General features: G+C 36.8%; 2 protein-coding genes across 2 annotated transcripts; one reads left to right on the forward strand and one right to left on the reverse strand.

Moving 5' to 3' along the window:
* Nucleotides 1–437: 437 nt before the first annotated feature.
* Nucleotides 438–22,700, reverse strand: LOC574576 (protein phosphatase 1 regulatory subunit 37). The gene is made up of 13 exons (XM_774892.5): nt 22,395–22,700; nt 13,294–13,391; nt 12,279–12,324; nt 9,686–9,786; nt 8,570–8,689; nt 6,843–6,993; nt 6,334–6,479; nt 5,531–5,653; nt 4,803–4,944; nt 3,903–4,069; nt 2,489–3,452; nt 1,994–2,068; nt 438–1,414 (listed from the first exon to the last, which is right to left on the reverse strand). Exons 1-12 carry the CDS (start codon nt 22,612–22,614, stop codon nt 1,998–2,000), a joined length of 2,349 nt encoding a protein of 782 aa, XP_779985.5. The 5' UTR covers nt 22,615–22,700; the 3' UTR covers nt 438–1,414; nt 1,994–1,997.
* Nucleotides 22,701–23,344: 644 nt separating this feature from the next.
* LOC577885 (serine/threonine-protein kinase VRK1) lies at nt 23,345–39,094 on the forward strand. The gene is made up of 13 exons (XM_011669271.2): nt 23,345–23,629; nt 25,813–25,905; nt 26,329–26,454; nt 27,158–27,213; nt 27,769–27,838; nt 28,287–28,483; nt 29,126–29,224; nt 29,782–29,914; nt 30,785–30,905; nt 32,095–32,150; nt 32,959–33,285; nt 36,727–36,828; nt 37,233–39,094. Exons 2-13 carry the CDS (start codon nt 25,893–25,895, stop codon nt 37,364–37,366), a joined length of 1,434 nt encoding a protein of 477 aa, XP_011667573.2. The 5' UTR covers nt 23,345–23,629; nt 25,813–25,892; the 3' UTR covers nt 37,367–39,094.
* The last annotated feature ends 18,669 nt before the right edge of the window (nt 39,095–57,763 follow it).

A 57,763-nucleotide genomic window follows, 5' to 3' on the forward strand; every position in this document is an offset into this window, starting at 1 on the left:
TGAGAAATTAGTTTTCTTTTGAAATAGATCAACTTTAGAACAGAAGATAATGAAGCTGTAACACAATATAACGTAGAAATTCATGCCTGGGCAATATGAAAATATTTCACCTTCTATTTTCAACAGATACTTATGTGAACGCACCAATGAATGGTGTTTATTCTATAAAACATCAATTGTTGCGACAATGAGAAAAGAACAATAAAATGAGAGATTAAATAGTTTATTTTTTAATATACCAAACCTATTCAGTTTCAAAGTGGTCTTACTACACATATAAAGTTAATGTGGTATCACTATTTGATAGTAAACATGCTTTTAACCAATACAGTAAGACTGGAATCTTATGTCTCTAGATAAGGTTATTTGTAGTTGTCCCTCTAGGCCCTAATGTAGTCAATGCTAGTTGGTACCTGGTATTCTTTGTAATGTACTGTATGCTTATAATGGATGCCTGAAGCCAGGATATGAATCTTCGATGCAAAGGAATAGATTTCTTTTAAATATTTAATTGTGCTACATAAGAAGGAATATTATTATGATTATCATATTGCAACATCAAATCCTTTCAAAACCCATAGCATTACAAAGAGCTTGGAGCCCTTGCCTATCCCTGCACTATTCTTGAAAACTTTGGTGATTTGCAGTTAGTACTGAAAACATATAGAGCAAAAAAAGAGCAAAGTTGTCTTCAAATATTTTGTTAAAACAATAAGTTAAATATGATCTGCATGTTCTAGAACTGTTTGGATTTAATGATGGCAGTGTAAGAAGGTGGTGACTAATAATGCCAGTTGACTAATTAAAATCACTTTCTACAGGCATACGGAAAGAACACCACTGGAATACTCGGGGATGCACACTAGTGAATAATCTAACAAGTCTCAAATACAACAGCCCTATAAAACTCTACCATATTATTCATGCTTGGAGATGGGTGCGTTGGAAGCAGAGGAAATAGTCCTCGTGCAAGCGAGTTTGACTGATAACCAATGTTATAGCAATTATTTCCAATATTTCTTCCTATTATTTCTTTTTATTCCCAGAATTTCAATTCATTCGTACAAAACTTTTATTTATCTATCAGAGGATCTTCTCCCTCAAAAGTGACCATTTGTGATATCTTTATATTAAATAGATTAGATACATTAGATATACATACATGTACCTTCTTTCTCAGTCATGTACATTCTTTATCAGTCACGACACAGCTGGTTACTGTTGAAAAGGTTTACACTTCTATAAAGCGTATGTCATATTACATAAAGCAAAACAGCTGGCAATGTATTTTTCTCCATAGCATCTATATATAAGACTGGCTGGGTGAACACAAGGCTTGTATCAAGGCAATGAATAAGCAATGAGCAATTATGAAGTAACTTGTCCTGTTATCAAATACGGCTGCTGTCAGCACCTAAATAAGATAAAACCAAACAGAAAATACTTACATGGTTGAATATATAATATAAAATTACAATTAGCTCTAAAATATTACATTAAAACAAATCTGTTCTTAATAAGGACTATAATTGCTGCTAATGTACTATCAACCTAACAGCATTGAAACAAAGTATAGAAATGATGAATACTTCATTTGTTCATCCCCCTTTAAAAGTGCAGATATTTCAGGGTGCATTTCAGGACCTATCCATCCTACATAGCCTCCCCCTCCCCCCCCCCCCAACAAAAAATAAAAAATAAAATAAAATAAGATAAATAATAATAATAACATAAAAAAATACAGAACACCACTTTGTCTACAGCGGATAATTGTTGAGGGATAGTTGTCAAGTACTTGCAGATTCCTACAAGGGAGGGTGAACTCCACAGGGTAGTTGTATGGTAAATACTGATTCTACATGGATGACAGTCAAGTGAAATACAAGACTAGGAGATAAATGTCCTGGATAAATCAGGTAGCCTTCAGAAAAAAGTACATGTAGAACAGTCCATTTAAAAAGCCTAATCCTGCAACATTCATGTAATACATTACCTTTCTACAAACCATGAGCAGCAGCAAGCATATGATCTAAGTCCTTTTCTAAGACTGGTGAAGGTTCTGGGTCAACTGGACAAAACAATAATGAAGCAAAATTGTAATACCAGTATGATTTACAACCCAAAACTGAATCCAACTGAATACATGCATGCCAATAGGATGAAATCCAAGAAATAAACAGACAGCTTACACCAATTTTTTTTCTTTTCCATCGTATATGTGGAATTCAAATATCTTTCATACATATAGAGGATTTAGCATATTTGTAATAAACCTGCCCAATCACTGGCATGCTATTGGCTTAAAGAAAAGTACTTAAGAGTGGCACCTCATATTACTTCTTACAACTTTGTCTTAGAAGATTTAAACAATTAAAAAAGAGAATCATATTCTATCTCGTGCTTAAGAGCAATTTGGTATATATGATCTTGAAATTGCAAGTTTGCTTTTTAATAACAGCCTTCCAAGATTGCAAGTTTTGATACTAACCATTAAGCTTTTCAGCCTGAGCTGGTACAAATTGATTCTCAGTCATCCCAGCCATGAGACGATTCCCGATCTTTCCATCTATATTCAACGGTACTCCTCTCCCGAATGGTTCTGTGTCAGGACTAGGTACCTCTCCTACCTCTCCTGCTTCTCCAATCGCCCTCCCAACCACCGTCTTGATCCCTGGTGATTGTCCACCTTGTTCTTCATTGACATCCTGGATTACACTTGGAATGTCCAGGGGTTTGAAGCTTGTTGGTGACGTCGGAGACTCCACGTCGATGCTGTCGCTGTGAAGAAGTTTAGATTCATCCTTGGGGATTTCGATTTTTGTAATGCTTGCGCGGTGAGAGCCATGATGACCTAGGAACGGTATGGCTGATGTGGACTGGGCGTTGTTGAATAGGTCCTGTCCTTCAGATGCTGTTTGGTGTTGACTTGGCAGTACACTGGAAGCAGAGGCTGAAGATGATGCTGAAGATGATGATGATGATGATGGTGGTACTTCTTGAGTTGGTATTGATTCTCCTCCTGAATAAGTTTGAACTGGTATTGCTGATATTTGCTCTTCCTCTCCCCCATTTTGTTCTATACCACTCACATTGTCTCCTCCTTCTTGTGGTTTTCCGTCTTTACTGGCATTCTGGGGCTTTTGTCCACTTTTAGGTCTGCTTCCTAAGACCACGAGTGCCTCCTGAGCACTCTCAATGCCCATCAAAGGGTCCCTAGTGTCCCTCACCGCTTCCTTCCCGCTCACTTCATTCAATGTGGGATCCGACTGCCCTTCTGATGCATGATCATTTTCATTGTCTGTCTTTTCTGATTGTGCCGTTTGATTTGCATAAGCATTCTTCGCCCGTTCCTCCTCTTCTTTTTGTCGTTGTTCGAGGATTTTTCGATTCCGTGAAAGGTGGCTGCACATTTCAGAGAGTAAAGACTGTTGGAGTTCCTCATAGCCTTTGAGCTGCAATGAAAACAAAATGAAATTTAATACAAACTGCTGAAGATCCATGAGAAACATTATTGACAGACTTGTATGGTTGCAAGTATGAAATAAGAATCACTCCTGGGTAGGTATACATGTAGATACAAAATGTAAATCTTATTCCTACTAAATGTGGAATATGACACAAGGTACCAGGGGGTACCATATAATTAAGTGTTAAACAACTATTTTAGATCACATTAATCATGCCAAATTATGTGTAGTTTATGTAACATGTTAAATAGTACTACTAACATGCACACATAACAGCATAAATCTGAAGAAAATTAGCATGCCATTATACATTGGTTTGAGCTGTTTAAAAAGGCATAATAAATATACAAATTATTATATCCTTTTAGCACGACCCATATATACGTTTATGAAACTCCAGCCAGAATGAAACAAGAAAAGACAGGGGAAACTCACTGATTCTTTCTTGACATCTTTATCCAGGTCTAGTCTGAGAAGGATAGTGTTGACGTTTAACGAGAGTGATAGCGCCATCATGCCTCCAGTCCGTATATCATTCTCTCGTAGATCTAGTCTCATCAGATAACAGTTATCTGCTAGGTATTCAGCCAGGGCTACCGCACCTGTGAGAGGAATAAATCAACCAACCATCATTTACAGCTGTTCATTAAAGGTGAGATTGCTCATAATATAATGCATAAATCACCACCTTTGCAACAGAATGAGGAAGATTTTATATGACAGGAAAAGCTGGCATAGTAATGCTAAGAGAGGTAGATTGTAGGGCAATGTTATGTACACATACTCACGGGAATTATGTAGGTGATATATACAATAAATACCAAAACAAATGTACAATGTTAACACATGAAGAAATTAAAAATGTATATTGAAATAATTGCAATCTGTAGAGATAGGGCTGCATCTGGTTATCACATTCACAAGAGCCTGAAAGTTGTTCTGGGGGATGAACAAATATTTAAAGACTGTTTTATAATGGACCGCACAATAATATGAGCCTATAAAACATCATCAAACTGTATCTAATTCCAATTTTTGAGGGGGAACTTAAGCAGTCGGCTTCTACGACAGGATACTTTTATTTATTTCTGATATTTATACAGGGTAGCACATATCACCAATTTGGTGGTCTTCCATGAGGCCCTGTTTGGTAAGAATAAAACAAGTAACAGCATCAAAAACAAAATAGATAAATACACAAGCATATGCATTAGTATCCGCATGAAATAACTGAGAATCATCCTTGATCATTTACCAGAAATAGGTACAAGACTTTGATCATTACCAGTACACATTTGCGACAATAAAACTTGTGTGCCCTCATAGAATGTTTACCTTCATCTGATATCTTGCATGCATAAAGCCCAAGCCTCATCAGGGCTTTGTTCTTCATTAGACCATCCTTCAAGAAGTGGATTCCATCAGTTCCAAGGTTGTTCTGACCCAGATTCAGGGTTTCTAGATTGGTAGACTTTATCTGTTATGGAGAAAAGATGAAATTCACAGTAAATGTACATGTGCTCCAACATCTGCTCTGAAAACTTAATCATAATACTCTCATCCAATGTAGTTCTTTATTGTATTCATAATTGAATGCTCTTTCAATGGCATGTCAACGTACATGTATTACATTCATGAAATTTATGCCTTGTTTAATGAATGGCTTTTCCTAACAGGACTTTACAATCATACTCTAAGCAATTGCGTCACATACAAGCAGCAGCAACATCCATTATGCAAGAGAGTGTAGTGAAAAGCCTTTTGATGAAAATATGCATAGACTGGTTTGTATCCATGGAAACAAAACAATCAATATTTAATCATCACAATTTAATCAATTTTTTTCATCATGGTTGGCTACATTGTTGATCCTGCCTTCCTCTAATATTATACTCTTTCTTAATAATGCATTTCTTTTCTTTAATAATAATGTATTATTCTGTATATATTATTATCAAACCTCCCGGTTACAAGACCACTGCTCTACCACTGAGTCATCGTGCCTCCCTGAAATGAAATATTCACATCATACTTGAATGTGGTTTGAACAAGGGTATTCTTACCAGTGCTTTACCGAGGTGAGCTACACCATTATGAGTGATGTGGTTATTCCAGAGTACAAGAGTTGAGAGACCTCCCTTAGACTGGGCTGATAGACCATTGCTGATGTGAGAGAGACCTGCATCCTGTGTGATTAGAATATGGGAAAACAAATTATTCCTCTCAGTAATCTGATTGAAGAAAAGAAGGATTTATACTTTGTTGGAAGTCTAACAGTTGATACACATCTGTAATAATATCTCTATTGATCTGATTAGTCAGCTTTATGAGCCATCAAAATGCTAATCATGAGAGCTATGTTCTGATATCATTGACATATATAAAGACATGGAATGATTAAACAGAATGGAACAAGTTTCTATTCACATGATATGATTACAATGTTACGTGAAAAGTTGCATATGTGAGTAAAGCCATACAAAAGAAACCACAATAAGCAGTCTATTACTACACTAGTGAAAGTGAAAGTGATACAGGATACTATTTCACAGAAATGCAGCCAGCTTTTCAAGTTTTCAATCATGATTCATGACACAATGGAATATGTCAAAGAGAGAGAGAGAGAGAGAGAGAGGGGGGAGGGGGAGGGGGAGGAGGGGGAGATAAAGAGAGAGACACAGACAGATAGACAGACATAGAAAGATATAGAGAAAGAGAGACAGAGACGGACAGACAGAGACAGAAACGGACAGACAGAGACAGAGACGGACAGACAGACAGAGAGGGAGATAGAGACAGACAGAAAAAGAAAAGAGAAAGGGGGGGGGGGGGTAAGAAATTTTGAATACGGATTCACAACCCTCACCTGTATATTATTATTTCTAAGGTCCAAGAGTTTAAGACCAGAGTTGTGTCGTAACATTCCACCAATGTGGATTGCATCAGAGGGCATCAAACGATTGTCTGCCAGGAAAATCTCCCTCAAAGTTGAGTTTGTACGAAGAGCTGACACTGTTTACAAAAAGAATAAAAACAAACAAGTGGTTAATTTTAACCTGTTGAGAAAATGACATATCACTGAAGGTATTTATTGGAATATCTCATCAAGGGCTATCAAGGAAAGCCTTTTGATAACATCATGACCATTAAACTATTTTCAAGTCACAAGTATCTGCAAGTAAAATCAATGACTCTAAAGTCTTCAATCAACGTGTGAGTGTTAATAAAAAAGGATGCAAAAAAAGTTTGTGAATAAACGATATTTTGCAAGACGCTGAAACTGAATATAAACATACTACAACACTTCGACTCTTACATAGATGAATAAAAACATATCAGGGACTTTTTTAATGTGAAATAAGTGAAGATGTTTACTGAGTAGAAAGTGTGGTCTCCCAGAAAGGTTACAGGCTTCTAGGTGCAGTGCTGTGATAGAAGAATCTACTCGCATAGCCCTCGACATGGCTGGCATACTGTGCTCTGTCCAACAGGTGTTTCTTGCATCAAAAGTGTGCAGGCAGGGTGTCTAGATGGAAACAAGAAAATGATAAGGACAATCAACAGGAAAGAACATGCAGGGGTGAGGTATGAGGGTGTCAACTTTCTCATCTTAATTCTTGAAATGGTGTAGAGTGATGAAAACAGTACATATGCAATGTACACATTCACAATTTGATAACAAATTGTGGCTGGCAGGTTAACTTAAGCTAATACTCAAATATACATGTAAATATTTGATTTGTTTGTTGATGTTTATACTTTGACCTTGCACTATAATCACTGAATGCGGTCTACGGTATTAACCAGAGCATATGGTACATGTACAGGAAATATCATTGTGTGACACTACCCTACATAATAAGTGAGGGTAAAGGGCTTAATAATAAATTTGTGTTACGTCTCCATAGCATTTCCTATGGTTACGTTTAGTCTCAAGTTTTTTTTTCCAGGTATACATGTACAGTAGCTCTAAGCAGCCACTGGATAGATTGAAAGAAAGCTACTGCAATTTCATTCACATCACATAAACAAAAAGATGAGGATGCTGCACTAAGTGCACCTCTGAGACATTCATCATTCCAAATGAAAAACAAAAAATAATCCATGTCTTTCCTCAAGTGAAGGTGGAATTGAAAATTTAGGCTTGATTACAGGTAAGAGCTAGAAGTAGGTCCCCCCCCCCCCCTAATACTCAACTACATGTATAAGACGCACTCTTAGAGGCATCAAATTGATCACATCATCAAAAAGTGCAGAGAATTTATTATTATGCGCTATATAAAAATTACTTTATTATTATTATTATATCATAATATCATATTTGTTAATGTCATCTTTTCATACATATGTACCTCTACCAATAGCCTATGATAAAATCATGCTTTTTAGTGTTCAATTGAGTATTGACGTTTGTAGCCTTCTGGCATCTCATTCCAATTGTATACACTTTCATCCTCCTTTCCCCTAACCTCGATATCATTAAAGGTAGAATTGTCATTTTCGAAGGGACAATTCAAAGTTAGATATTAACATGGATCTTCTTTTATCATAGAGACTTTATGAAGAGAAATTCAGTATTTGAGATAATTCTAACAAATTTATGCTCTTAATGAACTTTGCAAATCCATGTCAAATCTTAAACAGGCTTGTCAATAAAAAAAATCTGCCATTTCTATGTTCCCTAATCGATTTGAAAATGTAAAAGTTCCAGTTTTAGATTCATTATTTAAATATATAAAGACAGGTTGGAAACAGGAGCAAAATTCATCATGGTACATGGACTGAGGGGGAATACTGTACTATCATTTAGGATGAAACATATCATTAATTATTCTCAGAACTCTCTCATATCATTTCAATTACAACTAGAAATGTCATATGATTGTTGAGATATTTATACTGCAGCCCAAATATTTGATTCATAATGAAAAAGAACATGAATAAGATTATTTTCCTTAAAACTGTCAAAGAACAGCAAACTTTTTCTTACATCTAAAGCAAAATTGACGAACCATTCTACTACTTCCACAACCACATGAAAACATGAAATAATAACAATATCACCTTTAAATAATATTGAATATCGTAATGGACTGACTTACCCGTCTGAGAAGCCTTGAGGCTGCCTGCCACCCTCTGAACCCGATGGATCTGTTGCTTGCGTAGATGAGCTTACAGGTAGACTGATAAAACTCGACCATTTCACACATTGCCATGGTAGCCTTTATGGTATTGAATAAGGGAGAGATGATGTGGGAACAAGTTAAAGATAGGTAGGAAGTCAAAGGGATATCTAATGATACTTGTCTGTATACCAAACCTTTCTCTTTAATTATATATTTTTTATTATTAAAGTAGAAAAACATCCCTTTCTCATAAGCAATTGCAACAAGTGCAAAATAAAAGTACTTTATAATCTTACACCTTTCATTTATATAGAAATGTGTCAAAAACAAAACTGCTGGAAATATCAAACAAATGTGATCAAAAGAAATGTAAAATAGTTCTTTTTAAACTTCTAATTCAATTCTAAAACAGATTATGGAATTCCATTCATTTCAAAACATGAAAATGATAAATTAGAATTGCACAGCCTGGAATTTGGATGCATAATCTATGACTGTTATCTTTGATAAAATTTACTTACATGTATACAATATCAAAATCTACAATAAAATAAACACTATAATGTGCATACCATATCTTTATCAAAGTCCAAATGACTCATTGAAACAATACCTTTAAAGCCATTTCATACCTACAGTACATGTAGATGTTTGCAAGATAAGACAAAACAAAAGTGAAAATGACCAAATATTAACCACTAAACATAATTATAAAAAAGGGGGAAAAAGGTAGTTCCTTTAGGCATAGACCGATGAACATGATTTGCCGCTGTAAACGAATATATAAAATCAAATTCAATTAAAAACCGTGTTAGTTTCTCATTTGGAAAGGATAACAGGCTCCCTACAGGGATGACATCCAAGCTCATATCCTGAAGGGCTGGGAAAGGGAAAACCCCGTTTCAATCCCCAGGTACAGCGGCTACGGCCAATGATTATCAGTTTCTTCCTCAGCTCATACCCTGGAGAACTCATCACCATACTCACCATTCCATAAGATCTTTAGATAAGTTTAATAAGTAATTTGTCACATCAAAATGTGTGTTTTTAACATCATATGAGATACATCGGATATCAATAATATAATTGTACCTCATCGTCCATTGATGTGCCTTCGACATCTATTGTGTTGAACTGAACCCTCTTGAATACCTCCTCTAAAGTCTCAACTACTTTCAGTTCCAGTTTCTCACCTGGGAAATCAATCACAAATTGTACAATTAAGGGTTGGATATCATCATTTTGTTATGAATTAAATGAATATCATAGCTGAAAGCACGTGTAATATAAGAACATTAATGAAAATTAGTCCAGTATTTAAGATAGAGATGGAGATATCTGACTGCACTGTGTCAGGTATATTAGTTTAGTTATGAATTTAATGGATATCATAGCTGAAATGGCATGTAACATAAGAACATTAATGAAATCTAGTTCAGTATTAAATAAAAACAAGAAAGAGATGGATATATCAGGCTGCACTGTGTCAGGTATATTAGTTTAGTTATGAATTTAATGGATAGCTGAAATGGCATGTAATATAAGAACATTAATGAAAATTAGTCCAGTATTAAATCAAAACAAGATAGAGATGGAGATATCAGGCTGCACTGTCAGGTATATTAGTTTAGTTATGAATTTAATGGATAGCTGAAATGGCATGTAATATAAGAACATTAATGAAAATTAGTCCAGTATTAAATCAAAACAAGATAGAGATGGAGATATCAGGCTGCACTGTCAGGTATACTAGTGAACTAAACAAGTCAAAAATTGAAAAGATAGTTAAAATCAAGTAGTGTCAAAAGTATGAATCAAATGTACAATACAATGTATTTTGACTTTGCTTTTACCAGCATTAAGCAGAGGTGGGGGGGGGGGGGGGGGGGTTGTATTAAACATTGTAGCCGTGCATATACACCAAATGGCCCGAAAAGAAGAGTAGTATTTCTGACAGAACCCAGATCGAGTTTAGGGGTCTGTTCTAGATAGAAATCACTGAAATTCAAGAAGGGCATTCATCATGATAAGATTTATTAGTGCTCACTTTACATGATTGGCTTATCAAAACATGAACTCGAGCCCCTGATTAATTTGAGAGAACCTGTTCTTTCAATGATAAATTCCGACATCTTCAACCATCTTGCCCTTTCGATGAGACTTTGCCCCACTCCTAAATGGGTGCATTTTAAGCCCATTCCTGAAAAGACTTGAGACGGGTTACTGTATATACATAGAGCTCTCTAGACAAATCAGTAACAAGTATTGGCAAGCATACATGTATATGCACAAACAGAAAATACCCTGGTAAAGGGTATATACTGACAGACAAAATCCAAGTTAAAGGAAGCTATTTTCAGCACTTGAGTCATATTCAAGCAGAAGAGTACTTTTTGATAGGGCTAGTACAAATACAAATATGATTACCTGGTACAATGTTGCACAATAAATGGTCTACTAGGGTGATGATTCATGCACTGCACACCTACATTTAGGTGACTTCAGATCTATAAAAATATCCAATACCTCTATCAAATTTGAAAACTCTCTCTCTTGAATTGTCTGAATGCATAATGTGGAAAATAACTACTGTAGAATACATTCAAGAAGGATAAGGATGTTTGCATGAAGGAGCAATGCTATTAAAGATCGAAAGCTTTTTATAAAACTGCATCCAAAATGCATAAGATAAGACATAAATGTTTAACTACTTCACTCTTTTTTAACATTGTAACTGCAGTTCCCATTCATCACTCATGTAGTAGGCCTAAACATGTATGACCAGGCTTCCTTTTTGAATTTTATTTTTTGAATTTTTTAAAAATATACTAAAATGTTATTTAAAGCAATTTCATTGCATGAATTGATTAAACCAGCTTCTTTACAAAAAACATTCATGATTAAAATGTTTAAATCACCATTCATATTGTACTTTTTGCAAACATTGTAACCCTGTATAAAAACCTATGTAATTTAATGTAAACAAGCTACATCCTAAATTACTTCTACCAATAAACATAGAATGGATTTTTAATGTTGGTTCTGGAGCTGTGTAATCTAATCATAAAATTGGATTCATGCAGGTGTATACAATTTGTGTCTGAGTGCTGAACTATTGATTGAAGAAAAGGAAGGCCAAAAATCTACTTGGTGAGCTTTAAAATCTCATACACGCGATCTTCACTGGCAAACTACAAAAGCATAGATTAATTGGGCCTGTGTCAGTCACATGTCATACAAGTAAATGGTACTTCAGCTCTTCTGATAGATGAATAAAATCTAATAGAAACATACATGCAATTATTTTTAAAATGTTTTCTTTTCCATTCCAGAAGATTAGTTTTTTCATCATGATTTTCGAATTTCTTGATGCTAAAAATATTATGATGAATTTAATTAACCTAATGATTAAAAAAAATTCAGGCATTTTCTCTTTAAATGCAATTTTACAGTGAGCAACAATAATACTTAAGGTACTGAAAATTATCATTCCGCTATTCAAGCAAATGTGGCCAAGAGAAAAATTACAGTTGGCTTGAAATGCTTGCCTGAAATATTGCCCTAAGGTAGCGAGCGAGTATTAATGCACCATCATGCATGCCCCTAACCTAGTGTCTGATCCCAACAGCATGGCATCATATGAGCAATCAATATTATATATATATATTGAATGGAAGAAAATTACCTTGAAGATTGAGACTCTCTGCTCGGACTGTGAAATCCTTCACCATCTTCAAGAAGAGAAGAGAAGAGAAGAGAATAGCATATGATTAAAGATCGTATCATACCAATTGATGTGTATTGGGTTAGTGTATCATGTAGCATTCCCAGATCACTGTTGTGCACTCTGATACATGTATGTACATGTTCGTTTACAAAAACAATCTAACTTCATGTATAAATTCTGTACATGAAGCTCTATCTTCGATGCTGCTAAAATACATATATATATGCAGATGTGCCAGTATACCTTTTCAATGTTTAAACAAAATCTTAAACAGGTGTAATATGGTTTTTATAATTACTCAGCTACAACAATCTACCTATCAGAAATTGAATTAGAATAAAGCTACATGTACATGTATCTTATACCTTATGAAAACATGACTAAAAGGGCATATTTTTCTCTCCAGCCAATGTTTTCAATGCAAAACCTGGTGTGCCTATTATTGAATCAATTTAATACCAACGGCACCACAGCTGCTTTAATCCTACATTCCTACATAATGCATGGTAAATATTGGCAGAATATTATTAATAAAGACCTGCCGAGCCATGGGATGACAGACTGTATCGTAAGGCAATAATGAAGGGCAGATCAGAATGTAGCATACAGTATGTGCCTCATTGGAATGTACTTTGTGATGTATAATACAACAGACAATGGATCTACTTTTCATGTAAAGCAAATAATTTGCATTTATGATACTTGAACATTAATAACCCTTCAAGCTTAGAGCCATTTTGCACTCTGAATATTTCCTGTTCATATAAAGGTATGTAGTGGTAAATATCTATCACTCTCAACAACTTCCCTTTTACACAAGTAGATGTTTGGGTCCATGAAAAATTTGACAATGCCTGTGCAACAACAAAAAGCCTGTACGTGCATGCACCTGGCAATAGGTGGTTCCCTATGGATAATCCCCATTACGTGACTATGACAAAACAAGGGGAAGTATTGAAGCAGCATGATTTACCTGGAGTTGACGAATGATACTTGGACTTGGTTTGACTTTCATCTGAGCACACCCAGCTTGATATGCAGCACAAAGCTCATCAGTGCAGGTTTCCTTTGCTATATATGGAGTTGTTAAAGAATATGATAGAAAGAGAGGGAAATTGAGGATTAGGGGCCGTAGGGGGAGGGAGAAAAGTGAAAAGAAGGGAGAAAAAGAGTGACAGAATAGCAAAATTAATAACAAAAGAGAATATTAAAAACAAGAGGTAAAATTTTGATAAATCATATCTAGGCTGAGGAAAGATGGTATCAAAAAAAAGTATACATATACAGAATATTCTGCATTATAAAAAGGCTGTGTGCAGATCCTAATCAAGACATTTGCTAATAGGTACTCATGTGTTATGACCTATAATGTATAAGAGCAATATCAAGTGTAATCATAATAATACTATTACTGGCATAGACTGTGGTTCCCATAAGTTAATTTGACAGTGAGCTACATATACATGTAGCACAAAACATGCAATCAGGCAATGGTACTACTAGTATCCCATTAAATTTTACCAGATGCAGAGACCAACAATGCTGGATATATAATGTACAGTACACATTCACGGTGTACAATGTGCATGAAATTTTTGCTTTTGCAGCATACATGTACAGGTGTACATGTCATCTGTTAGGAGCCAAAAGGGCTTAGTTTAAGTCATATACTTTAACACAAAGCTAACGCCTCTTTGGCTTCAAACAGAAGGATGTACATCTACTTGTACATGTATAGTACATTGTACATGTTCATCCAAGGGTGAAGACAGATATGTTTGCCTTTAGATGTATGAGCAGAATTTTAAAAAAGAACATAGGGTTATGGCCGGCAGGCAGAAAAGTACCCATAGAATTCCATCACATATCATGTACAAAATGTTTATCTACTACCCCTACATCATGTAGGCTACAAACATGTAGGTAGAGTGTACGGTACAGAATTATAATTATCTTTCTTCAATTACATTCATCTCATTAATAAGTCCTGCTTTATCATGAATTTAATTCAACTTATGAACAACATTTCAATAGCAATGAAACACCAGCTGTTTTTAATTATGATAAACAAAGCCAAGAATTGACATACATGTATCCTTGAATTTGGGGCTATAAATTGTACATTGTACTAATCATACTCAATTATTATGAAGGCCAAGTTTACCCCATAGTTAATTATATGCTCACTAAAAATGATACTTGAGGGAACAAGTCATCATTATATTTAATATTTAACTTATTTATGCACAACTACATGTATATCCCATGGCATCGATAAGCACAGATCTTGATAAAAAATTAATATCCACAAATAATGTCAAGTGGAAAGGCTAGAGTCAAACTAGATAGACCATAGCTTCACAGATGATAGGTTTCATGACAAGAGAGTTCCATCATTCCTCAATTACAGGTGAAGCTATATAGCTTTACCAGGCAAGGCACCGAGGTACATGTATGCACAAGACCCACAGTATGTCAAACCATTAATTCTCTCAGGAGTCACGGATGCAGAGAGCAGCTGACTCGGCTCACTGGCTGGCTGGCTGGCTGGCTGGCTATATGTTTATTACACAGCCTGTATGTGATCAGGTGATTGCCTGTATGTATCTGGGCAAGGGATGGTTTTTAGCCTTCATGTGATAAAGAGTAGCTTGATTGGAGTACATCTTTATTGACCTGCAGCCACATTCTACCTGGGGAAATCTTCTACATCAACATACAATACACCAAATCACAGCTCTCGATCTCTAGCCCAGGTCAATGAGGGGAAAAAGGCAGCTTGGGGCAGGATTATATGTGCAGTTTAACCTCTGCAAGACTCATCTACCATGTAGATACATGACGTGGTGAACAACCTAGAAAAATACAGTGGCAGAATAAGATGATAGCTAGTGCACCTCACATTTCTGCATCTTTCAATGCCACATACATTACATGCATCACAGTTTTATTTTGCCATGGAATTTTCTAAGATGGTTTACTGCATGAGGGAATGACGAATGAGGCTTCAGAAGCCCTTGTATTTTTAAAATTTAACAGATTAGTAAGAACCCCCCCCCCCCCCAAAAAAAAAAAAAATGTTATAAATGGTTGCTCCAAACAGTATACTGGTAAAATTTAACAGATTAGTAAGAACCCCCCCCCCCCCCCCAAAAAAAAAAAAAAAAAAAAATTATTAATGGTTGCTCCAAACAGTATACTGGTGTATCGCTTAGTATCAGTAATCCCAAATAACTCTTACACATTTATAAGAAGTAAAAAGTAGATAAATCTTAGTAGCTGGCATTATCGTAAACTTCCTACAACTACAAGACTTTAGTGCTCGCGACAGATGATCTCTGAAATTAGACGTTAACAGTAGGGGCACCGCCTGAGAGCGGCATGAGGGGCGTCACAACGCCAATTCAACATTTTTTTTGTCAGGCAAGTTTTTCATTTTTTATAGGTAATCACAAAGACAGCAAATCTTAAAAACTGATGAGTTTTAGTAGAAGAAAAAAAAGAAGAAAAAGTGGACAATTAACCCTGTAAACGATCATCGGATCGGACGCCGATACCGATCCGATCAGGGGTGATCGGATAATAATTTCCGATCGCCGATCAATTAAAATGATCGGAAAAAAAATCAATAGATTTTTTTTTTCTGATCCGATACCGATCAAAGGTGCGAGGGTGTCGCTCCGATCTTCCGATCCGATCAGAGCCCCAACTTACAGGGTTATGGACAATTCAACAATTTGTGGACCTTTTTTTCTTTTTAATTGTTTGAAATTTAGTTAGCTAGATGTACTTTGTCTGCAAAAGTGCAAATTGGGTCTGATTAAGTCAAAATGGTCTAGCAACGCCCCTGATTAAGAGAAACTGTATGTACTGAAGACAGTGCGGCTTATTCAAAGGTACCGGTACGTATCTCTATGGGCTAATCAGGCATCTTGAATACCTAATCAGAACATGGTCACTGACATGAGATTTCCCTACACTCACACACAAAAAAAAGAAAAAAAGAAGAGAGGAAATAGAGAATACATTCCAGCTCTGGGATGATCACTCCTGATGATGATTCCTACATCACAATACCCAAGGGAAATATGTGTCTGTATCTAAATCTTTTCGAAATTAGTTCTTCGGAATATATATGGCTCCTCCGTAAAATGTGTAATACAAGTTATATTTTGCTCCAACATACATACTGTACAGACCTCTCCCTAAAATTTGTCTAGATTCAGTAGGTGGTGAGTCATGGTGTTAAGCAAGATATAACTAATGGTACAATCGCTTTCTCAGATATTCAGACTACATGTATATTGTACCTGCTGCCTTCCATGTACATTTTATGCAAAGCCATTTACCTGGTAGTCATAGACTGTGTTGTTGTTTCAAGGATTTTAATTTTGTCTAAAATTTTCAGGGTGAGACGAATCAGACAATATTTTATTATTTTACCATTTCTAGTCCCATACATGCAAATTCGTGCTGGTTTTGACTTTCGTTTTTTTTAGTTTTTTTTTTACTCTTTCGTCGTAAAGGCCGCACCCCGACTTTTTGATATTTTCTCTTAAAAAAATACTGCGGCCTTTACGCCGGCAAATACGGTATACTGTATGCACATCAATGTACAACATGTACATGTACACATACATGTATATCTACATTGTAGCAAGAAATTCAAACATGTAGGCCTTCAATGTATATTGTACATGTAGCCCTGTACATAAAGATGCATGTCCAGTATATGAGCACATACAATACCGGTATATATTATATATGTAGCAAAATTGCATGAACTGCAATGTTTTCATTAGTTTTCACAGCTGAAATCTTGTTTGCATCCGAAATACTAAACTGTGTACTTTAGACTGACCAACTGAAGTTATGAAGTATTTCCCACCAATTTTATATATTTTGGACGGATTGCACTCTTTTTGTGATCCCATGTGGTTTCCTTACAGTATGCGCCCGTGAGGATTCTTTGGGTGATGTACATGCATACGTATAAGCATATTGCTGTTACAGACTTACAGTGTTAAAACTATAAGGCCTAGCCTTCACAAATTGGTATTGCAAAAGGTGAAAGCTTCAGTTTCGGATTCACATGTATATTGTAATCTGACTTCTGGTAATTGAAATATCCAAAATGCAAATTGACGAATTGAAATGCAAAAGGTGAAAGCTTCAGTTTCGGATTTACATATATTGTAATCTGACTTCTGGTAATTGAAATATCCAAGTTTACACAAATTGCTCCAGTCTACAGTAATATGTAAATGATCTGCCCAAAACCTGATTTTACAGAATATGAGATCAATAGAAGCAATTAGCAAAATGAAATCAGGGGTACTCTTTACCATCATTTAAGTGCCTTCTGTGCATAACGTAGGCATCATGTACTGTACATGCATATTGCCACTTGCATTTTCATATTTTATTGGTCCAAAAACAAATATTTATTTTGAATGTGCACTTACTACAAATGTACACGAGCTCAATTCCCTCTGTTTCCAGAACTCAAGTTTTGTTATTCTCATCTTTAAAAAATGGTGTGTATTACACTTTAAAAATAGAAAATTTCATTCTTAGATTAATATAATGAGACGACAAAGAAGATTTGAAAGGAGTTTACGATGAGGTATACAAATGATGACATTACTCGGTTTACTGACAGCTTAGTATACAGGGACTGATATATGATCCACTCAGTCAAACCCATTAGGTTAAGGTGGTTACATCACTTGATCTGTCACATCGTATCAGGTAACTGCTTGTGTATGTAAATTCAGTTACTTTAAACCATGTTTCTGGCTCTCTCTCTCTCGCTCACCATTTCCAGGCTGCAGCATTTTGAGGTCATCACAACGAATTCGGTATTGCATTAATAGTGTATGGCTAAAAAGTTGTGTCACATATTTTATCACAATACATCTTGCATTTTTTAGGATGTACACTGTAGGTGAATAAAGACCAAGAAAGACGCTCTCACTGCTCTTCATGGTTCCTTGGTCAGGAGTCCTAAGTTTCATGTTGTATTACATGTGTAAAAGATTTATCAGCAATACATGCAGATTTATCAAGCACCTACAGTGTACATGACATGTATTCCACCAATCAAACAGGCTCAACTAAAGAGTATGCCTACTTATTTTCATCATCATTGTACTTTTTTTTTAAATCCCATCTTCACCTCTGAAAAGTGAAATCCAATTTCACTTTTAAATACTCATTTTATCACTGAATTGACAATGTTGAATAATCAAATCTAAGGAGAGAAAATAATTTTAGCAATTAGTCATCTTATACCTTTTTTGTTTTATTTTCACTTTTTTCAATCATACATTCATCCAAATATAATCATTGCAAATATCTTACAACCCATGTACACTGTACATGTATTGAAACAAATCTATTCCATTATGAATTAAGAAAATGAGACTTTTAATGGAATTTTGTGTACAGAGCAAATTAGAGAGGAGTTCCTATATTTAATTGGATACCACTAATGGAAATAGGAACCCAAAATTACCTAGAGATGAGATTTTCTATGGAATCAAGTGGGAAAATATTGACAAAAGATCAGCAAATTTTGCATCCGTTCTGAAAAAATATGAACTTACCGGCAAGGGTCTGGAAATCTTTATTTTGAGAGCAGATGTAATCAAAATTTTAAGAAAAAGTAGTATCAACTGATTGTATATTTTGCAATTATCTAATATTCAATTGATCACGTTTTGTGATAAATAAGCTGTAAACTCCAGTGCGCAGATTAAGGTCTCATTGAGTTGCAGGGCATTTCGATCTGACATCGAATTTTGAGATCGCGATATCTCTCTAATTGTTTGACAATAAATTTTACAATTTGTAATTTTGTAGTCAAACTTCGCAGTACATTTGATTTGGTAATAATTGAACTAAATAAATTTGTGAAGAATATGAGAAATCATAGATTGAATATCACAATTCCATATACTTATGTTAAAGATGAAGTTGAGTTCTGGTCATGCGATTGCATTGTGAAAGAAATGGTGTGGAATCGACCAGAAAAGGTTGATCATCTAGCATACAAGAATTTGTGTGTATTGCAAACGTGAATGTATTCCTGTTGTATTCAAAGACATGTATCTGAATACAACCAACCACTTATTCTGTATGAAAATTAGTGGTTTGAATACACATGATTGTATTCAAACCACTTGTAATAGTATTCCTTTGTATTCCTATAAGCCGAAATATGTAAATGAGGAATACAAACAAGTATTCAAACCGCTAGTATGCAAATTAAAAGACGAATACTAGCTACAAATTAGTATTCGAACCACATATTTAGTATTCCTGTCGGCTCAAATTATTCGAACCACTTTGTTAGTATTCCTTTGTATTCCTATAGGCCGAAATATTTAAATGAGGAATACAAACAAGTATTCGTACTACTAGTATGCAAATTAGAAGATGAATACTAGCTACAAATTAGTATTCTGACCACTTGTCATCTGAAATATGCAATGCTGGAATTAGTATTCCGACCAACACCAAAATCCCACAATGCAGCAGAATTATACCCCAATAATAATCACCTCATACAACATACAAATTGCAGTGTAGACCCTACATAACATACCAAATAACAGTCATCAACTACAGTACGTGTATATTTCTGCTGTATTTTTAAATTGACATACAGGCCTACACTGTTTCACCCGAAGTACTAGGATGTTCATGCTAGATATTAACTCTTATTTCAGTGCGTGCTGTTTAGCAGTTTTAATAGTGCTTTCTGAAAACAAACTGGGGTCAAAATCTGCGATATTACTTGATATTAATTAGCCCATGTTCATACTACAAATGTATATTGTATCATGACTTATATAGCACACTTTATACAACTTCACAATGTAGGTACAAATGCATAAAAATACATCAAGTCTATAGACAATTATACCCCCTTGTGTAATATTGGTCCTATACATGTTGACAACTGGTCCTGGACCAGCTTTGAGGGAATAGACCTTCGATCCTGTACGTGACTCAACCAAAAGGAATGAAGTTACCACGGACCACTGTTTCAGTATTTGGTCTACCAGTATCATCATGCACATACTCAAAAGTTAGACATTTCTAGACTTAGATCCAGGGTCCACATGTAGAAATTGGACTTAGGCCTATAGATCTATTATCTAGATCTACTTAGGCTACTTGTATAATTATGTTAAACACATCCTAACTGAGTCCAATTCGAAACATTATAGGCTAGACTAGATCTATGTCTTAGGTAATTAACCTGTTAGGTCTAGAGTCTAGACCTAGTCCTTTTAGACTAGGACATAGAGTCTAATCTAGTTTTCACTCCACAATCAGATCAATCAAGTCCAGCAATTAGTCCTGGATCTACTTGCATGGTCCACTCATTTCTAATCACAACGTGACGCGCTCTGAGCGGCTCAGTTCCAAAACCAAAACCAAACTGCAGTGCTATACTGTTCTGGTCCTGGTCAAGCCTCTAGGCTCTCGTCCTGGTGATCTAGGCTCTGGTCATGGCGAGCCTCTAGGCTCTGCATGGTTCTGCCTCGATCTGCATCAGTTCTGGTCCTGAATGTAACTGTAGGGCTCGATCTGACAGTCAATACATTGTGTGCCCGTCGGTCATACTCCTAATGCCCCACATAATACAGTCCACAGGTGACACATGCAGATTTACTCAACTGGCTGTGATTGTCAGCAGTTCAAAAACGTTGCTTGAATCCAAGGTATGCAAGATTTTTGCTGGCTCAATGTAATTTGCAGTTTAATAGTAATAAATATGGCAATCCTTTTGACCGCTGCCACCATGTTAAATGATCAGATCTACAGATCAATAAGATCATTGCTGGAGACACTGTTCATGTATAAGTGGCCATCTTGGAAGTGCTTTATTCTGGTATTCCTCCGCCAATCACAGCCTCATTACGCACATCAATGAACTATTGGTGTTGTTAATATAGTACCACAACAAACATCAGATTTTTAGTATTCAAATTGGAGGAATACTAATAATCAAAGACTCAATTCTACTAGTATTCAAACCAACTGCAGGTTTTGAATATTAGTATTTTCATGGAAAATGTTTGTATATTCAGAATACTAATGATCGAAGACTAAAATTCCTTTGTATGGATTTTAGTATTCGAACCACAACAATTTGAATACTTAAATTGATTTTAGTGGTTGTGACAATCAGATTTTTAGTATTCAATTTGGAGGAATACTTATAATCAAAGACTCAATTCTACTAGTATTCAAACCAACCAGTTTTGAATACTAGTACATTCAGAATACTAATAATCGAAGACTAACATTCCTTATAATGGATTTTAGTATTCAAAGCACAACAATTGGAATACTTAAATTGATTTTAGTGGTTCTGACAATGAGATTTTTAGTATTCAAATTGGAGGAATACATGCAACCACTAAAATACCACTTATTTTGTATTCTGAATATTAAGCGAATATATTCAGAAGACTTATTTTGTATTCCTGTTTGGTAAGGGAGGTTCTGGAATCATCAAAATGATAAGAAATTTGGCCAAGTCTTGGTAAAGTTACAAAAACTGGACACAGAAAGATGTATATGGGACTACATGAACACGTGGCATAAAAATCCTACCCCCCCCCCCCCAAGTTTTACGATGTTACATGACATATTTAGAATATGAAGGCATTTGAAGGACCCTGCCTTTCAGGGAACATGTCTTATCTGATGTTCTTCCACACTTGCATAATAAGAATGATTATGCTCACAAATTATTTTTCACCTCTTCCCAGAACTCAACCTTCTCTTTAATCTCCGCGAACTTTGATCACCCCATCATACAAAAGATAGTCAGTAGTTTGATGATAACAAATTCCTACTTGAATATATATAAATAAACTGACAAAACTGTAGAAAATATAGATTTAAATAAGATGTAGACAAGCTCAATGATCAATCTATTAAATGTTCTGTCATAACAAAAATAAATTAAAGTTGTTTAGTTAGTAGAACATCATGCACTCTTGTGACATGACTAACATTTATACATGACTCATGAACCTATCTCATTCTCACCATTAATCCACGGATTGGGTGGCTCATACTCGCTCATAACGAGACTCCCTTCAGGAAATCGGACCCTCCTTCCTGAGCCTTTTTTCCCCGCCTTCGGACTCGCAGTCGTTCCATCTGGCTCCGTTCCTGAACCTTGTCTACTATCTGACTGACTTGCGTCTTCCCCGACAGTCTTCTCGCAGGAGCTGCTCCCAGCTAGATCCACCCTTGCCGGAGGCATTTCTGTTTCAGACTCTGATAAAGGGTGTTCACCAGTGTGTCTTGGCGAAACACTACTGCTCTCTTCTTGGATTACTTCGATGGGGAGTGGTACTGGTATCCCTGTCTGTGTGTCACAACCCCCTGCTAATTCCTCAGAAGACACAGTATTGTCCATTTTATAATAAGATTGAGTCTAATTTTACTGGGCAACTGGCCACTGTCCAGAGCAGACTCAATAGTTATTATTTTTCCTCCAGTCCAAACATCCAACCTTTATTTGGAATGTTGGCTATTGCTCTGCTCCGCAATTCTTTACCAGGCTTAGCTTGCCCGACTGAACAACCACGGCCACGAAAGACAAAGTCAATTCTCAACTCATACTCATACTCAGTCATCGATTAGAAACAGCTGTAGATCTAGTGTAGGCGACTAACGGCATAATTGCGATTATGCAATGTCCAATTTAGAACAAACTGTTAACAGTTAAGTTGATCGTAATCATCTACTCTTCTTCAGTTTACTTCTCCACCGTGAATCTTCGTCCCGCGATCTTCAGTCCGACGTGATCTTCCAAATCTTGTGATGAAAATGATAATATAATGAAAGGGTTTTCCCGCATTTGTCTTTAACCTAGCTTTTTTCATCCTTCCAAATTTTCTTCTAGGGGAATAACATTGGAATCTGTATTGTAACGACTGCAAAAGTTTTCAAGACTAGGCAATATTTCGCTGGGCTGGAGATTGTACGAAGACGCTATCTAAAGTTGTTCTCGATTCGGAGCCAGTAAATAGTGTCGACCATCTAAAACGTGTGGCGCGATTTGAGGAAGGGATTTTTAGATTTATCAGGATCCGTAGTTATTGTAGCGGACGTGGTGACCGCTGTACCCCGAAACTCTGGTGCTGCTAGCTCAGATCATACGCGTACTTATTGCAGGTGAACTGCTGACGAGCAACCAGTGTCCAGTTATTATCCGAGTGAAAGTGAAGCCAGGTCAAGAATATTAAAATCAAGACAAGATCAAGGAAGTCGTGGTAAAGTGACGTAATTAATGAGTCCTTAGTTTTAGCTTTAAATTTTTATGATAGGGTCTAATTGGGATGAAAATTTAGTCATTTGTAATTTATTGCAGTAGACCCTAGGCCTAGATCTAGATCTAGATCTAGGGTCTAACGTTAGACTCTAGAAATCAACTCCAAAAAATAGGCTAGCTAGATCAGTTTATTAGAAGTTAAACTAGAAGAACTTAGATTTAGAAGCAGAAAAATCAGACAAACCAATCAAAAAAGGTTTGAGCAAAATCGGATATTTATTAAGAAAGATGTGAATTTTTGAAAAAGTAGAATAGATCTAGATCTAGTCTAGACCTAACAAGTTAGATCTAGATCTTCTTCTTCTTCTTCTTCTTCCAGTATAGTACAGTCCGCCGTTGGCGTATTATCGTACCTTGTGTTTGTCAAGTGCCGAGTGTACAGTGCAAGTAAAAAGGTTCTACAACAGTACAAGTACAAGAATTCTATGTGCAGCTAAAAACAGTCTGAAGCTCAACGGAGCTTGATGTGTTGCATCTTCTGCTTGAAAAGTTCCAAAGAGGTGCAATCGACGACAGCAGATGGTAAGGAGTTCCACAGTCGGATAGTATCTGGGTAGAATGTGGTTTGGAATAGCAGAGTTTGGGCAAAGGGGACATGGAATTTCTGTGGATTTCCACGGGTGCTGGGACCAACAACGGGTATGAAGTAGGTGACTGGAAGATCAACCAGGCCATGGAGTATGCTGTAAACCATGCCTACTTTCTGCTGAGCCCTTCTTTCCTGCAGACTTACCCATTTAAGTTGTAGATCTAGAGTAGGCGACTAACGGCATAATTGCGATTATGCAATGTCCAATTTAGAACAAACTGTTAACAGTTAAGTTTGGATCTATACTAGAAATGAAGTAAATATTCATCAAATGTCCAAGTAAAGGTCTTGATTTAAATTAAAAGTCATTAGACTATGTGTGTTAGGCCATGTAAAATTGATTACATGTTGATCGTCCGGATTTTTTGAAAAAGAGGAGGGTGTACCATGTTATTTGATATTTGATATTTCAAAATGGCCGCTCAAAATGGCCGCTCGGTACATTTTCCCTGACAGTCGAGCCTATTTTTTGTCAAGATGGCCGCCGACAATTTTTTTTTTTTTTAATCAGAAATAGAGCCATTTTAGCAGTGTTTTTCATGTTTTTTTTCTTTCAAAAAAAAAAAAAAATCAAAAAAAAATTCAAAAAAAAATTTCAAAAAAAATAAAAATAACAAATAACAAATAACAAAAAATAGGAGGCGGCCCCCAAAAAGGAAGCGGGCGGGGACGATCAACATGAAATCAATTTTACATGGCCTTACCTGTTTCGTGTCAATTTTCTTATCTTTTTCAGAGTATATTTCCTGAAAAAAAACGAAGACTTAGTCTATATAATATGCACTTTATCACAGGATTCATGACAAACTGCAGCACAATACAATGAGCCAGTTCACGGTTGCAGTCTGAGCATGAGCAGATAAATATTGCAGAACAAATTATGAAATACGTGGAGACGAAATACTGGATATGTGCTCATGAAAGTTATGAAGATCTAATCATTATTCATTCATGCACAAACAATGCACTCCATGATACACAGGTGGAAGTATTCTTTAATTATTTCAAAATGTACAAAGTGGGTCTGTGGATATTCGGGGTTTTAGCAGTAATGTGCTATCCGTCTACCGTCTACATGTCCGTCTATGCTGGTACTCGTCAAAAGCCTTTTCAGCAACTAAACGATGTGGTATGGTGTCTCTCATAGTGATGATTGATTAGTGCATAGACCGTGAACTGGTCTATTGCGTACCGTACCGACAGTGGGGTGTGGGCGCGCGTGTGTTCAGTTAACGACCGTAAACTAAGATTACAGTCACTAACTTAACACATGCGCGCGCCCGCACCCGACCGACGGTACGGTATGTAATTATATTGTGCTAACACTGTAGTAGTAGTAGTAGTAGTATTTCTAATTTAAAGAGACTAGGTTATGATGGAGGCTTCAGAGGGTAAAAAGGGAAATATTAGAATCATGTGACTGTACTTTTCCCTTGCTTTTTTAATATATTTTTCACAGAAGTGAGATAGTCTACTGTGATATTCAATGTTGCCTTTAATCTTACCATCTCACTGTAATTATTTCATCTAAACAGAGTCAACATACACAACTTTGATGAAATAGTTTCAACTTCTTTGTGGATAGATTCATCTTCTTGTAAACTGCTCCAGAAATATGCCTCCCAAAGGTAATTTTCTATGAACTAATTCTTTAAATATGGGAGGAGCCTTTAAGACTCACCCACATTTGTATGATTGTATCTGTTTTTTAGTCATTCAGTTTCATAGCATTTCAAATTTTTTTAAAATAGTGATTTATTATTTTGATGCATATATCTTTATAAATATGGTATTCATTTGTAACGTTAAACTCATAGCTTCTTTGTAGTACATACATGTACTTTCAAACAATCATTAACCCCTAAAACCAACCTTTCATTTCATATTGAGGTTACCTTTACCAGGAATTACACATATGTTTTTACATGATGGAATCCTGAAAGCTTTACCTACGATTCAGTATCCCTTAATATGAAAAGTATTACTGTAACTTCAGTCAAAAAAGCTTAGGATTTAATCAAACGATGTTTCATTATAATTTCTGTGTAAAGGCCGTAAGAAAGCGTACAAGCTACCCGATCCTCTCCCAGAGGGCGATGTCTTGCAAGATGTCCGTAAAAAGGAATGGAGGCTCGGGAAACCCATCGGACAAGGAGGTTTTGGGATGATTTACAAAGGTAAGCTCAGTTGAAAGGGGACCTGTTAACAAAAAAAACCAATGACAGGTTTTTTTGAAGGATAATGGTTTCTCTCATGCCATTATTATATAAAATATTGGCTTCAAATATTACTTCTGTAAAGAGCCATTGCAAGCTTAAATAAACTAAATGAAGATAAAAGCTACAATTGAGTAGAGTAGTTGTTGCACCCAAAATTATTGTTTGAGATATCCAAATTTATGCCCAAATTTATGCTCAATGATCAATCGAACTTAATTTTAAGAAAGTTTCCAGTTACAAATTTCCAGTTGCAGATTATTGATTGATTAATCACTTACCGGTATTAAAGTACTTTTCCTTTAAGGTAGTATATTTGTGCATTGCAAAGTAACACAGGCTTTTTGCACTCTTTTGAAAGATGAATCTAAGTCTACATTTAACCAACATAGAATTGTTAAACATTTCCTACAATGTCAATATCCTAACATCTATGTTTGAATGAATTTAGGATCTTCTTCAGGAAAAAAAAGATTAACATGTTCAGTAAATGATAATTTTATATGAGTATGAAGTATATTATTTATCTCCCATTAGTCCTATGGTTGTTTCATTATTCCTTCTTCATTTGTCTATTTTTTCGTCAACCACCACAAGACTATTTTATTCTTATGTGGGTGTAATGTGATATCTGTAATATCGTGTTATTTTGTTGTCCTGGCAGCTTCTGAAAATACTTCTGGCAAGACCAAGAGTGATGGAACTTATGTGATTAAAATTGTAAGTAAATGGTTTTATACATATATATATATTAATATTTAAAACTGTTTTGTTATTATGTACAAAGTAGGTTAACACAAAATTGAGTTGATGAAATTCAGCTGTGTGCTTAAAAATGAAAAGAGGCTTATCAAACTGAATATACCAGTATATTTTTATTTCAATGCATTGAAGCTGTACATTAAATTTAAAGTTTAAAGCCTAATTTATATTTGTTAGATGAATTAGTAACTGAAATATAATCAAAGTCAATGGGGCATTAGGTAAAATGAAATGAAATTTATGTGGTGAAGAAAACAAGAGCTTTTTTTTTTTCTTCAGAGAAATCATGATGTTGCCAGATTTAATTTGATTGATCACATATCTAAATTCATTGACATTTTTAAAATCAGATTTCCCTCAAAAAACATACTCCAATCACGTCCTGTCTTTTCTCTTTTCATTAAAGGTTCACCTGTGAAAAGGGAACTGTCAAGTCACGTACTGCTTACAGTTTTGATTTGTATTTACCTGTAGTACTAGTAATGAATGTCTTGTCATTTATATTACATGCAGGAGCCACATGAAAATGGACCTCTGTATACAGAACTACATTTCTATCAGCGAGCTGCCCAAGTAGACCAAGGTAGTCACCCTGCTATGTCAGGCAAATCCTGATTTGATAAAGTGTATAGGGCTATGCAAGATACTTTCTGGCAGACCCCCTTTTTGGGTGGTGTGTGCATGAGCGTACTTCATATAAAACAAACATTGGTTTTTATATTCCTAAAAGATTTGTGGATTTCAGTCATTGATTGCTATTGATGAAAGATTAAAGAAGTTGCTTTTCTCAAACTTCATTTTATATATGAAATCATAAATTCGATTTGTAAACAGGTCTATCTAAAAGAATTCAGGGTAAAATCTCACTAGATTATCACATAGATTATCTTGGATATAATTTCTTTACAAACAGTTTTTGTCAGCATCATATTCTGAATTTTTTTTTTGTAATCAAGTAAGAAAAGAATTGATAACAAAACTATTCCTTGTACTCAATTTTGCTACATATGCACCCTCATTTCTCCAAACAGTCGCAAAGTGGCAGAAAGAACACAAACTATCCCACCTGGGTGTGCCTAAGCTGTTTGGGTTTGGCAGTCATGATAGTGATGGAACCAAGTACAGGTTCCTGGTTATGCCTCTGTTTGGTGAAGACATCTGGAAGAAGTATCTGGCATGCAACAAGAAATTCACCCCAGGGCTGGTCTTTGCCCTGGCAATTCAAATTGTAAGTCATATTTGAAGCACCTTTATTTTATTTTATTGTTTTATTTGTTATTATTGTTCCTGCTGTGTTTTGTTATGGTTAAGTTTGCTACAGTGATTTGCTTTGTATAGATAAACAGAAGGAGGCAGGATGGTTCATTGGTAGAGTAGTGGTCTCGTAGACAGGAGAACCTGGGTTCGAAACCAAGTCGATGCACTAGTGCCCTTTGGTAAGTCATTAATCCTAATTACCAAGTCCCCTGGAGAGGACTTGAAGCCATCACCTGCAAAACAACCATACAACAAACATACAACAACAAAAAATCTATCAATGTTATTTATTAGGTATTTGGACTTCTCGTATTTGATAAAGAAAGACATTAGACATACTTACTGTGGAGTCAATATAGTTGGACAGTTGAAGGAGCAATTGATGAATTTTAATGTAAGATCAAGGAGAGCATTTAATATAAACTCTTCAGCTTGATGGGAGCTTTCCAATTTCCAGCATTCAATTTCTCTAGACTCTTGTACAAGTTTTTTTGCTAGTAAATAAATCGAAACAATCTTATTCTGATGAGTTTTTTTGTGTGTGTCTACATGTATGTTAGTGTAAATTCATTTTGGATATTTTTATATCATTTCCTGTTTTCACAACTTGTAGCTGGATTCCTTGGAGTACCTCCATGAAATGAATTATGTTCATGCCGACATCAAGAGTGCCAATCTGCTGCTTGGTTTCTCACCCAAAGATAAGAATAAGGTAAAAATGTCTGAAGAAAAGAATGAATACTGTGTAAATTAATATCAATGAAGTCCATATTCTTTATGTGCATGACAGGGATTGTATTTATTAGTATCTTTTTTGTGTGTGTTATTATGCAGTATTAGAAAAGTAAATTGATCAGATAAATTGGATTGTTGAGTTGCCAAACATATTACTGGATGATGTGTAAGTGCTTGCAAGAGCCTTAACAAAAGTCCTATGACTTTTAAGTACTCATTGATAGTGAGGTGATAAACCTAGCCCAAAACCTGACCTAAAATCCAATTACAACCCCATCTCCATATCTTTGATGAAATCATGATCCATGGACTAAATTTCCAATTTGAATTTGCACAGATGTAGTGTGTTTTTTTTCATATTTCAAAAATTCATTACTTTGTTACCATTGAACCGATTTTATTTAAGACTTTCGCTATTCTATCTCTTATATTTTTCTGCTTTTCATACAAATAAACTTATTACAAAGGTGGGGTTGCCCTTTAACTCTTTTACAATGGCATTCTATCCCTAATTTATTACTGTGTTTTCTCTAGGTGTTCTTAGCAGACTATGGCTTAGTGAATAGATATAAACCTGATGATAAACATAGGAAATACGAGGAGTTCCCAAAGAAGGGACACAATGGCACTCCAGAATTCACAAGTATTGATGCTCACCTAGGAGTCTGTGAGTTCAACTACTCATCATTTATGAAAAGCCCCTGTATAGTGTTGGGAGCCCCAATTTCGCCAACAATAAAAATTTCACTTAAATTGTATCGTAATGTGAAAGAGGATGTCATTTAAGACACACTCCTGTAGATGTGTTTGAAGACTAATATTGATAAAATAATACAAAATTTTGATTTTCTGTTGTACTCAGAAACCTATATTTTTTATTCTTTCATCAATATTCGACCTCATACACATTTGTTTTTAAAATCCTGGGAGAAATGTGTCTTAAATGACATACCCTTTCACATTATGTTACAAATTAAGTGAAATTTTACCATCAAATTTTTTGGGCTCCCTACACTTAAGAGGGGCTTTAAGTAGTCTAGATAAATAATGCTTCAATTTGCCCTTTGAAAAAATAACAATTGAAAGGTGTACAACTTTATTGCTTGTTTGTTTCAACTTGTACTTACATGAATATCTAGTGGATATGAGTAGGTTATCTCATATATGAAGGAAACAAATTTACTTGTAGAGATACAGTCTGCAGATCCTCTACAATTATATCTCTATGTCTGCCTCTTACAATTAATTCCTACAATTTTTTTTTTTTAAACCTTCATTGCTTTGTTTTAGATTTGATACGTGTTGGAAGTACAAGCTAGCGACATAGAACCTGTGTTCGTAGCATTAGGAATAGAATTCCTCTTTTTGTTTTTCAAATTACAGTCAAGATTTTTGTTGATGAGTATGATTTGCATGAAGGAAATAAGAGAAGAATTCAGACACTGATGCTGGACTCAGTCTTTTCTATGATTTGATTCTTGTTCTTGTATGTCATTTTGTAATTTGTTGATTGTTTTTAAATCCATACAACTACCAGCTCCATCTCGTCGAGGTGACATACAGATCTTGGGCTATGTGATGCTGCAGTGGCTCTGCACAACATTACCATGGGAAGACAAGCTCACAGATTTAAACTATGTCATGAATCAAAAGATCAAGTAAGAGAAACTTTATCCTTGTGTAGACCCAGATATCAAGATCAAGTCACTGTATAAATAATAAAGTATAAGGCTTATATCTATGATATCTAAATATATGTCTTAGATCGAAGTATAATTAGTTTATTATTTGTTCTTTTATCAGTCTGGAGGGAGTGTTGATAGGCAGTACATGTGATGTTCGGACTAGTTCACAAATCCATAACATATATTATTTTGATGACACCTAATCTTGTCATAGATCTTGCCCAACATAGCACTTGGGAATGTGTGCATGTAACCGCTGTATTCTGACTATTGAAATCTGATAACTCATGAATAGAATAGTCTGGTTATAGGATATAGGTGTCTATTTATTAATACACTTTTTTTGGTGAGATAATGAAAAAATGAGTGTCAAATTTGAAAGAACATACAATTTAAATGACAAAATCATCTTTATTTGATCTAAAAACGGCTCAGAGATGGCTGAAATATCCATAAATATAACTATTTCTAGTAATAATTTTGAACCACCTGTTCAAAAAACGGGATAGCGCCTTACATGTTCTATTCCTGTTATAATATGCCCTTGTATTGTTCTTATTAATTAATTTTAATTAAAGATAAACTTGAGTACTGGTAATGCGATTGCATTGTGAAAAAAAAGGTGTGGAATGGATCAGAAAAGTTGATCATATAGCATGTAAGTAATGGTGTGTAATGCAAGGTTCTAGAGTCATCAAAATCATCATAAATTTAGCAGAGTCTTGGTAAAGTAACAATCACTTACACAGATAGATGTATATGGGACAACACACATGATGTCGGGGCTAGTACTACCCTGATTTCCTTATCTTTCTATGCTCATTACTCAGCCAGTATACATTTTCTTCCAAAATTGTTTGGCACATGACATTTATTTGTAATCTTGAACATTCAGTGTAAGTTTCGTTAGATTCTGTGAGAATTCATTTTCTTTTTTTTACCAAAACTCAAGTTTATCTTTAAGTAAGGGTCAATGTATTGTTTTGAAAGTGGAGCTGAATTGGTATGATCTAATCTAAATTTCGCACATTTGGGGTCTAAAATTACCTCCATAACAGTTTTAGGTCCTAAAATGGCACTAGAAATGTTATAAATAAGAATAAGAGCAGTAATAAAGGTTTTAATTGCCCATTATTCTCTCAATATATGATTGTTTTTACAGATATTCCAAAGATATTTCTGGACTACTCAAGACTTGTTTCAGTTCTTCCTATCCCAGTATGTATTACTAAGAGATATGTGCCTATAATACATCCTCTTCCTTTTCTATCTCTTGAGGGCAAGTCCAATCCAAAATAACTTACTTTAAATAAAAGCAGAAAAAAAAGACAAACAATTCAAAATAAGTTTGAGCAAAATCGGATAACTAATAAGAAAGTTATGAATTTTTAATGACATGAAAAACTTTGAAAATCACAAGACAAATTTGCAGCTCACTCATGTGTCTGTGACGTCATTGCCTCACTACCCAATATTATTGTTTTCTTTGTATTGATAATATAAATGTCCAATTTTCCCCCTAAAAATCCTATTTCCACACACCAGCATCCAAGTTATATAGATTGTAATATGTTTTTGTGTGGATGCACTAATAAAGAGAATTTTTTTTGTTGGTTAAATCATAAACAATTTGAATTTTGATAAGCTGTTTATATAGTATCAATTGTTCAAAGGTCATGGAAGATTTTGTGAAATGTCATGCACGCAATATGATACAAATCATATAACCTGGGCAAATTATTTTGGGAATGGACTTGGCCTTTAATAGAAAAGCTCACCCAAGAAATAACGAAGATCCATCTAGTTCTTTTTTCTTTCTTGAAACTGTAGAAATGTTCAACATATCAATGTATAAATGAATACTGTCAACTGTTTAGTTTGTAAACTGTATATTTTGCATTATGACTGTAATAAGAGAATGGCTCGTAACAAAATATCAGCATTTGTCAAAAGAAATTGTAAAATTTTACTTTAATAGAATTACACAATGACCTGATACTGATTCCTATTGTTATTGCTCTTTTAGATGAACTCAAGACCTTCCTGGACCATGCTTTTAAGCTGAAATATGATGAGGAACCTGATTACAATAAACTACGAGCACTCTGCAGGACTGTCCTCAAGCGTGAAGGAATCAAGGAAGGATCTGTCTTTGACTTTGGATCTCAGTCACCCACTGACGCTGTTCCCAATGGTTCACCTGTCCAATCCAAGAAGAGGAAAGCGACTTCCAAAGAGAGAGAACCTGCTCCTAAAGGCAAGATGGCGAAGGCTGATAAACCAGGTCCATCAGGAGCTGCATCCCCCAGAGCTGCTCCTCCTAAGAAAAGAACGGCATCAGCAAAAGAACCGGGTAAGACAGCAGAATATTATGAACTGAAGCAAGTAAAGTTTGATACCAGGTTTTCAATTAAAAACGACCCTATCATTGATTGAAATGATAATGATACTGAGCATTTCTTCATTACTTTTTGTCAGAGGAAATCATGGACCCGACATTTGGAATAATTTACCCCAATACATAAAACAATGCACATCCCTTATTCTTTTAAAGCCCATGTGAAAAGAAATCTTATTTTGGAATATTCTCCTTAGACTTTATCAAAGCCTGATCATTTTATTGATGTAATTGTTTGAACTGTTTGAACTTTCTTCCATATTTGCCTATTAGTTGTCATTGGTACATTATTACTATTATCCATTTTTATGGCACGCAACTGTACAGAAGTCAAATACGTGTGTTTTGCACCGGCGCGTACAAACCTGCTATAGTGCACTTTTTGACCATATACATTCTGAAACTTGCACTGTTGACCCACACAACACGCTTTCCATTTTTTATGTTCTGGGGCTTTTTTTACAATTAAAATTGGGTGACGATCTGAATACATTATTTGTAACATAAAACCTTTTTGGCACCGTGTAGCTTCCCCTTCCTCCTCCCAGGCTACCATCCACTCAAGCTCCCTGCCTAATATGATGGTTGGTCTACTGCATTTATTTTGTTGTTATAATAATATGGTTAAATTATTGCCACATTTATGTATTATGATTGTATAACTGTTCTAATTTCATTGATTTCTTATTTTAATTTTATTCAAAAAAAAATTCTTAGTATATTTCAGTTGATTTTGTTAATAAATGCAGAAAAAATCTGCCTTGAAAAAAAAGAAGAGGGGCCAAAACTCAAAAATATTCTGCGAGACTTTTAATCATAAATGACCCTCTCATTGATTGAAATAATAATGATATCGGACATTTTTTCATTACTTTATCTCAGAGGGAACCAAAAATCAAAATATTTTACTCTTGATATTTGATGTTCTAAGTAGGTAAACTATATTTTGGAGAAAAAAAATCAGTTTGATATATAACTTCTATGAAGGGATATTGCAAATTTACATCCTAAAATTACACTCTAAATGAAGAAATATCTTTTCTCCCTACTGGTATGTTCCAGAATCATTTACCATTTTATCATCTTTATGTGTATTTATGTATTCTAATTTTCTGGAATTTAGTGCCCATGTTTCATCTAATAAAACAGACCGAGGCCATAGATCTCAACCCAAGGTCTGTAAGACAGGAATTTTTGCTCATTGGAAACTATAGACAGTAAAGGCTCATTATAGGAATGCATGCATAACCTGCGGCCCTGCTCTTTCTTTGTATGCAATTTTCAGGAATTTAAGCTTTTCCTGGAGTCTGGAGGCTTCATTTCACCAGGGGGGCGTTTCACAAAACTTGTCATCAGTGACGAATTACAGTTTTTGTTATAAGCTACTGAAATCCTTCCTTCTGATTGGGTATCAGCAGATTTGTCACTGATTTTTGTCATTTGTCATTGAAAAAATGCTTTGTGAAACGCCCTCCAGATGGTGACACAAATAGTCGCTTTTCTCCATTAGATAGTTCCACATGCCTGTGGAGGGGAGAAAGAAAGAGTAGATGTTGAAAACATTTTTGCTGCTTAAAAGCTGGAATTAACCCCAATATTCATCGAGAGTAACATATTATTCCAGTCCTATCATGTACATGATGTACCTTTACTCCCTATAATACATCAGTTACAGGGACAAAACTTCCATATCTCCTGCACCATAACAAATATATTCAACTAATCAATTTATTTCATCCAAAAATGAAAATATCTTTGATATGACCATGTCAACATTTACTAATGGATCTTTCTGATATCACTTACATTATGAAATAATCATTTCTTAAATGGGGGGGGGGGGGTGTAAGTAATTTGTCAATAATGTCGTGCAAGACACATCCAGAATGACTCTCATACATGTATATGGCTTGAAAGCTTTTTTAACATGTTTAACCTAGCATAGTACAATCATTGCACAATTTAATCCACATCAGAAAATTAACTATCTTAGAAAAGTACCTTAATCCTTTAATCAGCTGCAGTTATTAAAGAATTTTGTAAATTTCTCTACTGGTAAGACATAATACAGCACAATGTTTTTCCATTTCCCCTTTGACATGTAGGGTGTATATTGAGTGTCAAGACTACATGTCTAATGAGTCTCTTCCCATGCATCTGATAATTTCTTTATATCCAAGAGCATTCTCAATGACAAAATATGAATCAAAATGGTTATTTGAAATTTTAAAAGTTTATGAGAATATTTATGCATCAAGTATGTCATACAGGTAAGTATCAATTATGTCATACAGGTAAGTATTAGTTTTGGAACCATTGCTTAACCGCTCTGTGATAAGATTTTTTTTTTTAAAGTAAGGATGGTATTGCTTGGTAATGCAATGAAATTGACACAAATTACCATGAAATTGTTCTTTATATACTTTCTCACTATGGTATCAGAGGGAAGGCCCTTGAGTGGTGTAGAAGCTACCTTTCAGAAAGAACACAATAAAACTCCGTAAATATCTTCCATTCATCAGTTAAAATATTACCTGTGGGGTGCCTCAAGGCTCTCTTCTATTGTAAAACAGCCTCTGAGGAACAATACTTCAACAAGCTCTGCTTCTATTTAGTTCCTCTTTTCTTGTGCCATTACTATAATTTTTGTCATTGTATTTTTTTTTTGGAATTGCAAATAACATTGAAATTTCATTGTATTATGTTTTGCATGAGAAATAGAATTTTTTTTAATCCCTCCCCCCCCCCCCCCCCATAAAAAAATAAAAAAATCAACATTTGACTTGCGCTTTTTGGTTATACCATAGGCTTGCATATGGACACATTATAATAGTTAAATAGACAAAAAAGTTGCATTTGCTTACTGTAAAGAGTGACTGAGTGGTGCTGAGTTGTCTGTATGTGATTAAAATTGATGTTGTGATGTCTTATGAATTGGTTGCCTAAGTGTGATTATAAAGTAATGAGCTTGTTTTGATGTTGTTGACATATACAAATAATTTGATGCATTGGCATTCTAGTTGGAGAAAAAAATAAAATTAGTCTCAGTTGCTACTCTGTATTTCTTATTAATGTAGTGACATGATTCATTATTTCTCACATACATATATATATACTGTTTAAAAAATGTATAAAAACCTTTAACAAAAATTGTGACATAAAATTTCTAATAATTGTTGATGATGGCTATTCTAGCTGCTGGAACTTCATGAAGTGCAAAAGTTCATTGTTATGAACCATTTCTTTTGCTACAGGTAAATTGAATTCAATCACTTTTGAAATTTGCAAGAGTTTAATTCACACTATTAGTTTTCTGGTTTTACAGTTTGCAAGTTCTTGTAATGGGATGGGAGTATACTGTAGTAAACCTATGGTATGTTTTCTGTTGTCTTTCAGTAAAGTCACCAGTCCGGTCTCCACTCCAAATAAAACACATCGTTACAACACCAGGAGCACTACAAAAAAAAGCATCAAGAGCTAAGAAAGCAGCCAAAACTAGTAAGTATTGAGAAAGCAGAAATTTTTAGAAAATCACTTGTCCAGATTTATGAAATTTTCATTCCAAAAAAATGATTTAATGTAACTCACTGGTTCCACTTTAGGGGACGGCTCATGCTAGGTGGGACCGGGGAGGGGCGGGGCGGAATAGTTTGCTACTACTACTACTGTATGTGACTCGGAATACCTGTCACTTGTAGCTCGTGCAACTTATTTTACTTCTATTACTACTACCACAACTACTACTACTACTACAACTACTACTACTACCACAACTACTACTACCTCTTCTACTATAAATGACTCGGAGTAGTTGTCACTTGGGGATATGTTGTCTAGCGATTGTGTGCATTAAACTGCTCTCAGTCATAGCCAGACCTTTCAATGATATCTCTTTATACTAGATGGAGTATCTACACCTAGCAGGAGAATCAGGAAGATAAAGACCAAACCAAGTCGGATGGTAGCCTCAAGTACACAAACAACACCGGGACTGGAGAGGAGAGCAAGCAAAAGATTAAAATTAACTCTTATGTAGACTTGAAATACTACATCCACATGTTTATAATGTAGCTCAGCGAACGTAGTTGCATGGAAAGATACGTCCGGAATGTGGACGGCGAAATAGTTTAGTGGTGTTGGTGAATAAACAGTCCTCATTTGACATATTTGAATGAAGTTTGAGGTAATATTGAACCTTATCAAAGTAAATGCATGTATTTGCGAGATCCATATCTTAAAACTGAGGAGGGTCTACCTTTGTGTGATAAAATAATGACATTAAACGATGATTCATTTTTGCGTTCAGGAAGTGTCTTTTTGTGCCATGGCATTCCACTGATCTCCCTACAAGAACAAAGTAGCCCATTCAGGTATGAAATTGTGAGTGTTAAGCTGTCTTGTGGCTCTTCTGCAGCCACTTCGCGACTACCTTTTGTTTACAGCTCTGAAATTTTAATTTTGTTTTAAATTGGCCCAAGCCAGGCCCTTATGGCTTGGCTTATGTGATAGTCTGACAGCAGAATCAGACATGCTGCAATTAGATTTAAATTCAGATATCATATTGTTTTTTAAGTATTTTTTTATCAACGTGCCCTGCATAGACTGTATGTAAAATATTGATGAGAGTTAGCAGAGCAACATGTAATGATATGAGACTGGAAATATGTTGAAATAATTTGTATCGTTTGTTGAATATAAATGATGTAAGCAGATGTATATCTCATAAAATCTCTCAGTCAAATATGATGACCAACTATCCTGAATGTTTGTGAAGTTAAAACAAACACAAAATAGAAACTCTTTGTTTCATTATTTTAGTCAATATATTCACTTTGGTGTAAACATAGCCAGTCATTAGAAACTCAAATGTGTAGGTTACCTATACATAGTAATTTAACATTTTCTAATGTTGTAGTGTGTAAGCAAGCATATGATGTCAGAAAAAAAAGTTATTTATGTAGTGTTAAATCACAATAAGTGCCATGCTGTATAAGCTGTTATTTTCACATACAAATATATTTTTGTGAATTTGTTGTGCAATGGCACAGGATACTAACGTTACATGTTCACACAAGCATTGCCTGGCAAGCTTATTTTTGCTTCCTGTTCAATTTGCAACTCTACATCAATTGGCAAAATGTACAAGAATAAAACACTCATAGATTTTGCAACAGTATTTTGGTCAACTCCCTGAGCATGCATATTACACATTCTGTTTACATTTTGGTATGTGCCCTCCACTTTTTAACCACCCCCCCCCCCCCATAAGCATGCTTTTGTCTAAGTTGATGCACCAGATGAGAGGCACCTCCGTTCCTTCAAAACCGTAAATCTTGGATTTACTGTTGACAGTGTGGTTGCGATTATGCCCAAAGTAGGGAAATTTAAGGAGGTCAGAATGAATGAAGTGCCCAATCCAGTTCCAGATCAAAGCCAATTTAGAATACTCAAAATGAAGAAACCCTTTCAAGAAAATGTATGTGAAAAGCAGGCTGAATCATTGTTATGTTATAATTGTTCAATTTATGCTGTTGTAAAGTTTAGGCCTGCCAATGTACCTTATAAGGTGAAAACTAACTTGGGGACACTTTACATGGCCGGGACATGGAACCTTTAATGGACTTCCTTGTTTCTTTTACTTATCTTTTAGTACTCCGCAATTACACATTTTCTTTCAGAACTATTTAGCAGATCAGTTTATAGACAATAATATGTGGTGATAACTTGTTGGACTGTATTAGGATTTTATCTGTACCAGAACTCATACTGTAAAAAAAGGTTAGAAATTCAATTTTAGATGTTATAATGCGAATCTCTCTCTCTCTCTCTCTCTCTTTCTCTCTTTCTCTCTTTTTCTCTCTTTTTCAGCATTCCATTTTTATTGTAATGTTTCTGCAAAATGTTAGAATGTTGGATTATAATCAAAAGTTCAAACTAGAGACGTAGTATACTTGTCATAATTTCCCAGATTTGCACTTGCCAAAACTTCAAATCAAATTTAAATGCATGTATAATAGGGGAATAACTCTAGAGTGCCAAAATGATGTCAAAGTAGTTTCGTTTCATTCATTTAAAAAGTGTACCAATCATCGGGGAGGGGGGGGGGGGGGGTTGTACAACTAAAATGTATAAAATCAACCTCAAAAATTTAATTAGCATTCTTTGGGCTAACGGATAAGTAGTGTGTAGAAAGCAAAGAATAACATTTAAAAGAAAACAATGTACAGGATCGAAGTCAAACTTTGGATTTCTCACGGGCCCTGTTTTATGTAATAGCATATGGGTGTCTCCCCGCAAGTCACTCCCAATTTCATGGACAATGTAATTAAACTTGCAATATCCAATATTTGAAGCACATATTTTGCATAGAGTAAAGTGAACATGGAAAACAAAGTAGTTTGGGGTGATTAGTACACTTTAATTCTTATGTAAAACAAGAAGATGTATTTCTAGAATATATAACTGCTAAAGATGAAAAATTGTAATATGCTGACTAATAAATGAAATATACTTTTATATTTGTATTGGAGTTAAACAGTTCAGACAACATATCATACACATCATTTTGTTTCAAAGTTTAAAATGTACTCTTTTAATTGCATTACTCAAGAAAAAGAGACTGTGGTATCTTTAAGCACTTTTTTATTGTGAATAAAGTATGGAATAAAAACACTAGTAGCTTGACGGGTCTTTTGTGATGTAAAATTTGTAAATGATTATGTATATTAAATGTATCACTTAGCTTTACAAATAAGCAACACGAGAAGACAGAAATGAAATACACCTGTTGAGAGTTGGACAGTGTTGCACATCGTGACCCCCTAAACACTACAACTTTAGAATGAATTATCATTTCTTCTTTTTCTTTTCCTTCTTCTTCTTCTTCTACCAGTAGTTCCAATGTGTTCATTACGTACTTGATTCTTCTTCTTCTTCTTCTTCTTCTTCTTCTTCTTCTTCTTCTTCTTCTTCTTCTTCTTCTTCTTCTTCTTCTTCTTCTTCTTCTTCTTCTTCTTCTTCTCTCCTCCTCCTCCTCCTCCTCCTCCTCCTCCTCCTCCTCCTCCTCCTCCTCCTCCTCCTCCTCCTCCTCCTCCTCCTCCTCCTCCTCCTCCTCCTCCTCCTCCTCCTCCTCCTCCTCCTCCTCCTCCTCCTCCTCCTCCTCCTCCTCCTCCTCCTCCTCCTCCTCCTCCTCCTCCTCCTCCTCCTCCTCCTCCTCCTCCTCCTCCTCCTCCTCCTCCTCCTCCTCCTCCTCCTCCTCCTCCTCCTCCTCCTCCTCCTCCTCCTCCTCCTCCTCCTCCTCCTCCTCCTCCTCCTCCTCCTCCTCCTCCTCCTCCTCCTCCTCCTCCTCCTCCTCCTCCTCCTCCCGGTAGTTCCAATGTTCATTACGTACTTGATTCAGTTATACTTGGAAACGTATAAGACACAGAAAGACCGACATTAGACTTGTCCGTTTCATAACTCAGAATGTTGAAACAATGTTATCCAACATGTAACAATCGTCTTTTTATGCCAATTGTAATGGAAGGGGCAAACAAAAACGCAAGCCCATGAATAGCACATAAATCTTTTATGAATCTTTCTTTTTGGATCGTGGATACAAAACTAAGGTCATAGGTGGAAAGCTTTGGGAAAACTATTTTCGGTATCACTGTATGTAGTACAAATTGTATGTTCACATTGAAATAATGTGAGACTCGATAAATTGAAGCTCATCATAAATTGATGCACATCATTTTCAGTCCATTGCTGAAAAGGAATATATTGTAACTTTTATCTCATAAGAAAGCCGATATAATTAAATGCTTAATCTAAAAAATCAGTTTGGACACGGTTTATTTTACTCGGGTGGGGTGGCTGGCTATCATGGAACATTTAGCAAACGACCAATTACATAAAAAAAAAATAATGAGAGAAGAGAGCGATAAAGATAAAGGGAAGAGAGAAAAATATAAAAGGAGAGAGAGGTAGACTGGATCCGCATGACTGACAAACTGATAATGTTTAACTTTATAGTTCACGCATGTGCATGCACTGTAAATAGAAACTGCCCCTTTTGCCAATTTGCTCAAGGCACTGACGTCATGCGTGTGCCATTCTTATATCAAATATCATGACCTGTATCACGAAATGAAGAAAGCAACATTTCTACACGTATTCACCCATGTCATTTGGTTCCACTGCGTTTGCCTGCCTCCTTTCAAAGAAATCGAGCATTATGGCATAGGCTTTATTGACTATTTTTTTCTCAGAAATAAAAGTTGTGTCTTGACTCAAACTGTTAGTCGTCAACATAAGTATAGAAGGAAGTAATTTTAGAAATATGTGGAGGCTGTTTTGTATCGGATTTAAATAGAACGAATCAGAAAGGCACATGGTATAAAACCTATTTGGAAGTACCTAAACACAGGAAAAAGCATAACATGTTGGCAATAGACAGAAGCCTATACTTACAGATAGATTGGTCTGTCCCGATTTTCATGTAAGTATACTAATTTTGGCAAAATGCGATTTGACATGACTTTTGCAAAGCATTTAAGAAGAGTACCGGGAAGCAAATTTTCCCTAGGGCTAAATAACCTTTTTATTCTTAGCCTCGGAAGTTTTCTATCACTGAGCTTCCTCAAATCCAACCAATTTCTTTTTTCACCTTCACTGTTATGTTAACGTTTATAAAAACGGTTGACTCGTATCAAAAGACCAGTATAATTTTGAATAAACCAACATTTTTACGAAAAGGAAATTCGCGATTGAAATCCCGTAGAGCTAGACAAATTTTCTTTGCCTCAAAACAATGTATTTTTTCCACTTCTAATTTAATCTAATTTACTTACGATTAAAAAATACTGGTTAATTAACATCGGAAAGGGTTTACAAAAAAAGATTGATGATATAAGTTTTAAGAATTAAAAAAATAAAATGCTGCAACGACTAAATTTCATTTTTCATCGTGCGTCATATCTTTTCAGTTTTTATACAAATAAGTGTTTTTTTAAAGGGAACATTTTCTGAACTCTGATCAGTTCAAACGTGTCCTCTAAACGTGCGTTACTCGACAATCGAGCAATGTAACGTCAAATATGGAAAGAAAACTAGCAGCATCAAAACAAAACATGAAAGAAGTATCCTAAACATCTCATAAAAAAAGACAGAAAAACAAACAAATGGACCAGGAGCAGAAAAGAGTCCCGGACATCCTTGAAACAGCACCAAAAAAAAAATTAAAAAATGGAATTTGGCAAGTCACATCAGCCGCAGAAATGATAATCGCTGGAGTGCAGTAATCACTCACTGGACACCATATGAGGGGAAACGTAACAGGTGACGCCAAAGATGATGGAGAGATGAGCTGCAACAGCACTGGGGAAAGGTTAATTGGTACCAACAAGCACTAAACAGAGACATTTGGAGACATCATGCAGAGGCCTGCACCCTGCAGTTGATCGACATTGGCTGAAAAAGTAAGAAGAAGAAAGAAAGAAATGGCATGCAAGTTCCTGGCCTACAACATTAACCTCATTTTAAAATAAATAATCGATGTTCAATTTATGTCGTGATGTTGTAATTTATATTGCATAATGGTAATAGGTGTTTTTTATCCCCATTTTGAATATGCTTTTTGGGGACCTTTAAAATCAGTACCACTCCCCCCCCCCCCACCCCCTCCAATCCCAAAGGGGGACGGAGATGGGGATAGCTTGACAATACTAAAACGAAACGTCCCTTTCGAAATGGGACGTAGGTATAATCATTGGCGGGGGGGGGGGGTCGAGATACTTTGAAGGGGAAAAAAATAACATTGGAATGGTAGAGCTGGAAACTGGCTATAACGAGGAAAAGTGGGCTTGAGGATCCTCTGAAATGGCGGCACAGGTCGTAGTGTTGACCAGCAAACAATCAAACAAAATACTAATAAATACAAAATATAAAAAGGACGCATTCAATGGACGTAGGCCTACATTGTTAATCAAGTGCAACAATAAATTGTTTTATCTTTCTTCACTCTCGATTAGCGGTGTACGCGATAGCGCCCCTACAAGATCAAGATTCAAGATCTTCATTTTATTGTCCCCGTTTATTTCATAATAAAAAAGAAATTTGGCCGTATAGCCCCCCCCCCCCTCTCTCTCTCTCTCTCTCCCTCTCTCTCCCCTCTCTCTCTGGCATGGAATATGCATGCAATTTCAATACGATGAACTTCCCACGACAACCTCTTTACTCTCCCTACCCCTCTTCCAACACCATCACCATTAGAACCATCATCATCAACAATTCCACCACCAACACCACCATCATAATTACTACTACCACCACCAGCCAACGACTCTCTATACCCATCAACACCACCGCCGTCGACCACCACCACCACCACCACCACTCCAACCACTCTTGAAGTTCAAGTTTTATTGTTCCACATTTTACAAAAAATATAGACATATTATACAATACAAGTATAAATGAGCACGTCTCAATGATTCTCAATTCATATAATAGATTAAGTAGAATGTGAGGAACCTATTAAAAATCAGTGCTTGTATGTTCCTTGAAAAATAAGTATTGTCGATCACTCATCCCCATTATGACTACCATGTAACATCACGCCCACGACCACCACCGGCCACCATCGGCCCCAAACCAATATTACCCCACTCCCACCCCATCACCAACACTATACCACCACCACCACCACCACCACCACCACCACCACCACCACCACCACCACCACAACCAACTCCAATATCATCACCCACCATCTCTCCCATAACCCCATCACCATCACCACCAATACACCACATCACAATCACAATCACAATCTCCACCACCATTACGCATCACCATCACTCATCATAACCACTGGCGTACTGAAGAGGGGGCTTATGAGGGGATGCCCCCCGCCCCCCCCCCCCCAAAAAAAAATAAATAAATCACACTTGGTTTATTTCGAATTCGATACCATTGATTTACAAATGTTGCTGAAATTACATGATATTCCCTTTTTTCTTTCTGTCCCCCCCCCCCCCCCCCCCGTTACTCATTATGCATCACGACTCCCATCCGCACCGCTGCAGATCACCCACCAGGGTGAAGCTTTTCTTCACACACCTAATCGGAGATGAAGGTAGCCCATCCAATGTGTAAAAAATGCCAATTTGATAAGTGTAAGGATCGCATTTTACACGTACAACCGCTATACTACACACACGCAATATATTCTTTGTGTATTGTATCCATCAGGCATGATCAGTGCAACGATGGCTGGCTACCAATTAAAAAGGCATGGTGATCGGATATAATGAGAGTAGATGATGGAGGGGGGGGGGGGGTAAAGCGCAGTACTTAGGGGCAAATCAAAGAATTATACTAAGACCTCACCTCATTTATGTTAGAAATTAAAACGTTATTATCTTCTTTCGAATTGCAATATATCCCCGCACCATAATTATAAGCATGTCATGCATATATATGCCTTTTCTCTGGGAAAGGGGGCATTGACTCTTTAAATACCAAATCACATAAACTATTCACCATTATGTCACCGTCATGTACATATTTTCTATGGATATAATTTTTCACGATCTCAACTTTTCACCACCCTAGCATCATGTAAATTGTCAATTATGGATAAAGTGGAATATTAACTCTTCACCACCCTATACGCTAACTTTTCACCACCCTTTCGTCATGTACATTATCTATGGATAAGCTGGAATATTAACTCTTCACCACCCTACGCTAACTTTTCACCACCCTAGCGCCATGTACATTGTCTATGGATAAGCTGGAATATTAACTCTTCACTACCCTACGCTAACTTTTCACCACCCTACCGTCATGTGCATTGTCTATGGATAAGCTGGAATATTAACTCTTCACCACCCTACGCTAACTTTTCACCACCTTAGCGCCATGTACATTGTCTATGGATAGGCTGGAATATTAACTCTTCACCACCCTACGCTAACTTTTCACCACCCTGCCGTCATGTACATTGTGGATTATTAACTCTTCACCACCCTACGCTAACTTTTCACCACCCTTCCGTGATGTACATTGTCTATGGATAAGCTGGCATATTAACTCTTCACCGACCGGCTACGCTAACTTTTCACCACCCTAGCGTCATGTACATTGTCTATGGACAAATGGTAATATTAACTCTTCACCACCCTACGCTAACTTTTCACCACCCTAGCGTCATGTACATTGTCTATGGATAAAGTGGAATAATAACTCTTCACCACCCTACGCTAACTTTTCACCACCCAAGCGTCATGTACATTGTCTATGGATAAAGTGGAATATTAACTCTTCACCACCCTACGCTAACTTTTCACCACCCTAGCGCCATGTACAGTGTCTATGGATTATTAACTCTTCACCACCCTACGCTAACTTTTCACCACCCTTCCGTTATGTACATTGTCTATGGATAAACTGGCATATTAACTCTTCACCACCCTACGCTAACTTTTCACCACCCTAGCGTCATGTACATTGTCTATGGACAAATGGTAATATTAACTCTTCACCACCCTACGCTAACTTTTCACCACCCTACCGTCATGTGCATTGTCTATGGATAAGCTGGAATATTAACTCTTCACCACCTTACGCTAACTTTTCACCACCCTAGCGTCATGTACATTGTCTATGGATAAAGTGGAATATTAACTCTTCACCACCCTACGCTAACTTTTCACCACCCTATAGCTCCATGTACAGTGTCTATGGATTATTAACTCTTCACCACCCTACGCTAACGTTTCACCACCCTACCTACATTGTCTATGGATTATTAACTCTTCACCACCCTACGCTAACTTTTCACCACCCTTCCGTTATGTACATTGTCTATGGATAAGCTGGCATATTAACTCTTCACCACCCTACGCTAACTTTTCACCACCCTTGCGCCATGTACAGTGTCTATGGATAAACTGGAATATTAATTTTTCACCACCCTACACAAACTTTTCACCACCCTAGCGCCATGTGCATTGTCTATGGATACACTAGAATATTAACTTTTCACCACCCTACGCTAACTTTTCACCACCCTAGCGCCATGTACAGTGTCTATGGATAAACTGGAATAGTTAATTTTAGATTTAAATTTAGTACATGTAGAGAGGCGCGGATCCAGGGGGGGGGGGCGAGCGGGCCTTGCCCCCCCCCCCCCCCCCCGAAAAAAAAAAAGGAGAGAAAGAAAAGGAAAAGAAGGGAAGGGAAAGAGGAGAAAAAGAAAAAAAAAGAGGGAAGAAGGAGATCGGGGGGGGGGGCAAAATGAATTGCCTCCCAGGCTGCTGCCCCCTCCCCCAATCAAAAAATAAAAGAGAAGGAAGGAAAGGGAAAGAAAAAAGGAAAAGATGAGATAAAGGGAAGGAAAAAAGAGGAAGAAGAAAAGAAAAGAAGGGGATATCAGTTGCAATTTTCCCGATCGGGGGGGGGGGGGCAAAAGGCCCTTGCCTCCCCCCCCCCCCCCCCCGTCCCCGCGTTAAAAAAAAAGAGAAGGAAGGAAAAGGAAAAGAGGAGAGCTAAAAGGGAACAAAAAGAGGAAGAAGAAAAGAAAAGGGAGAAAAGAAGGAGAGATCAGTCGACAATGTGTGGAGCGGAGTGGGGGCCAAAATGACCTTGCCCCGCCCCCCCCCCCCCCCAGGCAAACTTAAAAGAGAGAGAAGGGAAGGGAAAGGGAAAGAGGAGAGAAAGGGAAAGAGCAAATAGAGAATGAAGAAAGGTAAGGGATATCAGTTGTAATTTTCTCGTCAACAAGGTGTAAATCGGGGGGGGGGGGGAGAGAACTGGCGTACTGATAGGGGGGGGGGGGCTTTGGGGAAATAAAATTCAAACGTGGTTTATTTCTAATTCCATAACGGTGGTTTACAAATAATGCTGAAATGACATAATTTTCCGAGATTTTTCATCACTTTTAAGTAAATTGTACTTTTGTATGCGTTTGTTGGAAAATGACAAATTCCTAAATTTACAGCCAGGCAAGAAAATGCTTCTTGAGATGCCTACATGTCAGGGCCCGCGGAACGGCGGGATCCTCGAGCCCCCCCCCCCCCCCACTTTTTTTGAAAAGTATATTAAAGAGAAATAGAAAGAAAGAGAGCAAGAAAGAAAAAATAGTTAACTGCCAGTGTCACATTATAATGATGTATCAAAATATGCTCATCTGACCATGATTAAATTAAAGGCCTGAAACCACGAGGGCTCAGCCCCCCGGATTCCACCTGGGGCCCTAAGGCGGGCCCCTTGATACTCATCTGACCATAATTGAGTGCCTAAAACCCTTGAGTTTCCGGAGGCTCCGCCCCCTGAACCCCACGCCAATTAGTGACCTGCAAATGTCACAATTAGGTATCAAAATAATGCTCATCTGACCGTAATTAAATGCCTAAAACCCCTGAACTTCCGGGGGAAGACAAGGTATCAACATAAGTTCATCTGACTGCAGGCGCGTAGCCAGGGCGGGGGGGGGGCGGTGGGGTGGTCCCCCAAAAAACGCGTAGCGAGGGAGCGCGGGAGGGGGAAACTGAAATCAGACGAAGAATATTTTCGAGAGCGGTACAACGAATCGTCTTCTTTCTCTAAAAATTAAATGAAAGGTCGAAACTTCCGCGCTTCGCACTGGAGGGGGAACTGAATTTAGACAAGGATTAAGAGTCGACAACGGTACAACGAATCGTCTTCTTTCTCTAATGATTTAATGAAACGTAAAAGCTTCCGCGCTTCGCGCAGGAGGAAGAAAATAAATTCAGACGAGGATTATCTTCGAGAGCGGTACAACGAATCGTCTTCTTTCTCTAATAATTTAATGAAACGTCGAAGCTTCCGCGCTTCGCGCGGGAGGAGGGGGAGGGGGACTGAATTTAGACAAGGATTAAGAGTCGAGAACGGTACAACGAATCGTCTTCTTTCTCTAATGATTTAATGAAACGTAAAAGCTTCCGCGCTTCGCACGGGGGGGGGGGGGGAAACTGAAGTTAGACGAAGATTAAGAGTCGATAACGGTACAACGAATCGTCTTCTTTCTCTAATAATTTTTTGAAATGTCAAAGCTTCCGCGCTTCGCACGGGGGGGGGGAACTGAAGTTAGACGAAGATTAAGAGTCGATAACGGTACAACGAATCGTCTTCTTTCTCTAATATTTTTTTGAAATGTCAAAGCTTCCGCGCTTCGCGGAGGGGGGAGGGGGTAAACTCGCCCCTACTTGCACCCACCCCCTCCCAATTACGCCACTGCTGGTCACCATAACGTACCAATATTTGGCTCGCATGATTTCAAATTGCCCCCCCCCCCCTAAGAAATCCTGGATCCGTGCCTGCATGTAATGCTCATGTACCCCTTACAGCTCTATTTATTACCAAAGCAAGTCAATCATTCATTCAATAGCGTCTGACGGTCAAGTCTTAAAAGTAAACAGGTTTCCTTGCATAATTTGAATTCTATAGGACACTGCTGACAGATAGGACATACGTGACATATTCACAATTCCTGCAAAGTTCTTCAGACTTTCATGTTGGCTGAAAAAGAGATCATGGGGTTCAAATAAAACCTTTAAGAGATTTATTATTTCCGATCGGTGGGTTTATGTATAAGCAATTGCTTCACGAGGATGAACTGAAATAAACAGTTGCGATCCCCTTCTGTCGCCTATATAAATTTAAAAAAAATATATAGTGCTTGATATGTAGACGGGTGAGATACTTTAAAGGTACTATGTCCCTTTTGCAGCCAACCTCAAATGCTGTAGAACTTTACAGGAATTATGAATATGTCATGTATGTCCTATCTGTGAAATTTAAACGTTAGCAGTGTCCTCATATTCAAATTATGCAAGGAAAACCATTTACTTGCTAGACTTCACTGTCAGACACTATTGAGTGACTGACTGGCTTTTTTTCTTCTTTGGTAATAACATACATGAAAAGAGTTGTAAAGGGTACATGAGCATTTGTCTACATCAATAACCCACTTCTTGTGATGGTCAAGATTAAACTGATTGAATCTTTGCGCAGCATAAAACGTTTGACCATTCGGTACAATGTCTGAAAATCAAGACTATTACTTTTGGGCTCTATAGCCCTATTGTCGATTTGAACTAATAGTCATTATTTTCCCACTTGAAGACATTTTCAAGCCCCACCTTTTTTAGGGAAGTTCTAAATTAATATTATCTTTCAAATGCAGTTGGAATTTAACTTTTTCATTTTTTTGGCCTGCAAATGGGACATAGTCCCTTAAACAATGAAACAGTCCTCTTCATTTAACAGACTATCAAACAAATTATAAAACTTGCACTCTCCAAAATATTATCGTCAAGAATTTAAAATTCTATTGTACTAGCCTGTATATCTTTTTCTAATACAACTGTAGAGAAAACATATATTGTAACATTCTGTAATATGTGGAATATATTTTACAAATGAACCTCAATATACCTGGCAAATGCGCAATTACACCTTGTTCCCGAAATATTTTGCGGTACCGCAAGACCTTATGCAGGTACATGCAACTGGGAAACTGTTGATTCGTCGGAAGTTTGCAACTTGAATGGATTTTATTTCAGTCGTTATGAATTCAAGAGAATCGGAATGAACGGCGAAATTGTTGTGCTGTTTATGTAGGACCTCCACACAATTCCACATTGATTCCAAAGGGATGACAACATAATGAAGCACGAAGGCAAAGCTGGTCTCGTAAATGTTTTTAATAATATGTGGTTTTCATTGTGACTTGGTTGCCATGTCTAATGTTTTAAATATGTTGCACAGCTGCATTTGAGATGTAAACTGACTGTACAACATTGAATTTATCTCCCATATAATTATACTAGAGAGAATGTGAATAACAACGAATTTGTTAACAAGTTTGTGTTGTCTTGGTCTACAGAACACTATATTAAATGTCTGCAAGGGCGGTGGTAAAACATGAGATGGAGAGGGAGGAGTTAATTGTGATAAATCGTTATTGAACGAATTAATTAACATTTTGAATATACTAGTAAGAAAAATAAACTCGTATGAGAGTTTAAAAGCGTACATGCATGATTGTGTATATAAACGTAAACAGACATACAATAAAATGGGCAAATACCATTAATCCCTTTTCCATAACCAACAGGCACATTTGACACATGCTATAGCATGTAAGGAAGCTCCTTCTGTTGATGTTGTTTGTTTGAAACATTGTTTTATCTTATTTGTGTCGTGTATAATTATGGGAAAAGTGTTTGTACTTTAACATGTTAATACGTTTCCTGATCATGTACTTGATAGTACGTCATATATGCAGGCCGATTTGCAATGGTAAAAAGGCTGTTTGTGTCGGCTAACAATCATCATTATGATCTCTTTAAAATTGAAATTAATGTACAATCTTGTACAGTATCTGAATGTAATACTTTCCCAGTTGCTAACTATGAATGTCATAGTCACAAGGGAGACTGGTAAATGAGCAAAGAGACGCACTTTCGCACTGTCGCAACTTTCTTAACAGTAAAGGAGTAAACATGGTTTGTATTTTTAACCCAAAAGAACATAACAATAATAAAATCCTGAATTAAATCACATATACAATTCCATTCGAAGAAAAGAAACGTTCACAGGAATTAAATTTCATAAACATTGCGCATGCCACCTATACGGTATTTATCAACGGAGGTCTTTATAATAGCGCATATCATGGACATATTGTGCGAGAATGGGAAAGCGTGTCTGTTTTTTTGTTTTGTTATAGGGGTGAGAAGACATGAGCCCCCGAACGCTGGCGTACTGATGGGGGGTGTATTTCTTATTCGATACCAGTGATTTACAAATGTTGTTGTTATGACATGATTTTCCGGTATTTTTTCTCCATTTTTTTTTGTAAGTCTTACCTTTTTATACGTTTGTTGGACGATAAGAAATTCCCAAATTACAGTCGAGCGAAAAATACGCTTATTTAGAAGCCTTTATGTCATGGTCTGCAAAGTGGCTGGGCTCGAGCCTCCCCCCCCCCCCCCCCCCCCCCACCTCACTTTTTGAAAAAGTATGTTAAAGAGAAAAAGAAAGAAAGACGGAGAGAAAAAATAAGTGACCTGCCAATGTCACAAATAAGGTATAAAAAAAATGCTCATCTGACCGTAATTAAATGCCTTAACCCCAGAGCTTAAGGGGGCTCCGCCCCGAACCCCACCAAGGGCCTTAAGGCGGCCCCTTGATGCTCATCTGACCGTAATATACCTAAAACCCCTGAGCTTCCGGGGGCTCTGTCCTTTGGATGCTCATCTGACCGTAATTAAATACCTAAAAACCCCGAGCTTTCGGGTTATGCCCCCTAGACCCCACCAATGTCCCTAAGGCGGGCTCCTGGATGCTCATCTGACCGTAATTAAATACCTAAGCCCCTGAGCTTCCGGGGGCTCTGCCCCCTGGACCCACTATAGGGCGGGTCCCTGGATGCTCATCTGACTGTAGTTAAATATTAAAACCTCTGGGCTTCTGGGGGCTCCCCACCTGGAACACGTCAATGGCCTTAAAGAGGGCCCCTGGATGCTCATCTAACCGTAATTTAATACCTAAAACCCCTGAGCTTCCGGGGGCTCAGCCCCTTGACCCCCCTACCGAGACTCATGCCCTGGACCCTACGCCAATTTACGCTCTACCTGATCGTTAATACTCCACTTTGAAAAAACGTTCCGCGGGAGCTGCATGTAACATGTAAGACTGGTGGTGATGCAGATTTTTTCGTCTGCCCCCCCCCCTTCCGAACGTTTTCTTACTCATTACGTCACTGCCCCTGGAAAGCGTGCCCCCTGGAATGTTTGCCACCCCCAACCCCCCCCCCCCCCCCATCCCAAACTGTTTCCGGCGCGCCTGATCTATATAGTACTAGTACTGATTCTTTATTCTAATGTTGCCATGTATTACCGTAGAGGCTATGTCTACGAGAACGAAGAAGAGAAAATAGAATTGAGGAAAAAAAAGTCATGTATGCATTGGCATTTCCTGTAATTTCTCAATAAATGTTTATTAGTTTTCGAAATATTCTGGTGTCCGCAGTCTTAATATTGTTTTCAAACTTCAGATGTGTATCATTGTGAGATTTTCATGAGAGCTTGTCCCCATCTTATAGAGTTACGATTGATCCAAATCAATCGTAAGTCCTCCAATCAATCGCAAGTTTGTAGTCTCCACTCACTGGGGAAAAGGGGCGGCCGAGCGACTTCGAAAGTGGGGGGGGGGGGGGGGGGGGGCACCAAGAAAAAAGGACACTTTCTGAAGAAAAAAAGGCACCTAAGCTACAAAGGGAAATCTCAAAGAGAAAATAGACACTGTTTAGACTTCGGTATATAACCCTACATTGTGTTTACATTATCAGGGATGATTTCAATATTTGTTTCACTTTATACACCATACAAGATATTGCATAATGCATCATGCTTTGCAGTTGGGTGTGATGGTTTGAACATTTATTTGCGAGCGAGGAAAAGTGTTAAGATTTGTGAGGTCGCAGTGCGAAAAATTACATCTTATAAAGAGGAAAAAACCCAATCCTGATAGGGTTATAAGTACATTTTCATAACGGAAGACTGAAAAGACCTTAGATAATTAACATAAGTATATTTTGATTTGATTATATTTTCTTCTGCATTCGTGTAATCATTCAGTTTTTCGATAACAATAATAATATAAAGTACAATAAGTATTTTTCTGACAATGAATCATAAATTAGCAAATACACACACACACACACACACATATATATATATATATATATATATATATATATATATGTATATATATAAAATGTCATAAATACTAACTTAGTATTTGTTTTATAATGTTTGAGGAAACTTAAAGTTTCCTCAAACAGTATAAAACATTAAACAATTATTTGCGGAAGAAGGACTGTCATTGTAAGCAGATTGCTTGATAAAACGACAACCCCAGACAAAAACTCATGAATATATTAACACATATTAAGCAGATACGGATAGGTAATTAAAAATACAAATTTCGATGATGGTGATATTGACAATGCAGATGAGGATGATGATGATGATGAAGATGATGATGATGATGAAGATGATAATGATTCGAATGAAAGAAGAGATGACATGATAAACAATAAAGAGTTGACACAGAAATTCTACCTTGAGTATTCTGATAATAACATCGTTTTAACTTTGGCCTTAAATGAGCAGAGTGAGCAGGCCCGTAGCCACGGGGGGGGGGGGGGGCACGTGCCCCCCCCCCCAAATTGAAATTGTTTAGACCCCTCCCCAGAACGTCGATCAATTACATGTATGTGTCCCCCCCCCCCCCCTAAACATCAAACTCTGGCTACGGCCCTGAGAGGGAGCAACATGATTTAATAGATTCTGGGAGAAAGTTCCATAGGTCAGGACCATGGTGTCTTATGGATTTATTTCGGGTATACTAGATGAAAATTTGAGGAATTACGAGTAGGGTAAGAGTGAATAGCTTTAATCATAGTGTAAAAGTTTTGAAATGAAAGAGGGAGCATATTTTTTAAATACTTAAACATGATCAGTAAACATTGTAGCGAAATTATGTCGAATACTGTAAGGGTTTTCAGTTTGTAAAATATTGGACTTGTGTGAGATAAATAATGGTGAACCAGTACATAATACGAAGGGCTTTCTTTTGCAATAAATAAATAGAGTTGATTTTGATTTTGGCGCTGGTTGCCCATACTAAATTGCAATATGTTATATACTGTAATATCAATGAATTATAAAGCATAACAAGCGGATAACATGGGATTAATTTCTTCTTTCAAAATCGTTTCAAAATTACAGTAAGTTCATTGGCTGCATGTATTTTTTTGTTTCAAAAAGTGTTTGAACTAACTATAACAATCCCATTTTTGTCTTGATGTTTTGATTTGTAACTGTTCCTTATTACCTACGCATGTTGGTAATGAGAGACCTTTGGTGATGACGTCATAAATTATTTTTATCTTATTAATCAGTTACATCATGACCACAATTTCGTTTCCCAATAAAGAGAAGAAGTTACTAAAGAGAAAACAAAACTTTCTGTATGTGTAACATTTTTCATGTTTATGTAAATTATGAAAATGTGCTTAAGGGTCTCCAATTCCCCACACCTACCCTAGTACTAGAGATTAAAGAGGGCACTTACGAGAATGGAAAATGGACACTTATTGTAATGGAAAATGGGAACTTGTCGAAGGAAAAGGGGCACGTGTCAAAATAAAAGGGGCACTTATCAGAGTAATAGGAGCACTATTCCTATGTAAAAAGGGGCACTTTTCGGGTGCTTGAAAAAGTGGGGGGGGGGGGCACTGTGCCCCTACTCCCCCCCCCCCCCCCCCCCCCAGGAGGGCGGCCTCTGCTGGGGAGTATTCCTACCATATGGTCACCGTGAAGGCATAGGCATAACTAACACAAACTAACACGGTAAAGAGTTAATATTCCAGTTTATAGACAATGTACATGGCGCTATAGGGTGGTGAAAAGTTAGCGTAGGGTGGTGAAGAGTTAATAATTATTCCATTTTATCCTTAGACAATGTACATTGCGCTATAGCGTGGTGAAAAGTTAGCGTAGGGTGGTGAAAAATTAATAGTGCAGTTTATCCATAGACAATGTACATGGCGCTGTAGGGTGGTGAAAAGTTAGCGTAGGGTGGTGAAGAGTTAATTTATCCATAGACAATGTACATGACGCTAGGGTGGTGAAAAGTTAGCGTAGGGTGGTGAAAAATTAATATTCCAGTTTATCCATAGACAATGTACATGGCGCTAGGGTGGTGAAAAGTTTGCGTAGGGTGGTGAAAAATTAATAGTGCAGTTTATCCATAGACAATGTACATGGCGCTGTAGGGTGGTGAAAAGTTAGCGTAGGGTGGTGAAGAGTTAATAATTATTCCATTTTATCCTTAGACAATGTACATTGCGCTATAGCGTGGTGAAAAGTTAGCGTAGGGTGGTGAAAAATTAATAGTGCAGTTTATCCATAGACAATGTACATGGCGCTATAGGGTGGTGCAAAGTTAGCGTAGGGTGGTGAAGAGTTAATATTCCAGTTTATCCATAGACAATGTACATGACGCTAGGGTGGTGAAAAGTTAGCGTAGGGTGGTGAAGAGTTAATATTCCACTTTATCCATAGACAATGTACATGACGCTAGGGTGGTGAAAAGTTAGCGTAGGGTGGTGAAAATTAATAGTGCAGTTTATCCATAGATAATGTACATGGCGCTAGGGTGGTGAAAAGTTAGCGTAGGGTGGTGAAGAGTTAATATTACCATTTATCCATAGACAATGTAGGCCTACATGGCGCTAGGGTGGTGAAAAGTTAGCGTAGGGTGGTGAAGAGTTAATATTCCAGTTTATCCATAGACAATGTACATGACGCTAGGGTGGTGAAAAGTTAGCGTAGGGTGGTGAAGAATTAATAGTGCAGTTTATCCATAGACAATGTACATGGCGCTGTAGGGTGGTGAAAAGTTAGCGTAGGGTGGTGAAGAGTTAATGATTATTCCATTTTATCCTTAGACAATGTACAATGTACATTGAAAAGTTAGCGTAGGGTGGTGAAAAATTAATAGTGCAGTTTATCCATAGACAATGTACATGGCGCTATAGGGTGGTGAAAAGTTAGCGTAGGGTGGTGAAGAGTTAATATTCCAGTTTATCCATAGACGATGTACGACGCTATGGTGGTGAAAAGTTAGCCTAGGGTGGTGAAGAGTTAATATTCCACTTTATCCATAGACAATGTACATGACGCTAGGGTGGTGAAAAGTTAGCGTAGGGTGGTGAAAATTAATATTCCAGTTTATCCATAGATAATGTACATGGCGCTAGGGTGGTGAAAAGTTAGCGTAGGGTGGTGAAGAGTTAATATTACCATTTATCCATAGACAATGTATACATGACGCTAGGGTGGTGAAAAGTTAGCGTAGGGTGGTGAAGAGTTAATATTCCAGTTTATCCATAGACAATGTACATGACGGTAGGGTGGTGAAAAGTTAGCGTAGGGTGGTGAAGAGTTAATATTCCAGTTTATCCATAGACAATGTTACATGACGCTTGGGTGGTGAAAAGTTAGCGTAGGGTGGTGAAGAATTAATATTCCAGTTTATCCATAGACAATGTACATGGCGCTGTAGGGTGGTGAAAAGTTAGCGTAGGGTGGTGAAGAGTTAATGATTATTCCATTTTATCCTTAGACAATGTACATTGCGCTATAGGGTGGTGAAAAGGTAGCGTAGGGTGGTGAAAAATTAATAGTGCAGTTTATCCATAGACAATGTACATGGCGCTATAGGGTGGTGAAAAGTTAGCGTAGGGTGGTGAAGAGTTAATATTACCATTTATCCATAGACAATGTACATGACGCTAGGGTGGTGAAAAGTTAGCGTAGGGTGGTGAAGAGTTAATATTCCAGTTTATCCATAGACAATGTTACATGACGCTTGGGTGGTGAAAAGTTAGCGTAGGGTGGCGAAGAATTAATATTCCAGTTTATCCATAGACAATGTACATGGCGCTGTGGGGTGGTGAAAAGTTAGCGTAGGGTGGTGAAGAGTTAATGATTATTCCATTTTATCCTTAGACAATGTACATTGCGCTATAGGGTGGTGAAAAGTTAGCGTAGGGTGGTGAAAAATTAATAGTGCAGTTAATAGACAATGTACATGGCGCTATAGGGTGGTGAAAAGTTAGCGTAGGGTGGTGAAGAGTTAATATTCCAGTTTATCCATAGACGATGTACATGACGCTAGGGTGGTGAAAAGTTAGCCTAGGGTGGTGAAGAGTTAATATTCCACTTTATCCATAGACAATGTACATGACGCTAGGGTGGTGAAAAGTTAGCGTAGGGTGGTGAAAAATTAATATTCCAGTTTATCCATAGATAATGTACATGGCGCTAGGGTGGTGAAAAGTTAGCGTAGGGTGGTGAAGAGTTAATATTACCATTTATCCATAGACAATGTACATGACGCTAGGGTGGTGAAAAGTTAGCGTAGGGTGGTGAAGAGTTAATATTCCAGTTTATCCATAGACAATGTTACATGACGCTTGGGTGGTGAAAAGTTAGCGTAGGGTGGTGAAGAATTAATATTCCAGTTTATCCATAGACACTGTACATGGCGCTAGGGTGGTGAAAAGTTAGCGTAGGGTGGTGAAGAATACTCCAGGTTATCCATAGATAATGTATATGACGCTAGGGTGGTGAAAAGTTAGCGTATAGGGTGGTGAAGAATAAATATTCCACTTTATCCATCATGACGCTGATGTGGTAAAGAGTTGAGATCGTGAAAAATTATATCCATAGAAAATATGTACATGACAGTGACATAATGGTGAATAGTTTCTGCGTGTACCACCTTTCAAATCATATGACAAATAACATTCATGCATGACTTATAATTATGGTGCGGGGATATATTG

This window comes from Strongylocentrotus purpuratus, unplaced genomic scaffold, assembly GCF_000002235.5.
Source record: "Strongylocentrotus purpuratus isolate Spur 01 unplaced genomic scaffold, Spur_5.0 spur5_scaffold_5, whole genome shotgun sequence".
NCBI lineage: Eukaryota > Metazoa > Echinodermata > Echinoidea > Camarodonta > Strongylocentrotidae > Strongylocentrotus > Strongylocentrotus purpuratus.

Coding starts and splice junctions, on each gene's coding strand:
- LOC577885 (XM_011669271.2), top strand. Junction 26,455..27,157: donor TTTTGGGATGATTTACAAAG/GTAAGCTCAGTT, acceptor TTGTCCTGGCAG/CTTCTGAAAATACTTCTGGC. Junction 28,484..29,125: donor TTGCCCTGGCAATTCAAATT/GTAAGTCATATT, acceptor CACAACTTGTAG/CTGGATTCCTTGGAGTACCT.
- LOC574576 (XM_774892.5), bottom strand. CDS start 22,614: ATGCCTCCGGCAAGGGTGGATCTAGCTGGGAGCAGCTCCTGCGAGAAG. Junction 12,325..13,293: donor GTATCATTCGTCAACTCCAG/GTAAATCATGCT, acceptor CTCTTCTTGAAG/ATGGTGAAGGATTTCACAGT. Junction 4,945..5,530: donor CTCACCTCGGTAAAGCACTG/GTAAGAATACCC, acceptor TCTCCATAACAG/ATAAAGTCTACCAATCTAGA.